The 72,089-nt window shown below is 48.5% G+C and overlaps 1 protein-coding gene across 3 annotated transcripts; it reads left to right on the forward strand.

The window, feature by feature from the left end:
• Positions 1-1,177: 1,177 nt before the first annotated feature.
• On the forward strand, positions 1,178-27,685 carry LOC144934822 (transcription cofactor vestigial-like protein 4). Of its 3 annotated transcripts, none has more exons than XM_078861013.1 (5): positions 1,178-1,955; positions 4,927-5,293; positions 15,177-15,426; positions 16,862-16,985; positions 23,231-27,685. In XM_078861013.1, the coding sequence occupies exons 1-5, from the start codon at positions 1,832-1,834 to the stop codon at positions 23,704-23,706; spliced, it is 1,341 nt and encodes a 446-aa protein (XP_078717139.1). In that variant the 5' UTR covers positions 1,178-1,831; the 3' UTR covers positions 23,707-27,685. The 3 variants fall into 3 exon arrangements, with proteins under 3 accessions (XP_078717139.1, XP_078717140.1, XP_078717141.1); XM_078861014.1 differs by having other exon boundaries at positions 4,930-5,293; XM_078861015.1 differs by lacking the exon at positions 1,178-1,955 and adding an exon at positions 4,636-4,715.
• Positions 27,686-72,089: the final 44,404 nt, after the last annotated feature.

Consider the following 72,089-nt stretch of genomic DNA (forward strand, 5'->3'; position numbering starts at 1 on the left):
GTTCACCACATGTCATATCCATTCTCCGAACGGGTGAATCCCGTCTCGTTACCTGCCATGCCCCTTTTCTCTGATGCCTCGAAGATGCACTGCAATGGGGACGCGCGGTATAAATCAAAAGCAAGCGACAATGACGAAGATGACGACGATGATATGCGTGGACAAATCTAACATGTGTCGTTAAACTTCGCACAGTGTCAGAGTCAGAATATTCATTTCTCCTGGAGGAATCTGACGAGCTACAAAGCTCTTTTTCACAGATGTCCAGTAGATGTCCCCGCGTCGCATGATTTCCACGATGAAATTTGCAAACAAAAGTATCTGTAGCAAAATGTGTTCCGTTCATCATCCTCAAGTGGAAATGATATGTCCAAGTAATCCCAGGAAATAAAACATTATCTCGGGTTTGTGCTCTGAACCTGCGAAGCTTATAAGTGTAACTTGTTTTTGGTGGAGGGGGGGGGGGCTCAGAAACACCCGAGGTGTGAGGACGCTGCACGTGTGACATGCGTCGGTATGGTGAGCGGTGGCGCAGCGGTTAGCGCACTGCGCTACGAGGCTGGCGACCCGAGTTAGATTCCCGCTCACAGCCAACAACACCAGTTATGATTATCCGAACCAGTCGTGGACCGCTCCAAGGTCGACTCAGCCTCAAATGAGTACCTGGAGTGATGTGTAAAAATCATCGCCACTTGGGAAACAAAGGCAGCCGGGCGTGGTGCTGGCCACTCACTCCACTCCCTCCCCTCGTGTGCCTTAATAGGTGCTCGCTTACAGCACCTGCTCCGACAGCCTGCCAAAGCAGTCTTCCTCATTGCAACGCCCACGGGTCCACTAATGTGGTCCCGTGGTGGCCTTGATTGCTGCCCCCGACAATACACAACATGTACGAAACATCGTCATCATGGTTTCAACATGGTGTGGCAAACCCTCACACATACACACTGATGCTGTCGCATCGGCAAAAGTGTCCGGCCCGCCCGCCCTTCTGAAATTTTGTGAAGAACACTTCGCTAAAGGCAATATATGAGAGTGATGGATATTTGTCTTGGTATCCTTAAGAGAGGCGTGTGTGGAGGGGGGTGGATGCAGAGAGCTGCCCGTGTCACCCCCCCCACTCCTTTTCGCTCAGCCAATCACGCGCGCGCTCCTCGAGTCGCACGGAATAGCCCAAAAATCTCAACGCAGCCGCTCCGCTCTCTCAATGCCCGATGCTTCTTCCACCCACACGGCAGCTGGAAAGAGGCGCAGTGAGACTGCAGGACCGGGGAAGATACTTGCAAGACCAGGGAGCGGGTGGGTCGAGGGGGGTCACTAATGCAGTGGTAGTGCGACAAGGCTCTTAACGAAGACGATAACACAGGGAGGGAGGGGTTCGGTGGCTAACTCGGTTTCTACAAAAGAAATCGTGGGGAAAAAAGTTTGATATTTTCTCCGTGGTCTTTGAATTGAAATATTTTTTTTTGGGTTGGGGGGGCCACCGGCATCTCACTCCATTCTCGGGCTGTTGTCGACATGGGGGAGGGGGGGCGGTGATGGCTGTGAAGACTGAAGAGTGAACAACAGTGCGCGGCCACCGCTCTTCACGAGGCTCCCCTCGTACCGGGGCTGGCGATTGGCCACGCTTTCAAATCTCCCGAACAACGTTCGATTTTTTTTTTACGCGCGCGCGCGTGTGCGGTGTGTGTGTTGGAGGCGGAGGGGGGGGCGGTGTGAAAGCAGCGGTAGTAAGACTGGAGATTGGTGGCAGGTCTAGCCACGCAGATAGGGAGTTGAGTGGCCGGGGACGGCCGCTCACCTGCCAGGTGACACGCTGGCGCACCTCCAGGACATGCGCTGCCTCTTTGAGGCGGCGCGCTGCACCGCCAAACTGCCCGCGAGTCTCGGCGACATGGACATCTTGACTCTTCTCGACACGATCAAGAATGGGAAGTTTGCCCTGCTCGGGTGCTCAGGTGAGGTTGTTTGTTGCTGCTGTTGTTGGTGTTGTTGTTGAGGAGCGGTGGTGCAGCGGTTAGCGCGCTGCGCTTTGAACACGGCGACCCGAGTTCTATCCCCGTTCACGACCACCAGTTATGATTATCTGAACCGGTCCTGGACCGCTCCAAGGTCGACTCAGCCTAAAATGAGTACCTGTGTGGTGGTGTGTAAAAATCATCGCCACAGGGAGACAAAGGCAGCCGGGCGTGGTGCTGGTCACCCACCCACTCGTGTGCCGTTCCGGCCTTAATGGGTGCTCGCTAACAGCACTTGCCCCAGCAGTCTATACGGGGGACCTTTGTCTTGTTCTTGCTTGGGAACACAGCTCGGATAGACCACGTCTCTCGACTCCCCCTACTCATCCCCTCGTTATGAACCTCGGGTCAGTAATGCGTGATGATACGGTGTTTGCTATCACATGTGGACAACTTGATTTGGGCAATAATCGGCGCCCCCTGCAATAGGCAATGGACGGACATCGCGGATATAATAAGACCTGTACAGGCTGGTCCAGATGTATTGTGACCTCAAATGAAATGACCTCGAATATTTTTTTTAAACCTTTGCATATTAATTTATGTTTGGAGTTTTTAGATAATTAAATGGGGGGGGGGGGGGCGTCACAATACATCTGGACCACCCTGCACGTCCCACCCACAGCGTCGTGGAAGTCATCCGCGAATTTTGCCCCACTCGTTTTTAGAGGAGAATCGCAGATGAATAACGCGGCTACGAGGATGAACTTGCCGTGCCACGTCGCTTGCGCGCGCGCAATGAAATCGTCGTTAATCGGACGCCGCGCTGCATTGTGGGACGGGAGCAACCACGGATAATCGCGGATAATCGGAAGTTTTCACGCTCGCTGAGTGACGGGTAACAGGGTAGCGGATAAACGGAGTGCAACTGAATGTGACGAAGCTTGCGAATCATGGGCCGACGCACACGAGCAGGCCCCCGTGTTTACTGCCAATTGTTCCAGCAGCTTTCCGCAAACCGTGCACCACTGATGGAAATGAAAATGCGATGCAGTCATTTGCACCCCGAGTAAACCCGTCAGCCACCCACACGTGATCAACCAAGTGTGTGGCCTTTTGATGTAGTTTGCGTTCAAAGTGTGGCCACGGGCTACGGTTTGCCAGTGGATATCAGCGCTTATTGGACGTTTCTGGATTTTTTTCTCGGAAAGGTTTCAGTCTTTGAAGCGCCGTGTTGAAGATGTTCCCTTTTGATGAATAAAACAATCCATTGTACAGTAACGTGCGTGCTTGTGTGTGTGCGCCTGAGAAAAAAAAGTGAATTCGTGTCAAGTTTATTGAGTGTCATGGCTAATTACGCTGATGCGTGTTGTTACGGTGAAATTGGCTAATTGGAGGTAATTGGCGCGGCTCTGTACCCATTGGGAAGGGGGATAAGGGATGATGTTGATGATGATACCATCGCTAAGGTGGAGAGGCACATCAAAGAGTTTTAAAAAGAGTGGTGGACACGTTGATGAATCTTTTAGACAATGTGGAGATGCAGACCGATGCCGCCACCCCACCCCCCCTTCAAAAGCCAGCCACAGGTGGTGGCAAGCTTGCCCGAGGACAGGAAGGTCTGCCGATCAAAGACAGGAGGCTGTGCTGCACTGTGGCTTTGAAAACCCTTCTGGTCTGCGGATGAGTGTGGGCGGATTGGCTGCACATTAAAGGTTGCTTTCAGTGGCCTCAAATATATATTTGAAATGTTACGGAAAATTGCAGTTATGCGAGTTGCCGTCGTCCAAAAGAGGACATTCCACCATTGTGTTGACAAAAATTACGCAGCTCCAGCGACGACGGAATGGAAATGCAGAATGCAAGCAACGTCGTTTAAAGTGTTCCACATATGGTGACTATCTAATAATCATGATAATGAGTTCCGTGATGACGGACTCACAATGCCAGTCTTGAGATGATGAAGCTGGTTTTGATGTGTTTCATGCTTGCGAACCACTGCCAATGCAGGCCGTTAATGTGTTCATTAATGATGCAGATGGGGACTGCCGCAGTCTTAACGGTTAACACACTGGACTTGCAATCTACACGTCAACGGTTGGATCTCCCTGCGTGGCAGTTAGAGCAATGGGCAGATTTTTGTCGCGAAATCCCCGTGTCTCTGTCCGCCCAGCGGTGTAAATGGGTACACCACCTTTTTGGTTCTTTCGGTAAAGTCAATGATAAAATAATAAAAATAAAACATAATATTTTATTATGTTTTATTTTTATTATTTCCCTTCTACGTGACTTTACTGAAAGAACCAAGAAGATGAATCCCTGCAGTCACGAAAGCTTTAAATCGAAAATGGGTACACCACCGTTACGTTCATCTGCAGGTCGGATGTGTGGGTACTGCCACTTCATCCAAGACGTCTGTCCAGCTTCCAAGACTCGGTCAGATAACCAGGAGAGGGAGCTCCCTCGAGTGCAGACCCATCTGCCCAGCAGTGCTATGAGCACGCTCTTGCAGGGCTGCGCATTTACCCTTGCGACGTCACTGGCCCTCGAGTCGTACGCGGACGTTGCGTGCGACTTGCGTGGCGTTTCGCCGCTCGCTCGGGAAACCACACGTGCTCACGCCGGCCACGCGTTGCATTTGACTGCGTTGTTGTGTTGGTGTGGTCTGGGACTGTTCTTGCTATTGTTTTGCTGCTCTTGCCGAAGCTTGGAAATTGGTGTACTCATGCAATTTGAACTTACATACTGTATCTATTTTACGTACGTATTTTTTGTGATTTGCTTTACCTTTCCGATACGTTGCACTCCTATCGTCTTTTGTATCATTTGTTGTTGTAACTTTCTGTCCAGGGTCTCACCCCCCCCCCCGCCCTTCGCAGGACATTGTGAAAAATAGCTTCATAGCTCATCCGATTTGAACCAGGGTAAACTACAAATTTCTGATTCCGATTCCGTTTGCACCCTCTGCCAGCAGGTCCACCGTTGCCCCTCCAGCGGAATGGCATCGCCATGCCCTCCCGTCCCGAGCTACCCCGCTGCGGTGACGGCGGCGGCGGCGGCGATGGGATCAGGACGCGCCCTCCTCCTCCGGTGGAGGTGGACGAGGATGAAGTGCAGGCGCAGCCGCTGGCGCTCACCATGCACAACAAGCCCGCGGCGCCGTCCTCCGCTCCCGTGCCCATGGTGACGTCGCCCACCGGGGGAGGCCTTCCGGCGAGCCCCGGCAAGCGCAAGTTCACCAGGCCGCAGGCCGACGGCGTCTCGCAGCAGGGCAGCGTGGAGAGCGAGGACGAGGAGGACCCCGCCACCAAGGCCAGCCGCCTCATGCCACTCAACCTGTGAGTAGGAGCATGGCCGGGCCGTGTTTGGACATGGACAGGCTCAGGGCTGCCTGGATAGTCGGGGGCGGGGTGCAAAAGGGGAATGTTGTCCCTGGTCTCACACTATAAAGAGGGCACCACAATGAGCCTGTTGTTGTTTTTTTTTGGGTCGCGAATAATGAATAAGGAGGCCCCCACGTGGCACTCTGCCATGGGTCTCCCAGCCCTGGGCCTTCAGGAACCTCTGGGTGGCCTTCAGGAACCTCTGGGTGGCCCTCAGTGTTGGGGGGGGGGGTGGTGGTGACTTTGTAGTGGTTCCAATGCTGGTTTAATATATTTGAATGCTGGCTGTGGTATATTAGGATGATTCTGCGAAAACCCACATGAACACCAGTGGCAATTAGTTTGTAAATTTGTCCTAAGGCTTCCCCTAAAGGTCATTATGCACTCGGATAATTTTCCCACAATCGTTACTAGCAACAGTTTTTCTAGGCAGAGCTCGCATTGCGCCGTTCCATATCGCTCCAAGTTTGACGTAGTACAGGCTTCAATGTGGCCAGCAATTGTTGCCCTATAATTGCCTTAGTTTAGGCTTATTGCTATGATGACTTATTTAACAATTTTTATTATTATTTACCAGGTAAGGCCCACTGAGCTATATAGCTTTTTTCAGAAGCGAAATATATAGCAGCCAAATACTCTAAACGCATGTTTCTAAATGGGTATGAAGAGACTTTTTTTCTATCCGTGTGTATTCCGTTGTGGGTTCATGTCACCCACTTCTGTCGCCACTAGAGGCGCTACATTTTACTGCCATGTCACTGAAAGATCTTTAATCAAATTGTAACACCAAATAATTACTAGGGTGGAGGAAGGGAGGGATGAGATGTGGAGGAAAAAATCCACACGACCACGGAAAGAGAGAACATGCAAACTCCAAACATACAGCAGGCGTCAGGGTTGGGATCGAACCCACGAACTCCTGCATACCAGGCAAGGTCGTTCACATCTCGCCACCGTGGTTAGCTGCTAGCTGTGTGCTAAACATTGGCACTAGAGAGGCAAAGCCAGCTGGGCCATGCAATGGAACGCAACAGAATTTGGGTTTATAAAGCGTATAAACACAGCGGCTGGATCTCACACGTGTGCGCTTTGATGGTTTCGCGATTTGCTTGCGAACGGCGTTTGTTCCACTTGTCTCATCAGGCTAGATGGGGGATATTTGTATTGACAATACTGTGATTAATTTGTTATTACCCGATGTATATAATAATAATAATAAAATAATAGCTTTTTATGAGTGTATCCAACATGATGAATTAAGTTTAACACGTAGGCTTTCGCGACCAATAACGTTGATTATGAATGATGAATTAACCATAATTCATCATGTTGGCAGATGCGGGTTGCTGACATGGTGGGGGGGGGTTCAGGAATGATTCAGATATCACATGCCACTGATGTCAGCCATGGCCAGCAATTGAACTCGGGTTCACAAGTTGCATACATAGCCGTGTGCGCTAATCACCTCCCCACTGCCGCTCGTTACGCTTTCACGTGTGATCTATAAGTCAGTGATTTATTTCACATTGATGCAGCCGTAATGAAAGGGGCAGAGAGGGAAGAATCAATTAGCTCAATACCTTGGGTGACTTTAAGCGAGGAATTTTAAACAGCTCAGCCACGTTAAGGGTCCACGCAATATCAGTAGCCAGAGCAATGCGGCGCTTCAGTGTGTCCAGTGTCGAATGGCATTGGCCAGAGATTCCTCACATAACTCTTGTCTAAACGCCTCTTCAGTGTCAACACTGCGAGGTGCCCAGCCACACGATGACGTCTTCCTGAGCGAGTGCGTGTGTTTGGCAGGTTTGGCTAAATACGCTGTTGCTGCTGTGTGCATGTTCAGATCTACTTCTGAATGAGCGCTAACAGTTCTGAATATTGTTGGTACGTCACGCGTTCTAATAATGTGCGCACAAAGACACACATAGACAAAGACCCCCGTATAGCTTTAAAAGACCGTTGGGGCAAGTGCTGTTAGTGAAGGCTGGCATGGCACATGAGGGGGTGGTTGGCCAGCACCACGTCCGGCTCCCTTTGTCTCCCCAGTGGCGATGTTTACACACCGCACCTGGTACCCATTAAGGTTGAGTCGACCTAGGGAATGCCCATAACCGATTCAGGTAATCGTCACTGGTGTTGGCCATGAACGGGAATCGGACTCGGGTCGCCGGGTTCGTAGCGCAGCGCGCTAACCAATACACTACCGCTCCCCGCAAAGACACACACATTCACATACTGCTCCCAGGTACATTGAGCACAAGCCTGAATTCCATAGTTTGCTAAGGAAGGCTGCTTTGGTGTAATTGTTAGAAGCACACTCCGACTTGAAATCTCAGAGGCAGCCAGTTCAACCTCCCGTTGCGATATGCAGATGGCGTGTGGTGGGGAAAAGTGTGGGCACTCACAATTCCTTCCAAGACGTGTGGCAAGCGTGAAGAGTAGGCCCCAGAATACCCTCGAGAGGGGTTTCTTGGAGCTCCCCCTAATGGCAGGAGTGGCATGAACAAGCAATTGCAGGGCTGCACCTTTGCCTCGGGTCAAGTCAAAGTGTTTGCCCCTGCGATGACACCTTTGGGGGCGATGCTCCTGTCCCTCGCCGTAGAAACGTAACGGTGTGCTCCCTCTCTTCCACGCAAGCGACAAAAAAACGCGAGGTCCAGCGAAAATATTCTGAGTAGCCATCGGCCGCTCGGCGAAACGTTGCACTGTATCTTACCGCAAAGCGCTCGCCGGTTCTGTGCAGGTTGAGAGGAGCTGTGAGAGTTCGGTAAAAAATGGGGTGAGTGTTGACACAATCATTCATAGCTGTGTGTTACTCATAAGATTGGGCTGTGGGGTGAGCGATGTCTGAACTGGGCTAGAGTTCCCCGATCGCCAAACCCGCAATGACCCAGCGTGGTGACGTACGGCGCACCGAAACGGCGCATTGACAAACTACCAATTTCTACGCGATAGAGGAGCGGTGGTGCCGCGGTTAGCGCGCCTCGCTGGTTACCCGGTGGCCCGGCTTATGATTGCCGGCCAGGGCTGAACATCAGTGATATATGAAGTAGTCTTAAGTCAGGGCTTCGCCTCACCCTCACTTCGCCAACCGGCAATGGCCAACGTTATGAAGTATGGTCAATCAATCCCCGCGACCGACCGAGCCGAGGGGTGGCCCCGCAGTGGACCGCCGAAGGCCCGCAGATTTTAAACGCGACCCGCCGGTAGTGGACGTGGATGCGCCAGCATTTTTACTTTCTTGGAATCTCTCGGCGCGAACGCCGGTGAGAGTGAGCAGCGGATGACTTTCACGAGGCTCCTTTTCCGCGACAATATTGCGCCTAACAAAACGCGCGACTGGCGCATTCACAAACCATATTCCGTGATAATTAATTTCGAACGGAGCTGCACAAATCGGAGCGTTTGTAAAGGCTCTCCGTTGTCAAGGCTGCTGCAAAGCCACATTTGCATGTACGCGCGCTTAGCTGCCTGTGTGCGTTGGTGCGCGAGCAAAGAGTTTGCGCGCGTGTGTGTGTATACGTGTGTGTACGCGAGCGTATGTGTGCGTGTGGTGCGAGTAAAGACACATGTGCTTGGAGGGAGGCCCGGGTTTGGCTTGTGGCCCACAACAAACAAGGCCCCGTTGAGGCTGACATTAGAGAGCTCTTTCCTCATGAACACCTTTTACATTTCAACAAGTTTATGGGCCACACGGTGGCAAGTTGGGCCGGTCACGATTTGGATTTATCGAACAACAGCACCGCAGTTGCCATGGTAAAAAGGAAATTATTTATTTTCTTGGTCTCTAACAAAAATTGTATAAAGTTTATTTTATGACCGTATTTGTTCCTCTATTTTTTTTAAACCATGGCATCAAGTTCTGTTTTACTGCTCGGCCGATTTTGGGTTTAGACATTCAGTGGAATGGAAAAGTGTTGAGTAGTTAAGGCTCCTTTGTTTATGGTTCGTTGAATGCTCAGCCACACAGGTGATTGGGTCATTGTGGTTTGATTGGTAACTTAAGTTACATTTTCTAAAGGGTTTTAATAACGGGTTTGTTAACACATTCGTCAATAACACTGTGGCCTTTGTAGGAAAATATAATCGCCAACTTTTCAAGCAGTGGCCCCTCTTCATACCACCAAAGTCCCATCGCCCAGAACGCCACCTATTATATATTTTTCTTTTGAAGCCACGGTTTTTATTGACGAACATGTTGAACTTTTTTGCCGATTGTATTTGTGCACCGCTGCCGATACATCATCACCATATAATATATATGTTTTAATGTTACTTGCAACTGTTTACCCAGGAAAACGAGTCTCAAGATTATTTTTTTGAAGGGTCCTGCATTGGGACGTTTGGCCAGGTATCATGAATGACTGCTTGGCTTGATGTGGCAAGAAACTGGAAAATCCGCAAACAACCAACGCTCAACACTCCCACCTCCGGGCAATTTGAAAACTTAATCACAAATAGCTTTGTAAATGTTTGTGTCTGAAAACACTGCATATCGTTGAAATGGAATAATAATACAAAACGTTAGTGTGACGTGGGTTCCTGGACCGCATTGGGAACCGTGGGGGGGGGGGGTTATGGTGTGGTGTGGTCAAATTTAGTTTGGATCGTCCGTGGAGCTTCAGCGTAGCTATTATTTTGAAACGTGAGTCACCTACATAGTTTCCAACACACGGCTACTCACAGGTCTGGCACAACCCGAAGTGAAATAGTGTTTTATTTATTTATGGGGGGGGGGGGTTGGTTTTCATCCTCCCATATTATATTTTCCTGTCAATGCGCTGACAGACCGCTAAGTGACTCAACCTTTTAACAACGTCGAGCATTTTGCGAAGATTAAAATGTCACCAAAGCTGTGCATTGCACTGACTGATACGACAACACAGGCGTTTGATTTATTTTTGCAAAGAAAATAATTCTTTTAGTCCGTTTTTTTATTTTTAAACGTCAGCTTCGTGGTTTTTTTTTATGACGAATGAACACGTTTCTGAAGTGGAACAACATCTAAACCGTTAAGCGGCTGTACCTTGTCAGAGCACGCAGATGATGGGAGTTTAATCCAATCCACGTGTACGTCTCGTCTTGCGCTAAAAAAGAAGACGACAAATTGCCTTTCCTGGAGGATGAATGAATTGGCCCGCATAATTGAGTGCGTGTATGAAATGTCCATTAGAGGCCGTGCATCATATGGCCCCTAACTGCTGCCCGGGGAAAGCGGCGCCGTTGCTAAAAAACAAACGCGGAGTGGCCAAGGCAATGCTGATTGTTCACATTCGTCGGGGATCATGAACACGTGCGGCGAAACTTTGCCGCGTCCGTTGACGCGAGATGGCGATTTGGCTTGTCGCGGTGGCTGCGCTCAAGGTACTTGGCAGCATCTGCGCAAATGAAAACCTCCGCTTCGGCGTCTACCTGAACTCCAAGCGGAATTCATCGCAGCGAGCCGTGACAGTTGTTCCACTGGCAACTGATGTCTGGGATGTAATTTTTCTTTGTTGGCCTTAGGGTCTCCCAGCGTCTCCAGCCAAAGCGATGCCGTGGCCCGTTTAAATGTGATCTGCACCGTTCGTTCCGCCGGCGATTACGCTTTTCCTTGCCGTGCGTCATTTGTACGTGTTTTGTGAGAAGCGGCTTAATGCCGGGTTGTCTAACGACGACACATCGATACGCCCATCAATCGATAATGATTCATAAGCTCAGGATGCTTGCATCGATTAAAAAAACACAAAACTATTTTTTATTTTACCAGGTAAGGCCCACTAAGCTATGTAGCTGTTTTTCAGAAGAGACCTGGCCACAAATGATAGCTCAACGAAGTGGCTTATCATGTGGAAATGTATAGCAGCCAAATACTCTAAACGCATGTTTCTAAATGGGTATGAATAAGAGACGTTTTTTTCTATTCGTGTGTGATCTGTGGGTTCATGTCACCCACTCCTGTAGCCACTGGAGGCGCTGCCTTTCAATGCCATGTCACTGAAAGATCTTGATTCTTGAATCAAATTGTGACACCAAAGAATTACTCGGGGGCGGGGAGGGGTGAGATTATTATACTCCATGTAGTCCATGCGTCCAGACCAGATGATTCACTTATGGGTATCACCTAAGGTGGTACCACGTTGGTGGGAATCCTTATAAAAGAGCCGCTTTGCTCAATGGGTCCTTACCAGGTGAAACACAGCATCGAGTGGTTCCAATTTCTCTTTGTGGCCAACGACAGTGAATTATGTGACAACCATTTCACTCGCTCGTGTTATGTTTACCACTTTAGTTGGGTACCAAACGTCTGCTCTGGCCCAATGGACGATAGTCGTAATGTAGGAGAGGTCCTTCAGACTTAGTGCATTACTTTGGCCCATTCAAAGTAAATTAAACAAATTATACAAATAACTACGGAGCTCACTCAAGTGCCCTTGGGAATTACTGTCATCGTTGCCAAAAAGATGAACCCCCCCCCCCCCTCAGTGAGAATTACAGCAAGTCACGGAGTACGCTTATTTATGTAATTCTAACTGCAACGCACCCAGCACTGAAAACAGATGCCGCTAACTCAATTAGGTTTTCGCGTTTCATTTACTTCCGCGAGCCCATGTGGTTTTGTTTTCGCCACTTAACGTTGGTGCTGTGTACAGTAAGTGCATGCGCATGGCACCATTCCTGAAGATGGGAGCCAGAAAGGTGCACAAACACACTTTTGCATTTTTTTTTAACGCCGTTAACGTTTAATAAAACGCAGTAACTATTACTTCGGTACATGCTTCCGTGGTGCTCATTGTCGGTCACTGGTGCTTTGGAGCCTGTGCTCGTAATTTTTATACAGAAAAAAAAATCTTATTTCCGTTCAGCTTTTAACGGGAAATGGTAAGTAATTGTGTAAGTAATTTGCCCATTCAGTAATCGAGCTACAGCCCAATGAGGTTCCATCATCACCACCTTCACATAGGATATATCTTGCATTTGCTGACATGCAGCAAATTACTCGCAGAGCATTAACAAAGTGTGCAGTGTCCTTTGTAAAAAAAATTACTTACCCTTATTGACACACGTGGTCCAGAGACGTGGAACCCATGGTACCAGGAGTTGATGGTATGAGGCTTGACTATGCAAGTCACTGTTACTGCGATTACTTGTTCTCTTAATTGTACACAGCTGTCGTAAAAAGAAGAGAAAAACTCCCCCCCCACCCCAATCGGAGACTGTGAAATCCTTCTCCACGCGCCCTTCTCCATGGCACTTTCTTGCGGAGTTATGACCGCCGAAACGATCAAGGCCAAATTAATGAACTGGCAAATAAAGCCACTAAATTAGTGGCACGTTTTAGAGCTTTACAAATTAGCCCAATTTCCTCCCCGCACCACCATCCCCCCCTCCAAATTGGCTGTTGCCCCTGAAAAACCGGTGACCCACCGTGACCCGTAATTCTGTAACATAATCTCTCATTACTTTCACTGGAGGGGCTTACGTGCCTCATTCCGTGAAAAAAAAAGTAAATTATCGGGTAAACCCGATTTATAAGTCCCACGAATCAATGACGTGGATGAATTAAACATGTGCTCGATGGGAGCGTGGGCAATGCAAGGCTCCTGGCAAAAATATGTCCGCATTTTGCCAGCTTCATAACAAAAAGGGGGCTTTGTCTGCATTCACTGAGGTGTAATGTTGGATTCGTGTTATCTTACCGTTTCCCAAGTGAACATGCTGGGTTATTTTATTTTTTTACAAAATGCAATCACGTTGTGTTTATCAATGGTGTTTTGTAACCTGGGTTGTGTTCTTTTTTTTTTTCAAATGAAAATTTATCCCATCTTTAGTTTAACGTGCGTGTTGTTTTTTTTTAAGTGCAAAACATCTGACGATACATTTAACTCATTTTAAATCGTTTACCATTGATCACATTTAAATAATTCCGGTAAACGGAAGCATCAAAGGGCAATTTCGCCTCGGCATTGCAGCGGAAAGCTGTTGTTTATATGACGCGGCAGTCTCTTATTAAGCGAAAAAGTTACTTTTGTAAATTTCGCGCGAAGTGAGAATTTCGCTCGTAACAGATTTGCGCGGCAGCCCGTAGTGTGGCGTGCCACGAACGGCACCACCCCCCCCACCTTCAACTCCCCCGCCTCCTCCACGGTGTTCCCCCGTGCTCCCGGTGACTTCTCGTGCCTCATCGGCGCTTGGCACCGCGCCCAATGGGGGCGGCAGTGTCGTGGGAAACGCCATTTTGGAGTGGCGCTAAAAAAATACAAAAAATGTGTCTCTCTTCCCAACTTCGCACTGCTCCCTCTCGTCCTCCCCTCTCAGTCCCTCGGGTCTCACGCCCCCATACTTCGCCAATATTAGCTCCACTGCCCGCCCACCCACTACTCCTGCTCAAACTTCCACCCACCCACCCACTAAACAACAACGACTTACATTTATGGGCCTATAACGTATGAAACGTCCCACCAACCCAGCCCGCTGCTTTTACCCCAAAAAGCTAGCGGATTGTCTGCTGTGTCGTGGAGCGGGGCTCCTCTTGTCATGCACGTCAAGTGTGTCCCCCGTGTGCTCCTTTCAGCATGCATGGGAATGGATATGTGGGGGAGCCGGCCTTTTCAAAACAAGTTCACCGCTTGCAAGGATTTTTTTTGTCTTTATGGACGGTTCACATGTACAGTTTGTCCTCGCATTTGGCTTATGTTTAGGAAAGGTCAAGCGTGTGCGCGTGTGTGTGCGTTTTTCTTTGTTGGTGTGTATGTACGTGCGTCAGAATGTATATGTTTTTAAAAGTTGACGATTGCTGTTTAAATATGCCCGGCTCATATTTTATATAATTAGTTTGTTTGCTTTACTTTTTATTTATGCAGCCTTTGATGAATGGGAGATCTGAAGTTTTAATAGTAGTAATTATTTGCCCTCCGTCTTAATACAGTATTTGTTGACATTTATTTGTGTTTATATATAAGACTTGTTTATTCACTCTTTGGCAATCAATTATTTTTAAAACTTGTGGGTTCAGGGGTCGCGTACGATCCCATTCATTACGTACGCCGTATACGAATCGAGCGTAATCATTCCTCTCACGCACAATTGGTTACGTGTATCGTGAATCTATTTAATCAACTCATCGTTGCGCGCCCAAGACACATATCAAACACTTTCATGCCGTCACATTCGCAGTGCGCGTAGCGTGGGTTGGCATTGAAATAGGGCTCCCTAGTACCATTTCCATCCTCTTGGTAACCACCTGGGCCTGTTCTTCCCGTGGAACCCGGTGCAGTTTCACCGCCTGTACACTCAGTGACTATGCCTATGGCATCTCCATGGCGTTGTCGGTGGCCGTCGTCAGTACAGCACGGCAAGTTGTACTAAATGACGCCTTTTGACGAAACAGTTTATACTGCAACTAAATCGCACAAGATTGTAAAATATAAAAACCTAATGCCAGTCAGTTCTATAACGGGGTAGTTGCACTCCTGAACAATACCACGTTATTAAAAAAAACTGAAATCGAATTTATAATATATAATATCGAGTAAAGCACAGTCCACAATAACACGAGATGAGTATGCAGGCTGAAGTAAGACCGAGGCACGTGGGTAGCATCAAGAAGTATCCAGCAGAATCCCGCCTTACATGATGCTGCACCGAGGCAGCCGTACAACCTCCTACTCGCGCAACTTAGTTCTGATCCAATTCGCATCCGCCATATAAAAATACGTATTCCCAAATACATCCATCGCGTTATGTCCCGTCCGCATTGTGGAAACACGCGTGACAAGAGAACAGACAGCACACCCGAGTTAAAAGAAAATCAAAAACGATCGCTAACGGCCCGGCACCCACCCAACCTTTCCGGCAGGAGCAAGTCGGCGAGCGTGGACTACATCCGCGAGCGGGAGAAGGCGCGAGGACACAGCCCGCTGGTGCGCAGCGCGTCCCTGCCGCCGCGCCACCTGCCCGGCGCCGCGGCGTACCGATACGCCGGGGCCTCGAGCAGCCCGGCGCTCGCCGTGTCGCCAAACCCGGGACCCTCCAGCCCGGGCGAGGCGGCCCGCTCCGGGGCGCCGTTCCTCCGCGCCGGCACCCTCCCCGCCTTCCTGCTGCAGCAGGTAGGCGCGCGTTCGATGCCACGCTGCGATGTTTAGTTACGAATTATACACCGGTCAAAAAAAAAAAAATTCTGGCCTGGACTTTTGCAGCTGTAAAAGTCCAGGCCAGGGATTCCAAATCTGATCTCAGATTTTCTCTAGCACATCTCATTTTTATGCTATCGGCATACCCCACTGGGATTTTTGCACACAGCGTTGGTGTACGGTGTTTTTTCTGCAATATTTTGCTGTCTTTTCTTGGATTTTCTGTTTGCACTCAGTCACATATTCACTTTAAGATGTTTTTTGTTCATGTTTTTGTTTGTTGCGATTGCACCCGATTCAAGAGCCGAATGGCTCACAGGGCTATACCTAATAAATGAACTTAAACATTGATTTTACCCGAAATTAACTCTGCCACTTATGATTGCAAGTTGTTGCGAGTCAGTGACTGCTTTAGTGTTAAAATATGGTGCTGTATTTTTAGGATAGTGTGTTTATAATATCATTTTACGTAGATATCCACATTTATTTAATATTTTTCTTCTGAAGTTGTTTTTGAAAATACAATATTTGATATCTCAAACACCTGATGTGATAGACAAAAACTGATGCCAGTTTTGGAATCAGCACCCCAAAATTACCTTAAAACCGTGTGTTGAACAGTGTTATATATATTTATGGAGTAAATACCTCGCCGGTTCAATCCCGACTTTGATGCCTGCTGTATATTTAGAGTTTGCTTGTCTCGTGGTCGCATGCATTTTTCTCCGGGTCCTCCGGTTTTTTCCTCCACAGTTAGAATCAACATCACACTTTTAGAGTATTTGGCTGCAATACATTTTCCCACAATCAGCAACTTTGTTGAGCCATCGTTTGTGATAGCCAGGTCGCTTCTGTAAAATAGCTATATAGTCCAGTGGGCCTTACCTGGTAAAATAAAAAATAGTTGTTATAGTTTAATAGTTAGTTATAGTATGCTTGTTTTGATTATTGGTCACGATTCGATTCACAAATTACAGTTGTTTCTTTTATGCTCTTGCCTGCATTCAGAATGTATCACTTGCATGCATGATTGAATATCTATTGGGAGCATAAGAAGGAATATCAATTCACGAGTCAATCCCTGTTTCTAGATGAATGAGGTGTGGTGCGTTGGCTAGGGTACTGCACTCCGAACACGGCAACCTGAGTTTCGTTTCCAGGTCTTGACTAGCATCAGTGGCCGTAGTGATGATATCTGAACCAGTGCCGTGTGTGTCCCCGCCCCTCCTGCCACCTTCAGCAACAGCCAGCGTGGCTAAGCATGTTCAAACGATCAACATGGCCGACTCGATACCGTGAGGCCTTCAACCCAGAAGCGGATTGACGTCGGGCTGTTAACAACCACCGCTGTGCATTGCATGCGTCGGTGATGAAGAGACCTACGCTGACGTTATTTCCATCTCGCTCGCAGATGAGGCCGTCCGTCATCACCTGCGCCCCGGGCGCGTCGACGCACCGCAGCAACGGGCGCCACGTTTCCAGGCCGATCTCCGTCTCCAATGGGCTGAGCGTGAGCCACCGCCGAGAGCCCAGTGGTGAGATGCGTGTGACCGTGCACTCCCGTCTCGGAGACGTTCGGTTTTCTCTCTTCCGTGCCAAAGCCTTTTTGTCTGTAACCGCAAACAATTATTGCTGCTGCTGTTCGAAGCGAAATCCTGGCTGAGGCACCCAGTTCTCTACTTCGCTGCGCTTGATAGAATTCAGCGTAAAGCAGTCGGGCTGACTGATGATCCAGCACTCACTGAATTAGCAACTCCTATTAGCACGATTGGCTACGTACGGTGCGGACGAAGCTCAACATACACACATACAGATTTGACTATAGTCACCCGCTCGCTTGCCGGCGGTCAGTCGTCCCCTCATAAGGCTTCTATTGCTACAACCATGGTTACTGTTGGCGTGAACTACGCTCGTTGATTCCTCCACCCGTGTTGGTGACTCCTTCTACCAGACATTCACCATTTCATCTCATCCATACTGCGTTCAACCACCACAACACTTCTTTGCTGACCCGCCCATACGGGACGTTTGTGAAATAGAGCTTCATAGCTCATCGCATTCCTCCTCCAGTTTAAATCAAGATTCTGATCCTGACTTCTCTTTCTGCCTTTTCCCTCCCACCGTGCTCGACTTTGGAATTCCCTCCCCATCCGTCTCTTTCCCCAAGTTCTCACCACCGTTGCTCAATTCACGCGGCGACACGTCAACCCTTACCTAGTGCGCACATTCAACTCCGGCCGCTTAGGCCTCTTGGTGCCTTTGGCCCCGTACTCAGCAAATGTGCTGAAAAAAAAGCAAATAAAGCCCCAGAATGAATGGGGGGCGGGGGGGGGGGCAGGCGGGGGGGGGGGAGGTCACACGTTCTCATTCGTGCTCCCGTCTCTCGTGTCAAACTGCCGCCTATTCGAGTTCATTTCCATAGTCTGCGCGTGACGCAGCGGAGAGGCAGCGCTAATCGGGAGGGCACACAAACTCATCTCGTGGGAAGGGAGGGAGAAAAAAAAGCCGTGATCTCCAACATTTGATTTGCTGCAGGCCATCGCACGGCGTAATTGAATAACCTCGCGGGCGATTGAATATGGGTAAGGTTAATGCCGAGGCACATCCGGCCAGTGTGTAAACTCCCAAGTGGTCTTCCCAATAATTGGCGCGGCATGCGCTCTACGCAAGTTGCTAGACTTATTTAGTTATTTATTCGGCATGTTTTTAATTTGATGTAATCTGAAAGCGGCACCGCACCCATCTGCGTGTCTGAATCTGTCCAGGGCACCCTATAATTGTTGTACGTGTGGAAAACAAAAATCAATTGACCTCGGCTGGGAAAGGGCTTCCTTTAATTTTGTTGTGGGAGGGCACTTCCTTCCTGCCTTTGAGCTGGAAAAAAATTGCAACGAAGCTTCTCACAGCATTTCTACAAACATTCGGCATGGATCTGGGAGCTGGGAAAACTACACAGCTTGCTCGTACGCCGGCGTGAGACCAAAGTGGCATCGTACAAAATTCACAAGATCGATTGTCTTTGTGCAAGTTAGGTTTTACCGATTGCAAAAAATAAGAACAATAACGGTGCAACTGTGCAATTACTTGCTGACGCCACTGCTGCTGAAAGGCCTTCCTCTGGAGGGAGCTCTAGAAAGCCCCTCCAGAGGGTATTTGGCCTACTCTTCCATCTTGGAAGTGGTGGGAGTGCCCACACTTTACGCTATCTCACGCGACTTGCCGATCGACAGGGGTGGACAGAGGTGGAGATCATTCATTCAACGTCGGTCACAGACGGCCTCCGGTTTGGTACAATTGAAATCCATCCTGTACCAGGCCCGTAGGAGGCCTGGGAGTGGAGATATTGAATCTCGTCCTGGAGGTAGCCCAAGGCAAGGCTGGACGCAGCCAGCCACAATGTCATTGTAGGCGAGGTTCAGGGCACTTTGGGGACCCGGAAGAGGAAGAAGTAGGAGGGACCCTGAGGAAGACGTGGAGTGCTCGGATGAAGAGCTCCCACCCCCAAGAGAGTCACGGGTGTGCCCAGAGAGAATGGAGAATGCTCTTTCTCGGATGAGCCAAGCACGGAAGAAGAGTCTTTCGCAGAGGCTCTTCCTGCCAGGGGACGCAAAGATGCTGAAGATGGGGGCCTATTGGATGGCCTCGGGGTGAAATCCCCGGGCCCCCTCCATCGGAGAGGATGCTCCATATCATCGGATTCCTCCTGGAGTCTAAATAAAGATTATGATTCTGATAAAGGCAAAAAGCCACCTGTTTTTGTAAAAGCCGGTGGCCTCCAGGTTTGCGGGTGTGCCCATGGACCAGCACGTGCTGGATATGGTGAGAGCACGCTTGGGTTAAACCAGCTCCACATTTAGCAGTAGATCAGAAGGAAGCCCTGACGGTGCTTCCACTGGTGGATGCTGCAGTGGTGAGCCGAATTATGCCAAGACAAGCCAGCTTCGTCAACCTAGGCCTGGACAATGGGGTGCAGGATTTTCTGTTGAAGTCCAGGAGAGGAGGCGTTTCTACTCGTGGTGTGGAAAACGGAAGTGTGAGCCTGGTGTAGTCTAGGGAAGGGCCCGGTTGCCTGACTGACCTCCCAAAAGTGCTCTCTCTCTCCCCGAGTTGTTCCACGTGAACCAGGAGTCAGTGTTGTCGTTGTTTTTTTTGCCCAGACACTTTCCCTACGCAGGCGTTGGATATCTGGTTATGGCATGAGGCTTCTTCCTTGAGAGGTCCAAGGCCCGGAGCAAGGCAGGGGCAGCTGCTGGTGCTGCATGGGGCAGCAAAGCAGATGGGAGAACTGCGTCTTAAGCAGACAGGGGTTGGCTTCCTAGGTGCGGGAATGCTCAGGTGGAGAGGTGTCAACTCCACTTGAAAAGAGCCACAGCGGGCCGGCAGGGCAGGAGTGCCTCGAGCAGATGTGTGCGAAGCAGGAGTGTGGACCTCCCGGCAAACATTCACGAGACACTGTAGGTGGGACACGTTGGTGTTCGAAGAGGGCAGGTTCGGGAGAGCTACCCTCTGAGCAGCTGTGCCTCTTAGAAGGGAAGTCCCGGCGTCGCGGTTCTAGCGGGGAAGCGAGAAAAATATATTTCCCCACCTCCGGCTAAGCTCTGTTGCGGCGTCAATCGCACCAAGCCGGAGCGAGTTGGTGACCCAGCGGTGAAAACCGGGCTGAACGTGAGAGTATCAACAACCCTTGTGTTAGAAACTTGCCCATTTATATCTTGACTTGAAGCTTTCGTGACTGCAGGAATTCATATTCTTTGGGTCGTTCGGTAAAGTCACGTAGATTGGTTAGACGTTTCGATCTCAACGCAAGCGGTCGTCATCAGCCTAATGTTATTTTTGTTATTTTCTTTGAACGTGATATCGCCCATTTATCTCAACTGCCGCATCGAAAATCAAACCGGCGACCTCTCGGATTGCGAGGCCGGTGTGCTCGCCATTACACTTTATAGGGCAGCATCGATTAACGTTGTTCACGATGCTTGATTGACACCGCAGCGCTACCCTGTGCTCCAGTGCAAGTATTGTTTACAATCTTGGGTTGCGTCCCGGCCCATGGATGTCGTTTCTTGCCGTGGTGGCCAAAGGCGGTCTTGTTTATTGGGACGCGTCAGGAAACGTAAGCTCCTCCGCGATCTTGTTTTGATGTTGCGTTCACCTCTCTTGCCGATTTACTCCCCACAAAAATCCAGATGTTCCAAAAACAAAGCCGTCTCTATGACTTCTTGGTTAGTCAGCGTGCATCTGGGATCCATTTGTTAATAAGCCAACAGCTCCCCTGTGTGCCAGGGTGATAAAAACAAAATCCATCCAATGCAGCTCAATTCCTTAAAGGGGCAAGGCACGGTGGAAATAAAGGAGCCCTTAATGAGCACCAGCACAAGGAAACCTGGAGTGGAGTATTTAATCGTTTTGAGACGCTGGCACGGACGATTGTTTAGCGCCACTGGGGTTCGCAATACAAAGGTTGTTGGTTCGATTTCCTGGCATGACAGTTGAAAGAATGGGGCACATTTCTTAAATCCCACACGCGCACTCTGTCCACCCAACAGTGTAAGTGGGTTGACACCACATTTAGTAGATCGGCAGATCGCCATGTGGTGAATTAAAGTGTTGGTTAGTCCCACCTCTTTTAAGGCTGCTGGCCAGCGTGGTAGAAGAGGCCAAAACCCTTCTGGAAGGGGCTCTCCAGAGCACTCTGGAGTGGAGGCCCTTCTGTATGTATCTTTGTATATTGAACTTTTTTCGTACCGTACGTAGCCAACCACGCTAAATGGAGGTGCGTCGGGAAGGACAACAAACTAAACACGAAAGGCAGTTCTCAAGAAATGAGTTTTGAATCTGGATTTAAAAGTGCTCAGCTCCAGTGGCTTCGATTGATTTCTGTCCATGGCTACTACTGGCTGTGGCATGAGAAAGGACTTTCAGAGCTGGACTTTTGCACCTTTACCTATTAATAGTTTTGGGGGCTGCATTTGGATCTCTAGCCTTCGAGACATGTTTATGTATAAGCACAAAGGGACAAATTCGGTTTTGTTTGTTTAAACCAGCCAGAGTAATATGCCGCATACTTGCACATTTGTGTGTTGCTTTGAAGTCTGTATTAATGTGGCCAAGAGACACGTCCTCTGCGGAGATGGAGCGATGATATCGGCCCATTTGCTCGCTGCTGCATGGCAGGTTCACGAGGGATGGAGACAGCTCGGAACAGCCTTCATCTAGCAATCGATTGAGCATGGCTGATGATGATGACGAGGAGGATGAATGCGAATGCAACTAGATTGTCTATTTTGTCGCATTGACAGTCGGCGCAGAAACGCCGGACCAAATCTTAACTATTCTCTTTGTTGCCAGGCAACCAACAACTCCCACATGCATTCGCGAGCATGCACAGTTTACAATCGGGCTGCCAGGATCTGCCGTCTTCTCCTCGTGTGAGAACAAAATAATCACAATAGTATGGGCCCATGAAAACACGACCAGAGCCAGGCAAGTTTGGGAGCAAATGCATTCAGCCTGGAGGCACCCAATGTTTTTTTTTTTAAAACATCCCAATGAAAACCCATCAGCTGTTGCGTTGGCCACAGTGTGTTTTATACCGCGGGAAGGATTTAACAGTATAAATGACAGTACTCCGAGATATCGCCAAGCTGTAGGAAATCATGTTACAGGAATTATTTCGTTCCCCTTTGCCAACAACCGCTTGGCAATGGACGGATGAGCCGGCAGGAGAAAGAAGCCGCGTGTGGAACACGTCAAAGCCGCTATTCTGTTGGAGAGTTGCGCCTCGCAGCAATCTGTCTCGCGATATGGGATTCTCGACAGAGTTGGCAGCGCTCCACTCAACAACAACATCCTTGGCTTGTGTATCTTGTGCGTGATATGTCTTACTTGGCCCGTACGAATGCATTACGACTTCCTGAGATATAACAAAATAATACGCTGAAAGTAAAGGGCACAAATGCAAAATTCATTGGGGCTCTAAACTTGACAGGTCATTACACATCATGACCGTGAAACACGGGCCAGAGATGATTTTAACTGAGCGTGACTATAATGACTGCTGCCAACAAAATCTATTTGTGCAATTAATCTATATTTTGCTATATAACTTAAAAGCTTGTCGACCCAAAGTTGTTGTCGTGAGATTATGAATGGCCTATGAAAATAAGTCTGTCTGGTTTCCTGAGGTATCGTAGCACAGAGCCACATCACCAAGATATCCTGGGCTAAAATCTGGCCACCCACCCAAGTTCAAGGCATTAGTCCCGTCAGCAATAAATGCTCCAAGAACTAATTTTCAATTTAGTTTCCACGAAATTTGGTAAGATTTTAACTACGACGATGAAAAATGTCGGTTTGGTCGACATGCAGAGAATATTTGCAGGGAAATACAGCGAAAGTCTACGTGTTAAAGTGGATAAACATATTCTTAGGTTTTTTCGGTAAAGTCACGTAGGTAAAAAATTAAAATTAATTAAAGTAAAATAAAAATAAAAAAAACATGTCCGCTGAAGGGTCTAGTCAGTGAGGGTTCATGAAGGTGGAGGCAAGATAGACGTGGGAGCACACAAGTACAGTACAACAATGGGTTTTTGCCACACTGCACTCGGGTGCAGACATCGTCGCCCCGCACCCTATCACACCTGCTACTCACAGTGGCGACCCATCCGAGCACTGTCCAAGCTCTACCCTCCGGGTCATTTGATTATCGCCAGTCGGGAAGCAAACTCACAACGGCGCTGGTCGCCTCTCCGCCTTCCCCCTCCTCTCTCTCTCGCGGCAGCGTCCATGAGCTCGGACCCCGTGGTGGAGGAGCACTTCCGCCGCAGTCTGGGCCGCGACTACCGGGATCCGGCGGCCACGGTGACGGCAGTGGCGGCGGCCGGGGTGGCGTCGTGCCGTCCCGGAGACCCGACACCGGCCTCCAACCGCGTGTCGGTCACGGGCTCGGTGGACGACCACTTCATGCGAGCGCTGGGCGACACGTGGCTGCGGCTGCGCTCGCCGGGCAGCGGCAGCTCCGGCGACGACCGGAGTCCTCACCCCGCGTCGCCGCCGTTCCCCTTCTCGCCGCCGCTAACGCCGTCCGCGGTGGCGGCGGCGGCCGCGGCGTCGTCTCCGCCGCCGCCGCCGCTGCTGCTGCTGCCGCCGCCTGCGGTTCGGTCCGAGTCCGGCGTTCGGGCCTATGGGGGGCAGACGGCGGCGGTATCGCCGCACCGTTCCAGCCACAGGGCGCCCTCTCCCCGCGTGCTGCTGTGAAGACCGCAAAAACGAAATTCAAACGATGACAATAAAGAAACGGCCGTTCCGTCAGCGTTAAAGTCCCGGCAGGGGCATGAACTGTTGACTGAGTCCCCAGTGCACCGTGGGCCGTGTTCTCGGACTCCGCGGTACCGCACGTTTCTTCTCGTTATTTCCCTCGTTTCAGTTTTCTAAGTTTCCTTCCCGAGTTTGAAAATCACTCCCCGGCGCAATGCGCATGGAGGCCACCCGCACCGCATGAATAAAACGCTGCCACGATCGGAATCTTAAATCCATGGAAATGTCTTTAAATCTGTCCTCCACTCACGCCCACCTTCCTTCACCGCTGACTCGCTTGTGGGAGATCGATGCGATTGACAAGTGTGTTGGAATTTGTTTTTTTTTATACTGGAACTTTTCTTTTTTTACATTCTGTACTCTCAAGTAAATAATTCGCTGGAATACTCGAGTACTCTATTATTTTTATGAAAACTGTCTGCAAGTTTCTTTTAGTTTTTGTATACATCCTGTTATGTTCAAGAGAGATTTGGATCTTTACGACCCAGACTTTTTTTCGTGGCGATGTTTAAAAACGTTCAATTTGATCGTCACACGATTTGAGTAAACAAAACGAAAACTTCAACAGCAGTGGTCAAGTTTGAGCTTCAGAGGTGATTAAACGGCTTAAGAATATTTAATCATCCATTATGAAGAAAAAAGACCAAATCCGTTTTCATTACGGCTGTGCTTCGCAGCTCTCCGATGTGTTTTTGGGTCATACTGCCCGTTCCGTTGCTGAAGAAGCTCTCAGCACGTGGCAGCAAAACGTCGGACACCAGTCCGAACAATGCGTGCGGCTCAAACCTGAAAACGCACCGGAGAGTTGCACCATTTTTTTTTTATTTGTTGTCAAAGGGATGCCTGAAAGAAACGCCGTTTGTACTGCCATCATAAAACGTGTGGTGGCCAATTGCCATCAGACCTCGTTGAGGTTTCGGAACTCTGTACATTTCATTGCATTAAGTGCGTGCTTGTGCTTTGGGTACTTTTGCACTAAAATAAGGGGGAGGTAAGTTATTAATGAGGACGTCTGTCGCATTTCAGAATGTTGTGTACTGCTTATACTGTCAGTTTGGATTGAATTGACGATGCTGGAATTGGTAACCGGCGGGAACTTCCAGTGTCTCATCTTGGCGTTTTGTGTTTGACACAGGTTAAAGTGTGTACTGCCATATACAGACTTTTAAACGAACAAACCAAAACATATACATACGAGCCGATATTAGAACTAGAGCTGGGCGACCCAACTATTTCAATGATCCGCTACTCAATCACTGAAACAGTTGAGGAGAAGAAAAATTGTCAGCTCTGGTCCATCAATGCCCCGCTGGACGGAAAGGTGACAGGCAAGGGGACTTTACGATGCCACCATTATTTTTTGGAGGGTCGCCACCTTTTGAAGGGGCCCCGGGTAAATTCGTCGATTATATTTTCGAGTCGATTAATTGGCCAAATTGACTTTGCGTCTCAGCTCCAGTTGTACGAACTCTATTGAAACTTCACTTCCAGCCTTCACCCCAAGTATTAGAAAGGGTAAAGATGTGATCCATCATCCATCCAGTCCTCCGTTGGCACTGCCCCCACCCCATGTCCAGATATTTCATCAGAATTTGGATGCCGCTTTTCAACTTTGCCGTTTTAATGCGCAGTGCGTGGATGTCGATTGATCTTTAAAATGACAGCACCCCCCCCCGCCACCCCCTTTCTTCCTGGAAAGGTCACGCAAAGTAAGTGAAGACTTCTTCCATTGGTCCCATTTTCATAGGCTTTAGGTTTGGTGTCGCGATATTGTCGTTATCTGTACCGTATTACACTTTTTTATATATATATACCTACGCATTAATTTTCAAACTAATAGACAAACGTGAATGTGAGGCTGGAACGCGATCAAATAACGCTTCCGCCAGATTATCTCATTCATGCAGCCGTTTTTTAAATATATTTTGGGACCATTTTGTCAAAAAACGAACATTCCAACATCTGGGCCTTGCGATGCCGCAAGGACGGCCGAGCAGAGCTGCAGCCTTCGTCCCCGAAGCTTGAATGCATTTAATGGGCTGGATTACCTACAGTTGCCCTTCGGTAACTTTTAATCCGTAAATCATTTATAGCATTTGTAAAATCGTTACGGCTAGGCTGGTGACCAGCGTGTGGAGTTGATTTCCAAGTCTTGCGTTCCTGCTATGGACGCTTTTTACTTTCAGTCGAAATGTCATCGGTTCGGCTTCTGCTGTTTGACAACTGCAGGCATTTTAAAATAAATAATAATGTATGTGTTTTTTTGTTTGTTTGTTAAAGCAGCCTTGTAAACCTCTGGTCCTCGATGGGACCTCCAAGATCTTTTCGTTTTTGCGGCTGTTGTTGGGTTTGGGATAGCGGGCGCCTAGCATGGTTATTGTTGTTGGAATAATGGCTCTGTGTGGGCCGGGTTTGAGTTTGGTTAAGTTGGGGGGTGGGGCGCTGGATGGGTGTAAGGGGTACAAATAATTCAAATAAAGAGCGGGGTGGGGGGCAAAATGTTGAACATTTCAAAAAAATACAAGGGGCTAAAAAGTTATGGTTTACATGGGCACAGCCACGTGTGTGTGCCTGGTTGCTGTCTCTTACAAATGTGCTGAATCCCATGCAACCCTTAGCTAATGCTGGACATGACGAAGCATTACTTAAACGTAAAGTTTTTATATAAATATACAAGTTTATATTGTTAACATAATTTGTTTTGTGGATTCATACCGAGGCACATGTAGTTTATTTTTTATTTTTAGACTTAAAAAAAGTATAGCTGTCTTTTTTTTATCGCAAAAAAGAACTGTTATGAGAGAGTTGACTCTTTCTTGGTTGTCGGTCTTAATTGTACCCTTGGGGCAGTTATTCCTGAGTGCAGGAACAACAGAGAAAACTGGCTCATGGTCTACAGCTCTTGTGTAAAAAAACGCACGCTCGTATGCGATTCCTCCGTTCGTCGTCACAGCTCTTTTCCCACTTGCACAACCGAGCCGTGCTGCGGCTGTGCCGAGCAAGCGCGGCGTGGGTCAGGGGAGCACGGGCTTTGCTTTTCCACTGCACAAAGCTGAGCCGTGCCGCTGACGCCGCACACGATTCGTGATGCTAGGACGCATCCAGGTGACGTCGTGTCAACAGTTGTACCGACCGATGTCACGCGCGCTCGCACCGGTCATTAGCACCGCCCCAAACGTGGCTTGGCCCTGAGCCAGATTCAGATGTCTTGTGAGGCCACCGTAGCACGGTTTGGGTCTGTCCTGGCTCGGTGGAAAACCACCCGTCGCCGTTCTGGCCCCCCGTGCTGGCATGTCTCGGATGAGCAAAGAGGAAGAGGGGAACTAGTTTAGCTTTTCAAGGGCAGCGGAATAGATTTGATTCAAATGTTGAGAGATGCCCTGACAACACGCTTTCTTTGAAATAGTAATTGAGAGGCAAATTCTGCCTTTCTTGATTATTGCTGTCGCTTTGTTAAGGGAGGGGTGTTGGTGGCAAAGGGTGACTATTTTTGCCGATACATTAAATTTTTTACACAACGTAATTCTGGGGGGTTGGGGGGGGAATCGAAATTGCATGTGACCTGCACATTTTCAAATATTCAAATAAAGCTCTGTGTGCGAGCGAGCGAGCGAACGCGGGTGATACATCTGCTCTAAAAAAATCCAGACGACTCCACAAAAGGGGCACATGTCCTAATTTCACATTGGGGCTCAATGGAGCCAGATTAGATATAAATGGGGAAAAAATATATATAAATTTATTTTTGCCGGTTGCAGAAAAGCCTGGGTGCATTTACAATCACGTTAGCAAGGAAGCGCTACTCTAATGCTTGAATGTCTTCGGTCTTCATTGCGATTCGTTTTATTTTTTTACAAAATGTTGCTTTTTTTTAGTGCTTTGTACATGCAGGCATTATGAACAATAAAGCTCGGATACAAAGGTACCTCTGGTGCGGCACTCTGTGTGTGCGAGTGGAATTGCTGGGATGTTGTTGAGACCAGCGCACGCCTTCTTGAAACGCGTTCCCAATCAGTCTCTTTGCTGTGGTGGCTCTTTCAATTCAGGTGCCATGTTTACGAGTGGAAAAGTTGCAGTCAACGCAAAGTGAAGTCCACGATGCTCTTCATGCATGCCGATTCACAAACGGAAAAGTGCATGAAAGGTCAACACATTAGGGAAAGTACCCTTCTTGAGAAAAATGTTAATTTATCGATACTATTTATAAACTACAGCCTTTTGTTAATCCACTGCTGAATGACCACACTTCACCATCGCAGAGGTCAGTGCAGGTTGCTGAATGTGGGGTCCAAGACTGTCGGATGTCGCTCAGCACTGACGTTAGCTGTGACTGGAAATCCAACTCAAGTTGGCCAGGTCCATCTTGTAGTGTGCTAACCACTGTACCCAACGCTCCACCATGGAGAAACACGAGCCCATCCACGGATGTCTCTGTTGCGAGAGAATGTTTGACGACGACGATGATGATGACTGCGGTAAATTGTCACCCTCAATAATGCCTGTACACCACTGCCAAAACAGTCATTTGCGTTTGCTTCAAATTGAATTTGAGCAGTGTATTTAAGTAGCTCTGGTTGTTAATATGAATCTATTAACACACGCACGAGTGGAGGGCGGAGTGGATGAGTCACCGTGGCACAACTCGAATGAGAAAATGCCCGTGGAATGTTTCATTGTTTTTCTTCCAGAAATATTTAATACAAAATAATCCAACGGCGGCGTTACGTGGTTACGCAGTCCTCTTGTTTGCTGATGTTATTTAAGCGTGTTTACCCCGTAGTCTTTAGCGTAAATGGATACTGGCGAGGGACATTCAACCACCATTTCAATATCTGCTCCGGAAAAATGGTCTGCTCAGAGCGGGCTCCGTGGGCCACCGATGCAAAAAAACCTTCCCCGGCGCGTTTTCAGGTTGTACCGCGCGTTGATCGGCGCGAAACGTCGGACATCGTGGCGCAACAATGGAAAACACGTGGGATGGATGGAGACGGCACGGCGTGCGACATCACACGTGTGAGTAAAAAAACATGGCCCATGATGATGCCAGGATGCGGTGGCGTGGCATTACAGCACACTTGGGAAAAACGCCCAACAAATGCCACCACACACACACACACGCAGGCGAGTGTGTGTGTGTGTGTGGCAGGCGAGTGTGTGTGTAAATTATTGTTGGCAACCTCGCATGCAAATTCTTGGACTTGGCACTCAGCGCTCGGTGGTTTTTGGCACGGGGAGGGCAGCCCCTTCGCTACACCAAACGCATGTGGAAATACATATTTGCATCCTCATGATAGGGCTTTTTTTTCTATGAACTGTAGTTGTAAAGACAGCTTAAGCGACCATTTGGAGTCCTCTTGGAAAGATGAACTCAATGAAAAGCAACAGCAATGTGCCTGAAATAGAGAGGGTTTCGTCAATTTATAATTTAGCTGCCATAAGAAATATGCATGTATGTACGTTGAACTGATTTCGCAACGCACGTAGCCAACCCTGCTAATCGGAGATGCGGGGGAAGGACAACAAACTAACACACGCAACAAAATTATTCTAAACAAATGTGTTTTCAATCTAGATTTCAAATTGCACCGCTCCAGTGGCTGCCTAATGTCGGAAAAGCGTTCCAGACGGCCGCAGAAGCACTTCTGAAAGTATGCGATGCGGTGACCATCTTTGTTCGATGGCGAACAAAAAGCCGCCGTGAGGATGACCGGAGTTCATGGTGATGGTTTATGCTCCATGACGAGATCAGCCAGGTAGCATGGTTCATTTGTGGAAAGCACTTTGTGTGTAATATGGACACTGACACAGAAAATGGAATATACAAATGAGGAGTGCACAGAGGCATGTTTGGAATATGGAAGGAACAGAGGAAAAATGCCGTTCAGAGAAGATTTACAAGTTTTTACTTAAAACTTCCGTGACCGCAGGAATTTATATTCTTTGGTTCTTTCGGTAAAGTCACGTAGATAGAAAAATAATGGTAATACAAGTAAAGTGAATGAAAATAAATCTTCAGGAGGAAAGACGATCGCTTGTGTTGTGATCGAAACGTCGTGGTTTTTGTTTTAATTTATATTTATTATTTTTATTCACTTCAGTTTTATTATTCTTTTTATTTTATTCAATTAATTTTTTTTATACATTTTCTATCTACTTTACCAATATAACCAATGAATGTAACATTTGCAAGTTTTAGACGTCGCATTGATTGGTAAGAAAAGTGGGGCTTGAGCAGGAAAACTTCGCGAGCAGAGATGAAAGCTGATGTTCGAGACGAACGACAGTGGCAGTCAAAGTTGGGAACACGACCTAGAGGACATTCACCCTCGCGACGGAACGATGATATATATCTCGTGCGCAGCTGCTCGATTTTTTTTATTTTTTTAAATCCTTTATATTAAGTTCACTTGCTTGCTTGCTTGCGCGCTTACGACCATGCAAATCTTTCGGTCGTTTTTTAACCCACTTCCCGTGATCCAATCGAGCTGACATTTTGCACACAGACTCGTTGTGCGTGACAATTTATTTTCATAAAAAAACTTTTTTCCAAAATGTTCCACTTATTAGGATTTTTTTTTTATATTTAATTTAAAATACCAATGTGATAAAAATGAAACTCTTACTCAAGAAAAACAGAAATGAATAATAAAATAAAACTGATGCCACGCATATAAAGGATTTATAGTGAACAATCTTGTTTTTACGGGTTAATTTTTTTAATTTTTTAATCCTTTATATTAAGTTCGCTTGATTGCTTGCGTGCTTGCTTGCTTGCTTACGACCGTGCAAATCTCTCGGTCGTTTTTTAACCCACTTCCCCTGATCCAATCGAGCTGACATTTTCCACACAGACTCGTTGTGCGTGACAATTAATTTTCGTGAAAAAAAAATTCCAAAATTTTACACTGTTTAGGGAAATTTTAAAAAATATTTAATTACCAATTGCTTAATGCTGGCAGACAATCATCTGACCCATAGGTGGCAGCCATCTCAAGCCAGAGGACGAGAGGACTCTAGCCGCCACGCATATAAAGGATTTATAGTGAAAAACTTTGTTTTTACGGGTTAATTTTTTAAATCCTTTATATTAAGTTCGCTTGCTTGCTTGCTTGCGTGCTTGCTTGCTTACGACCGTGCAAATCTTTCGGTCGTTTTTTAACCCACTTCCCGTGATGCAATCGAGCTGACATTTTCCACACAGACTCGTTGTGCGAAACAATTAATGTTCGTGAAAAAAATTCCCAAAATTGTACACTTTTTAGGTGTTGGCTGAACGTAACAGTGTAAGAGCCCAGAGCGTAACCCCTCCACTGGCCGTGGCGGAGTAGCGCAGTTGGTAGCGCCCTCGCTTCCCATGCCAACGGTCGCGGGATCGATCCCCGCGTCCTCCACAGGCGAATATATTTTTAAATCCTTTATATTAAGTTCGCTGCCACGCATATAAAGGATTTATAGTGAAAAACTTTGTTTTTACGGGTTATACTTATTACAGCATCGCGTGCAATGCCAATGACTTGGTAACGGGGGCAGGTGGAGAGACACCCATGATCCTGACCGATGGTAGAAAGCAAATCCCCCTCCGCTTGTCCCACGCAGCAGGGTCCGCGCGTAAACAGCTGTGACCGCGCACGTGCTTTGCGGAATTCCTTTTGTTTTTGCAAACAACAGCAAGGTGGTGCCTGAGGCATGTGAGCCACCCCCACGGCATGCCTTAACAAACATTTGGGGCAAGTGCTGTTAGCCAGCACTTATGAAGGCGGCACGGCACACGAGGGGGTGTGGGTGGCCAGCACCACGCCCGACGGCCTTTGTCTCTCGAGGTACGAAGTTTACACACGGCACCAGGTCCTCATTTACGGCTGAGTCGACCCAGGGGAGGCCCAGCACCGGTGCAAATAATCGTCGCTGGCGTTGGCGGTGAGCGGCAATCGAACTCGGGTCGCCAAGTTCGTAGCGCGGCGCGCCAAACGTTGCGTTTCCGCTCCCCACAAGCACATAAACACATAAACACACACACACACAAGCACACACACACAAACACACACACAAGCACACACACACACACAAACACACACAAGCACACACACAAACACACAAGCACACACACAAACACACAAGCACACACACACAAGCACACACAAGCACACAAACACACACACAAGCACACAAACACACACACAAGCACACAAACACACACACAAGCACACAAACACACAAGCACACACACAAACACACAGACGCACGCACACAAACAAACACACACACAAACACAAGCACACACACAAACACACAAGCACACACACAAGCACACAAGCACACACACAAACACACCCTCACACAAGCACCAAACACACAAACACACAAGCACATACACAAGCACACACACAAGCACACAAACACGCACACACACAAGCACACAAACACACGCACACACACACAAGCACACACACAAACACACACAAACACACACACAAACACAAGCACACACACAAACACACAAGCACACACACAAGCACACAAGCACACACACAAACACACCCTCACACAAGCACACAAACACACAAGCACACAAACACACAAGCACACAAACACGCACACAAACACGCACACAAACACACAAACACACACACAAACACACAAGCACACACACAAGCACACAAACACACAAGCACACAAACACAAACACGCACACAAACACGCACACAAGCACACAAGCACACAAACACACAAACACACACAAACACACACACAAGCACACAAACACACACACAAGCACACAAGCACACACACAAGCACACAAGCACACAAACACACAAACACACACACAAGCACACAAGCACACACACATACAAGAAGCGAGCACAGAGGCAGTCACGGCGCTTGCGTGGGGCTACGTGTGAAGAGTCGTCCACGCACGCCGAGCCTGTCGGGACACGCGACTGCCCACCACGTGGCTTTCGAGCAGGTGGGGTGCCCCGGGCAGAAGGGTGGTGAAACAAAAAAAACAACCCCACAAAAAGCCACCGCCAACCCTGCAACCTCCAGCCTCCTCCTCCACTCGCCCTTCTCTCGCGCTACAAAACACGCCCGGTGAGGGTGACACGAGGAGTGGGGGTGTTCATGGGAAGGAAGGGTTAGGGAACGGGTTGCACGTATTGTGTGTATGTAGAACTTCGTGGAATTGGCGTGTGATGCGTATCGAGAAACAAATAAAAAAACGCAAACAATAACGAATCCGTGTACAGAGGCACGGCCCAGGTGCGTGACCTTCAGGACCCACTTTGAAAGAGGCACGTGTGTGTGTGTGTCTATATATGTAGGTGTGTTGAACTTCTTTCGCACCGTACGCAGTCAACCGTGCGAATCGGAGGTGCGGGGGAACGACAAACAAACCAAAACACGACAAACTAAACAAGACTGCGGCCACTGTGGGTTGTCGTGGGTGTCTGGAAGCTCCCCGAATGTTTAGATGCGGCCAAAAGATACCCACAACATTTTTGGACAAAATAATAGTCGAGTCTGCATTTTTTTTACAAATATTTCCTCCCCTTCAACGAGGTGACATTGGTTTTTATTTTGCGTAGGAGCGCACGAACGGGAAGTTCATTACTACTAAGTCAGTAGCCCGTAGTTGCATTCGTTGTTTTGAAATGTGCTAATTGTTTACCAAGTCTGGCTACGGTGATGAGACTCAGAAGGTCAAAACAAAAAATTCATGTCATGGGGCCTCCTTTGGCAGTACCAAAATATGGCGTCCTCTGGTCTAACACCGTTTGGCTCAAAAGAAAGCTGTCTCTGGTGTGGACCAATCAGTTTCAAGGTCAATGCATCATACTGTCAAGAGGTCACGGGACAGACCCAGCAGGTGCCATGGGTCGTCTGACTGAGATGACCGGCAGATGCACCACCACCAGCTGTACCCCCCTACTGTGCCAGGCTAGGTGCAGGAGATCACGGGACAGACCCAGCAGGTGCCATGGGTCGTCTGGCTGAGATGATCGGCAGATGCACCACCACCAGCTGTACCCACTAGTGTGCCAGGCTAGGTGGTGGTGGTGGTGGTGGGCGGTGGTGGTGGCGTTGAGACGAGGCTCAAAAGAAAGCTGTCTCCGGTGTGGACCAATCAGTTTCAAGGACAATGCATATATTATCAGTGTTTTTTGTTTGCATTCTGACCACAAGCATTGTGGCAAATGCAGACATGATTCCTCGTAAAAGGTTTCAGTCAGGTGTTGGAACATCTTAACACCTGTTTTGTTGCCAGAAAAAAAGGGGAAAAACCTATTATCAAAAAATTCATGCTTGATAACATTGATCTGGAAAGCCAAAAGGCTGGCTCATGGACGAAACACACATTTCTGTTTGGTGCCACAAAATAGAGCTTTGCTTATAATTGCCGTGAACATCGTCACCGAGCAAAAGCAGCAGGAGTCCTCTCCTCCGTGACAAACTTTGAGGGTGACATTTGCGGACCCTGCCTGTGATCTAACCAACAACAGCCCCTGGGCACCATTCTCTGGTTCAGTGTTCTTCATTGCAGGCCCAGCGGGCAACCGGTGGCCCTTAGTGTCGTACGGCTCCTGACGCGTGACCACACCGACAATGCACAACGCGTGAAAACAACCCCGATCGTCACCGTGCTGCTGTCAAACCCCCCAAATGGTTTCAAATCTGTGACGACCCTCAACACCGATGATGTCTTAAAGTGTGCCGCCCTACTTGGCCCTTCCTCCCTCTCCAACCATTATATATACGGAGTGGTAGCTCTTGTAATCTCTCATTTACTTGATACAGCTGTCGTGGCTGTGACGGTTCCACCTGAAGATGGAAGCTTGTGTTGCCTCCGAAACGTCGTGATTTTTATTTTATTTTACTTTTATTAATTTTAATGTTTTACCTACGTGACTTTACCGAAAAAAACCTAAGAATATGAATCCTTGCAGTCACGAAAGCTTCAAATCTAGAATTGATGTCTTATCGGCGAAAGTGCCGGCCCCCACTCCCCCCTTCCCCGCTGAAAATGAGTGCAGACCATTTGCTCTAGTTTGAACACCCTCCAACCCTCCACAGTGCGGCTGTATCCCTGGCTAGGATGAAGGGAGGCGAGGCGATAAGGGGGAGGTTGGGGGAGAAGGGGGTGAGGGGGATCCACTCGACACCACTTTCACCAACAATGCGAGATGGAGGAGCTTTGGAGGCTGTTGTGATCGAGCTTATCAGTAGGTGAAGGATGTCCCCGGAAGAATGTTTTGTGTTGTTGTTTTCGTTTGAAATCTCACTCCCCTAGGCCACTGTGTCCTCGCGAGAGCACTTGTGTAATCTCCGTCATGTGTCTGACTCGCGTGGATGAAATGTTGTTCATCCCCGGTGCGGCTGTCCACTTCATCAGTCGATACGCGTTGTGCCCCCACAACAGGTAAAACTACGTTCGCCACGGTTTACTTGAAACTCGCAGGCAAATTGGCACGCCACGCTGTACACCCGGTGAGTGGCGAATCTGTTGATGCTATCAGGGCTGGAGCAATTGCGGCAATTCATCGATTAAATATCAATCGTTCAGCTCCGCGATGCGTGCGTGGAGTCTCGCGGGGTTGAGCCCACCAAAAACCCTTTATAAGCTCTTGTTGTTAGCAGATCTTTCTCCTAAATCAGCAGTTGTCCTGCTGTATTGGTTCCGCATGATGACGGTCGCTTGTGTTGCGATCGAAACGTCGTAATTTAATTTATTTTATACCTACGTGACTTCACCAAAAGAACCAAAGAGTATGGATCTATGTGTAGTGAGTCACTTCGGGACCACTATTCAGGAGGCAGCAACGTTTACTCTTCATTACATAACACCGTTACACACGGGACTACAATACACCTGACTCTTACACTCGTTACACACTGCACTATAACACGCCTATCTCTTGCGCAACACGGGATAACTGTAACGGGGTCAGAGCAGCCAACGTGCTGCCTGACCCACGCCGTCGGATACGAAGTTGTCACCACTTAGGTTCCACTTCACCTGCAGACAGCCCCGATAAGCGATCGGGGCTGTCCTTTTATCCCTCTCGGCGCGGCCTGGCTCCACCCTAGGCCGCGTCCCCCTCTGGAACATTTCCGAAGGTTTCAGACGACCTTGAAGGGGGCGTGGTTAAGGGCGGAGCCGGGCACGTGCCACCTGCCCGGCTCCGCCCTTAACCACGCCCCCTTCAGGAACTCTCTCCAGAAGATTCCCGGCTACACTTCCCGTTGTCCCTCGGTCACCTTCCCCCCCCCCTTGCCCACCGCGTGCTTCACTCGATGCCGGGTGACTCGTCCTCACATGCCCCCCTCCGCCAACAGCCCTCACCACGCTCCCCCCCCCCCCCCGTGAACAAGAATGTGTCAATTACTCGCTGCGCTGGCGGATTGGCTGCTATTCCCGACTCTGTCGGTAGGACTCATCAGCCCCTCTCTCTCTGCGAGCACCCGGTACCACGCCCCTCGTGACCCACTGTATGGTACTGCACGGTGTGCTCGCCTCTGCACCAATATTCCCTTGTTAGACAGCACTTAGCACGACGCGAAGTAGTGATCCATGTTACGTCACTAAATATGTCATCGGTTTTATACGGAGCCACAGCCTCCAGGAGGCGAGATAAACCTTCACCGAAATATGACAAGAAGATAACATTTCGATTTAAAGCTTTCGTGACTGCAGGGATTCATCAAGAAGAAGATCAAGATAATCATTTTTCTTCACACAAAACCGTGACCCCCCCCGGCCCCCGAATTTCGCCAATTTAGTGAATCACCAGACGGTGTGAATGATTAATTCTGATCGTGCTCAAGAGTGCTGTTCGTTGCTGGCCGTTCGGCGTTTTGTGCTCCGCAACGTCGAATACAGAAACAAACACAAAACGTGTGAGCTCACCGATGTTGAGAAAAAAAAATGTATTCAGTGGCAACGTGGCCCTCGATCTTGTCCACCAATGATCTCTACCCGGTACAGGTGCTGCGACTCTGGTCATCCTCGCAGCGGCTGATTTTGGCTAAACCAACGAACAAAGACGGTCACTAACTGCATCGCGCGGTTTCAAATGCGCTTCTTCGGTCGTCTTCCTGCCGATATTCGGAAGCCACTGAAGCCATGCGCTTTAAATCATCGAGATTAAAATACCGAATTTCTTTCGAACTGTTTTTTTTGGTTTAGTTTGTTGTCCTTCCCCCGCTGCCTCCGATGAGCACGGTTGGCTACGTACGGTGCGAAAGAAGTTCAACACAAACAAAGAGCCCCCCGTGTAGCCTGTAACAGACTGTAGGGGCAAGTGCTGTTAGCGAGCACCTATGAAGGTATTGCACGGCACACGAGGGGGCAGGTGGCCAGCACCACGCCCGGCCGCCTTTGTCTGCCGAGTGACGTTGTTTACACAACGCACTCATTTGAGGCTGAGTCGACCTAGGGGAGGCCCAAGAACGGTTCAGATGATCGTCACTGGTGTTGGCCGTGAGCGGGAATCCAACCCGGGTCGCCAGGTTCGTAGCGCAGCGCGCTAACCACTACACCACCGCTCGCCGCACCTACATACACACACACATGCCTCTTTCAGAGTGTGTCCTGGCGGACACGCACCTGGGCCATGCCTCTGTGTACGGATTCGTTATTGGCGCGTGTGCGCGCGTGTTTGTGTTTTTCTGTTTGTCGATACGCTTCTCACGCCAAGTCCACCTCCCCACCCATTTGTTCTTCATTCTCATCACAATCCCACCCCTCCTCCCCCCAAAGATGCGGGTTTGAAGTGAGGCCGGTGGTTTTTTTTTCTTTATAAACCAACGCGGTGATGGTGTTGTGCCCGCGCAAGCTCGCCCAGCATGTGTCTCGCGTTAACGCTGGGCCCTTTGCTGGTGGTCCTTTCATAAATAACAGCCTTACGGTTCGGGACTGTAATCTGGATAAATATTATTTCAAGCCTTCCCCCCCACCCCCGCCACCGCCTAACAATCGCAATGTAAACAATACAAACAAACAAGGACAAATGCGTACGTTCGCGATGTTGTTCACAGTCACTCGCTCACTGGCGGTCAGTCGCATCCTTGTAACTCTTCTACCGCGACTGCTACCACCACTGCAGTCCCATGGTTACTGCTCGATGGACTTCACCCACGTATGTTGAGGACCTGGTCCCCACCAGCCTGTTGTCGCGTCTCACGCGTACCACTCTTCAACCACCACCACCACCACACCTGCAGGACAACAACGCTCCACCCATCATTCCGCGTCTTCCCCTCGCACTTGCTTGACTTTGGAATTCCCTCCCGTCGCCTCTTTTCCCCGAGTTCTAACACGAAGCTTGCTCAATTAAAGAAACGTATTCACTCCGATCCATTTCGCTTCAAGGTGTGTGCCTTTGGGCCTGCGTTCAGCAATCGCGATACCAAAACAATAAGTAATATTTAAAAATACTTAAAACAAAAACACGCTTTAATGAAATGTACCGTACGAATAATGGCAGAACTCCACGACTCCAGAAAGTGTCCCCGAAGCTTGCCATAACGTAAGGGACGTGAGTTGAGCGTGGACAATAAGACCCAAGCCGAAACATAACATTGCTTAAAAATATACATTTATTATAATTTTAATGATAGAATATAGTTATTGTCATCAGTATGACATACCTATACCAAGTTTGCAGTCGATGCGACATTGGGAAGTGGGTTAAAATTGACTTACAATATTTGAGGATGCGACAACAGACAGAGTTGAGGATACAACAGACAGAGGTGAGTTAAATAAAAGCGTGTAATAATAATAATGAAAACCCCACCAATGGCTGAACCAAACTGATGAGTTTGGTTGCCTGCGAGCCTTGCTGTGGGGTGAGTTTCAAACAAGAGCGGAGGCCCTGTGGATTGTTGCGCCCAAGTTTTACGGCGGAGTATGAGAGGGCCTTTTGTTTCCTGCTGGGACCACCTTTGGAGTCTCGTGAACTAAGTGGCGAATTTGTGGTCAGCAAACAAATTAGGATCGCTTCTCCAGAGCAGAGGTGCTGAGCGTTGCCGACCTTCGGGTCAAATGTCACCGACTCTGGGCCCCGCTTGAAGGGCGATGTTTGCCATGTCGTTTTCCCGAGCCATACATTAATCAACTGGCTCTGCAAAAAAAAATATATACTGGTGAGGCAGCCTGTCGAATGGTTATTGCTTTCCTTTTAAATAATTATTGAAAGTTTCCCATTCACTGATGAGCGGATACATTTTACAACATTTGTAATAGTTGTTTTAAGTATACTCGCTAACCCATTTAGTTTTTATCTAAGAGGTCAACGTTTTCCAGAGCAAGATCAACGGATGTGCATGTTTAGTTGTACGCGTATTTACTTTATTTGTTCATGTTTGAGATTGTGTTAACACGGCCATCATTCATGCGCGCACAATGCATTCACAAAGCGTCAAATTCCATAAATCTGCACGAAATAAACAAAGGTGGCGAAAGAATGGACTGGGAGCCAGTGAGAGAGGCTTTAACAGATGCACGTCTCATGAGTTCAAACAAAGCGACCTCCGTGCAATGATCTATTATCAAAAAAAGAATGCATCGCGCCCAAAGGTATGAGAACCCCACCACCACCACCACATCATTCACACGGAATATGGAGCAACAGATAAATTCAGTCAGAGACGGACCGCTCTTAAAAAAGTGAAGGAAAACTTACAACAATCACAATTAGCATACTGCACTTCGCAAGGCCGACCGCATTAAAATCAACTAAATTTTAAGAGGTTTTTTTTCCAATATCGCTTTCTGTGCCAAGAGACAGTTTGTATGGCGTCTGGTTTAGTGCGCCATCAGCATATACAACAACACTAACGTGACAGCCCTCTGTCACTCCATTACTAGATGAAAGTCTCCCCCCTCATACCGTGTCTGTCACGGGGGTTGTTTGAGCATACTTCACCGCTCTGGTCAGTGCGGGTAGGTGAAGGGGGGTGGCACGGGACCGGTGGCGTAACCATTGGACGGGTTCAGACATCGCTCACACCCGCTGTTAGCCATGGCATGAAATAGAACGCGGGTCGTTGGGTTCGCAGTGCAGGCGCTAACCACTCTGCACCCCCCCCTCACTTCTAACCAGGCTTAAAATCCCGAGCTTGTTTAATCTCCCCCACTCTTTCTATTTCAGGCCCGAGTGACAATATTTTTCCTGCAACGTAGCATGCGCGGCCTCCCTAACTCATCCCCCTACTCACCACCACTCACTCGCCCCCCACCACTGACCCCCCCCCCCCAGCACCCCCGCACCACCAATCATCCACCTCCGCACCCTTGTGACGCGTTCGGGAATACGGCACCGCAGTTCCATCGCCTCCCCCACCACCCCCCGGGGGTTGTGGGAATCAATTTGTGTGGGAAAAGGGGGCGCGCAATAACTCCACGTCCGCATCTATGTGGGGGGGGGGGGGGGTTTCAACGGTGGCCTCTTTGCTCTTCATGGCGCTGAGAGAGAGAGGAGGGGGGGTAGTCTGTGAGTTGATCGAAGCGCTCTGGGAATTGCCATGTCCCCCGATGTTCAGCAAATCCAGATGTGAGGCGGCAACATTTTCCCACCCGGCTGAACACACGCGAAAAAAAAGCGAAGACGTACATCTGCGTCGGGGGGATATTGTTGTTAGATGTTATTGTTGCAACACGTTCTGTTCGTTGTTCCTTTTGTGTTTTGGATCGCGGCCGAGAGAAAGCGCGTCCACCGTGGAGATGGAGCGACGGAGTCGGCTCGTGGGTGGATTGTTGCGTCGCGGAACCGTGAGAGGTGGCGAAGGCTTGAGGAGGCCTTCAGCCAGCAGTAGATCGATCATGGCTGGGGATTATGATGATGATCATGACCCTCACTTTTGGATGAGGGCCTCACAACGCATTGCCAATCATGGGGGTTGTTGGACCATACTCCATAGTGTCACTCAGTGTGCGTTTAATTAGCTACTTTCTTCGCTTCATGGCTTGGAAAGGCATACATCGAGCAGTGGATAGATAATGTGGGAATGACGATTATCGTTGGTAATTTTATTTTGACAATAATTTTTTTTGTGTGGAATGTTTGGTTCCTATTTTTTCGTAAATTTCAAACATCATGAATGATGATACCCGGGGGGTATTGGATTGTATGCCAAAGTACAGTTCAATATTAAAGAGTCCACTTGGCTTCGGTACAAAGCCAACCCTAACTTAGGCTCTACATGTATATTTCGCCTTTCAAACTCGCTTATATTAAACGTGCAATTTATAATAATGTGGTATATTAATGGCATAATTTAAGTTTAATAATAAACCAGCATATTATAGATGGTCATTCTTTTCTGATTACTCCAATTTGATAGATTAGCTTTTTTATATATAACAACACATTTAAACCAGGCCATAGGCCATAGGCCTGGTTTAAATTATGCGTTTGCATTTATGAACAATAAAAGCATGACCATTTAGCAATGGGGGTCTGAAAATGTTTCAAATTGACTTGTCAGTCCAAGTGAACACATTCTCCCGTGGCGTCAACAGATGTTGTTGTCAACCCTCCGTTGGATGAGCACCTGCCCATGTATTTTCAGTCATGGCGGATTGTTGGACCATACTTCATCGTGCCGACCAGTGGTGGGTTTATTTTGTTACTTTCCTCTTCATGGCTTGGAAAGGCCTACATATAGCAGTGGATTGAGCATGTGGGAATGTTTAATGCATCACCATTGCTTGTAGTTGCTGTTTAGCCATGCGGTAAATCCCCGTTTAACGTGTGTTTTCACGACATGTTTTCGCTTTAACGCGGTTTTTTATTTTATGGAACGTTTTTCACTTAATGCGCACCATGCTCGCTATAACGCGTGTCTAACACGTGACGGACTACTCACTACAACGTGAGTCTATCACGTGACAGACTACTCGCTATGACGTGAGTCTAACACGTGACAGACTACTCACTATAATGTGAAGAGTCTAGTGCGGACTACTTTTCTGAGTGGCATGGATGTTGCCAGAGTTGTTCGGTGATGCTGAGAGCTGGTGCTGTATCAACGTAGAACTGCTTACTGTGGTCCTGTAGTAGGGTACTGTGTTACTGTAGTACTGGTACTATAGTACTGGTATTGTGGGACTGGTACTGTGAGACTGTAGTACTGGTACTATTGTACTGATACACGTCGGTGTGATACACGGCGTGTGTTCCTTTGACTCAGTACTGTGGTACTATAGTACTGTGTAGTACTGTGTAGTACTGGTCCTCTAGTACTGTACTACACGGGGTGCATTTCTCTTCCTTGTCTGCGTAGTTGTTATCTCACTACCTCATCTCTTTCACTCGCCAAAACTCTCTCTCTCTCTCAAACACGCGCTTTACATTTAAATACATTCCTGTCACACATCGCAAATTCATGGCAATGCCATGCAAACAAAAAACGTACTTAAAAAGAGACACGTAAAACGGTGGAATGCACTGTCAAATAGAAAAAAATCATAAAGTGACTGGCTGGAACGGCGTCCTCACCTTCACCTCCCCTACTCCACGTCAAGTGGTTGGGTTGTTTGACCATACTTCACCACTGCGGTCAGTGCGTGTTGGTGAAGTGGGTTGGCTATTATAATAATGTCGCTTGCCATTGGAAGGGTTAATAGCGGAGAGCACGAATCAAAGCGCCACCCACAGCTCCAGCCTGTTTAGCATGTATTTACAATTCCATACGATTTTGATTGAAACAGCATCGTATAATTGTGACCGCATCTCAAGATGCCGTACTCGTACGGGGGACGTCCCATTGTTGAGCGTTCAAGGAGGGGGGGCGGGGTGGTTTTAATTAGAGCATAGGACTCTGGGTATGATTGTAAAGGCACCGGAGGGAATTGAGACAAGATCGTGATATCATCTTCTTGGTTCTTTCGGTAAAGTCACGTAGAATGGAAATAATAAAATAATAAAAAGAAAACATAATAAAATATTTTATTATGTTTTATTCTTATTCTTTTAAAATATTATTATTTTAAAATAAAACGTAATAAAAAATGTTATTATGTTTTATTTTTTTTATTTTTATATTTCCATTCTACGTGACTTTACCGAAAGAACCAAGAAGATGAATCCCTGCAGTCACAAAAGCTTTAAATCGAAAATATCGTGATAATGGAAGTGTGAGAGAAGGAGCTTTTACATAGAGGCACAGTCGGATGCAGAAGAGGAGACCCACGCGCCTTGCGGAATCAGAATCGGAATTGTTTTTTATCCCGGAGAAATCCGGTGGGCTACAACGTTTTTTTCACGGATGTCCAGTGGGGGCGAGTAAGAACGTCACAACAACAAACACTACAACGACATTGACAGTGATGAAAAGTACAAGAAAGGTCAACAAATCACCCCAAAACATACAACTAAACAATCCCCATCCTACCAGGCAAAGCCCACTGAGGTACTAACTTCCTTTTCAGAAGCAACCTGGTCGCGGTGGAACGGTTTGCAGACTCGGCGTGTCGTTTTTGTCGGTAATATTTTCTCCACGTGCTGGCATCGCTGTATTTTATTTAATTTGCTTCGTTTTTTGTCATTTTTCGTGTCATTTTGGTTGCAAACAACAACAACAGGCGTCGAGTTTCGGCAGGAAGGAGGGTAGCCATAGGAAGGACATTCTTGTCACAGGTGAAGGTTGATTGAGATCTTTGACAGGAGGCCTCAGTTTCTGGATTCGAGGGCAGGTGATGAGCAGTGAGATGAGAGCGCTAAGGAGATTGTGTGGAGGGGAGTAGAGTGGCGTGGACCAGAGCGTGAAATGAGATGCAGGCAGCGGCGTGTTCACGGAGAATATATTGGGCGTGACTACTTCTCTTCTACGTGAAATCACTTTAAATGTGCGTCTGGTTAGCATTGCGGAGTTAATCTCTGTTGCAATTACAGTGACCAGCAACGGAAGATGTTAGGTAGAGATGAAGGCCAGCAGGATTGATCAACATGAAGGGCTTACTTGTTACACGTGGTCTACATTTGCGGACAGATTAGTCGGAAGCTGGCTGGAGCAGTAGCGTGCGTGTATAGCAGAATGATAACAATCAGCACCCGGTCTTTTTTTGCAAGCAAGACCCCTCTTTAAATAAGTACAGAGAAGTAGCAAGCTCATGGCGATGCGTAATCATAACGGCGTTTAAAAGGCATTTGAAACAAAAACACATTTCGAAACGATTAATTATATTTACTTAAATGTATTACAACAGAATGTGGGTGGAGTGGTTAGTGCACTGTGCTATGAACGCGGTGACCTGCGTTCGATTCTCAGCCACGGCTAACATCAGTGATGAGTGGCGTCTGAACAGGTTCTGGACCTCACATTTCCACCAACCCACAATGACCAGAATGGTGAAGTATGGTCAAATGACTCCCATGGCCAACACGGCGCGATTCGCCTTTCATCTAGCGGCAGATTGACACCGCGCGATATAAAATAATAATTTCCATTACGAAACATTAATTATTAATTTGAAGGGAAGAAAAAAACCCCCCTACATACTCAGGGAACACATCACGATCATTTAATAGACCAGAAAATATCTGGAAGAACAGGAAAGGCGGAGCGGTGAGACGGCCAAAGTAACTCTGCTCATCTTGCTTGGTTAACGCCAGCATACCAAACGAGTACGAACACGCGACAAAAAGGGAAGAGTTCCTCACCCTGTGAGGATCATTCTGTCGGTCGGTAAACATTTGTGGAAAAAAATATGCTTCATAGCTCATCGGATTCCTTTAAATAAATATTCAGATTCTGAACAATGACCTCTGTGCTTAGGCTGGTCACGTCCCACGTAAAACTAAACTTTTCGCAAATGTTGTTTTATTTGACCAGGTAAGGCCCCACTTAGCCATACAGCTCTTTTTCAAAAGGTGACCTGGCTATCACAAATGATAGCTCAACGAAGTGGCTTATGGCGTGGAAATGGAGAGCAGTCAAAAACTGTAAACGCGTGATGTTGATTCTAAATGTCGATGGAAAATCCGGAGGACCTGGAGAAAATATCCACTCGACCGCGGGGGGATAGACACAACATAAACTCCAAATATACAGCAGGCGCCGGGGTCTGGATCGAACCCACGACCTCCTGTGTACCAGGCTAGGTAGTTAACATATCCTAGTCACCGTGGTGATGATGATGAGAGAGAGAGACGCAAATTCCAAACATGCAGCAGGCGTCAGGGTTGGGATCGAACCCACGACCTCCTGTGACACCAGGCGAGGTAGTTAACATCTCCTAGCCACCGTGATGATGAGAGAGAGAGAGACGCAAATTCCAAACATGCAGCAGGCGTCAGAGTTGGGATCGAACCCACGACCTCCTGTGTATCAGGCGAAGTAGTTAACATCTCCTAGCCACCGTGGCGCCCCATAAAGGCGGACAACGGGAGTTGTCGCACGTCTGGCGGCTCCGTGAAGCCTGCGGAGATGACTTTGTCGAGACGACTGCGTGACGGAATCAGAATCTTTGCTTCGACTGGCGGAACCTGATGAGCTATGGAGCTCTTTAACGCTCTTTAACGTCGAGACAACGTTGCAGTCAAATAACGAGGCCGCTCACAGCCGCAGTAAAAGTCCACCCTCGTGCTGGATTATCCACTGAGCGTTCGTTCCACCTCGTGTAGAAACGGAAGCAGAGGATGGCACGTGTTGTTGTCAAAAACAGCAGTGACATTCAAGCGGGGGCGGCATGGCGACCACGGTGATTATATTTTTGTCGGGCGTGGTAGCGGCGCACACGCGATCCAGAGACTTGGAGGCAGCTCCCACTTCTGAATTCTTATAGTCAAGTAAGGAAATGTTGATGCATGCTTGTTTGTGGGTCAGGCCACGTGGTAGTTTTACGCCATTTGTCTTGTCACTTGTCATTAATCCCTCCGCCACCCAACGAGATTGTGAGATTTACACTGATATCATTTATACGTGCCACGCAACGATGACATCCTGACCGATCAAAGCTCCTCACCCGGTTGCTTGAGACTTTGCGTGGCTGAATGCTGCGTCGCTAGTGTGTGACGTTCGGCTCAAGCGGCTTTGAGCTTCTTCAGTCAGGCAGCGAGCTCGGAAACGCAGGGCACGTCGGAACGATATTACTCACAGGGGATTTCGATTTTAAGCTTTCGTGACTGCAGGGATTCATCTTCTTGGTACTTTTGGTAAAGTCACGTAGAAGGGAAGTAATAAAACAATAAAAATAAAACATAATAAAGGTCACCTGAGGACGGCTGCTTGCGTTGTAGCCGAAACGTCGTGCGAATTATTTTTTTTATTATGTTTAATTTGTATTGTTTTATTACTTCCCTTCTACGTGACTTTACCGAAAGAACCAAGAAGATACTCACAGGGGGTTTATCCTCCAGCCTTTCCTCGAGTGCGCAGAGGGCGAGGGGCTGCGGCGTAGCTCACGATACACACACACGCAGAGCGCGCGCGCGCGTGCTCACTCTGTTTGCCATTCGCGTTGAAGTTTGTTTCCCGTTCACTGGAATCGGCCAACGATTCCCAAATGCAGCGTCCTCGCGAAGAGAGCCTCAACACTCAACGACGCCGCTGTTGGTGAACGCAGAGCACTGGCCTCCCATAATGTTGACGACAATGTCGCCACGCAAACCTGCAATCCCGTTGTCATAATGCGCGCTTGTGTCCAACGCACACACGGACGCGTTGACGCCTTGCCGTGGCAGCATAAGCGAGATGAGTCAACGGGTGAGTTCATTGCATTTGGCAATCGGAAACGCGGGTCGTTCGTGTCTTCCTGCGGACGCAGTCGGCGGTGTTGGTGGGGTGCTCGGTGATTAATGGGGAAATGTTTTGTCGCGCCCGCCTGGAATGCCGTCGTGCCAGAAAACTTCCAGCGTCGTTAAAGAGCACGCACCACACACGCACACACAAAAGATCAAAGATCCCCCATATAGCCTTAACAGACTGTAGGGGCAAGTGTTGTTAGCGAGCACCTATTAAGGCCGGAACGGTACACGAGGGGGTGGGTGGCCAGCACCACGCCTGACCGCCTTTGTCTCCCTAGTGGCGATGTTTACACACCGCACCAGGTACTCATTTGAGGCTGAGTCGACCTAGGGGAGGCCCGGGCCCGGTTCAGATAATCGTCACTGATGTTGGCCGTGAGCGGGAATCGAACCCGGATCGCCGGGTTCATAGCGCAGCGCGCTAACCGCTACACTACCGCACATACACACGCGCACACACAAACGCACCACACGCACACACACGCACACGCGCACACAGGCACACACACACAAATCGATGGCTGCAGGCGAGGTTGACTTTGCAGCGGCACGCGTGAGCCGATCGCAATAAGAGGCAGCTTCCAAACAAGACACGCACGGAGAGACGAACATTTACGTGTCGCGCAGCCTTCTGTGCACGTGCGATAAAAAAAACACTCAATGAGTATACATTTTGACTTTTAACTTTCGTGACAGCAGTAATTCATCTTCTATGATTCTTTCGGTAAAGTCACGTAGATAGAAAAAATAATAACAATAAAATAATAAAAATAAAGTGAATAAAAAATAATACAAATATATCACGACGTTTCGATCGCAACACAAGAGGTCATGATGACGACCTCTTGTGTTGCGATCGAAACGTCGTGATTAATTTTTATAATTTTTTATTCACTTTATTTTCATTTATATTATTTTATTGTTATTATTTTTTCTACCTACCTGACTTTACCGAAAGAATCATAGAATACCCAATGAGTGTGTTTTTGTTTTTGCATCTGCACAAAGCGCCTCTGGTGTTTGTGCCGCGTGTCTGTGCGTTATTTGACACCTACTACGGCTGTCCATCCCGCGCCGTTATCCTCGTACGGCGGGGTTGGTTTTTTACACGCTTTTATTTTTTAAAACATGTTACACGCTTTTATTTAACTCACTCTGTCTGTTGTCGTACCCTCAAATCTTGTAACTCTATTTCAACCGTCTTCCCAATGTCGTATCGACTGAAAACTTGGTATAGGTATGTCATACTGATGACAATACTATATTCTATCATTAAAAATTAAAAATATATATTTTTAAACAATATTTTTTACGGGTCTAATTTGTCCACGCTCAATTCACGTTGCCTGTAAATCCACGGTCCCTTACGCTATGGCAAGCTGCGGGGCCACTTCCTGGAGTCGTGGAGTTCTGCCATTACTAGCACGGTACATTTCATTAAAGCGTGTTTTTTTATTGCTTATTTTCTTCTTTTTTGTCATTTGCAGATTTCCCCGAGTCAGGCAGCCACATGCACACGCACAGCCATTCTGCCAATCCACTGCCAGATGAGGGCCTTCCCCTAACTGAGGGTCTTGCAGGGGGTTGTTTGACCATACTTCACCTTGCTGGTCGGTACGGGTTGGTGTAGCGGGGGGGAGAAGTTGGGGTTCGGGGGGGTGCAGGATTAGTTCATATGTCACGTGGCATTCGTTCAGAGCTCAGCACTCCAACCGCTCCGCCGTGTAAAGCTTACACTTACAATATTACCTTTGCATGAATAAAGCTTCTCTCATTGTGATCGCATCTCAAGCGAGATGCTGTAGAACTCGGAGGGGGACATGCTTTCATACGTGAGGAATGCTTGGTGTCAGAGCAAGGAATTGGGGGGGTAGGGGGGGGTTATATACAAACAGACGTGGGAGCACAGAACTACAGTACAACGATGGAGTGTCGCCGCATGGCTCTCTGCTGCCCGCGACCCAGCCGCACAGCCACCCAGAACAACCTCTCAAGGAACGGTGGTGGCCACCCATCCAAGCGCCGTCCAGACGCGCACGCACCCACGCGACTCGAATGCGAATTTCATTCTCAACACACCATCGCATGTCACAAACAATAGGCCGCACAACGCGTGCAATGTGCCACTTTACCTGTCCCTCTCGTCTCTTTTTGCTGTCTTTTCTTGGATTTTCTGTTTGCACACAGTCACTTTAAGATGTTTTCTTGTTCGTGTTTTTGTTTTTTTGTTTGTTGCGGTTGCACCCCATTCAAGAGCCGAATGGCTCACAGGGCTATACCTAATAAATGAACTTGAACATGCTGGCCAAGTCGCCACGTACGAATTTTAATGTAGAACTTTGTTTAACTATGGCTCAATGTGGGTCTTCCAAAGAGGACTTCAACGTCTTCTTGCCAACAAGATAACCCCATCGAGCAAAGCGAGCTTTTCTTCTCAAATCCCACAGACATTTTAAACGTCTCGCAATGAGCATGCAACAAAACAACTTCAATGGCGCTCGGGGCATCGGGATCTGTTTCACTTCTCCCGTAATAATAACTAGATGAAACGTACAACCGCGCTCGGCTTTCCACTGTTTGGACCATCTAACGTACGGGGGCACGTGCAAATCTCCTGCACATTGTCTGCTCCCCACTCTACGATTTGTATAGCTATGCGACAATAAGAAACATCTGCGATGTTTCCCGTCTGGCCCGCACGCGTGTCACTTAAGAGTGATCACGAGTTATCACTTGACAGTGAGCACGTGCGCGCGCGTGGGTTTGTGCATCTGTACGCGCGTCCGTGGTGCTGGCCACCCAATACCCCCCCCCCCACCGTGTGCCGTGCAAGCCTTCATGGGGTTGTCACTGACAGCACTTGCCCCAACAGTCTGTCGAGGCTATACGGGGGGTGGAGGAGACATTTATCTTTGTGTATCTGCGCGTCCCGACTCTAAACCACAGCCGACCGCACCGGCCACGACAACAACAACAACCGCCATTCGCCACTAAGTGGCGGTGACGTCACCACGACGCTTGTGCCAGGCCATGTGCACCTTGAGGCCACGTGAAGTGTCGAACGCCCGCTGGCAGGAGGTCACGGGGCAGACCCAGCAGGTGCCACGGGTCGACTGACCGAGATGACCGAGATGACTGGCTGATGCACCACCTGTGCCCCCTACTGTGCCAACTTGCTGTGCTTTAGCCACCCGGCGCTCCGCTCGTTGTTGTGAGCGTCGCTCCTCCGCCCTCCGTTGTTGTTGGAGAGCGACTGCCTCCAACTGCCCAGTAGCGTCCTTCACGAGCCACGACACACAGACACACACACACAGACACACATACACACACCTGCCATCTCTCTCTGATGCGGCAGCTGAATGCAAATGCGGCTGTATCGCCACGCTTGCTTCGACCTGCTTCGGGAAGAATTGGCCGGGAGGGAGCCAGCCCCCCCCCCACTACCCCACCCCCTGCTGACACAAGATCAAGACAGCATCACTTGCTCGGGCAAGCAAAGGTTGTTTCAGTCACGGCACCGCGTGTGTCTCAGCGCTCTGGAATCAGCCGGGAGGTGCGGGTGCCTTCCTGGATGAAGGAGGAGGAGGAGGGAGACCGAACAACATTCGTGTTACCAAAGCAGATGCACGAAACATATCACGCGCGTTATTGCTGCTTGGGGCTGCCGTGTAACTCATGGAGACGCGCCGTGTTTGCTGTATGGAGACTGTAAACTGTTTGGCGTGAATGGGCAGAATTCCCAGCTGTATTATTTTTCAACTTCCTTTATTTATTGACTTTTTATAGAGTGTGTGTGTGTATGTTTATGCCTTGTGCCTGTACGTATATAAGGGTTGTGACAGCTTGCATGTGTGTATATTTATAGAACTATATATATACACACAGCATGTTCTATATTTTTGCCCATACCCTAACAACAGTGCTTGTTGTTTAGCAGAATTAGTGTCTGTATACCTATCCATCATTGCTGTTTGAATCCTGCAGAGTGCTAAGCTCGGAGTGTTACCAAATTTACTCCGGATTATAAGACGCAATTTTCCTCCTGGCATCTTCGACCAAAATGTTGGGGGGGTGCATGAGCTGCGTGTGTGTTTAACACGTGGGGAGCGGTGGCGTTGCGGTTAGCGCGCTGCGCTACGAACCCGGCGACCTGAGTTCGATTCCCGCTCACAGCCAACACCAGGTGACGATTATCTGAACCGGTCATGGGCCTCCCCTAGGTCGACTCAGCCTCGAATGAGTACCTGGTGTGGTGTGTAATGATCGTAACTGGGGAGACAAAGGTGGCCGGGTGTGATGTTGACCACCCACCCCCTCGTGTGCAGTGCCAGCCTTCTTAGTGCTCGCTAACAGCACTTGCCCCAAAAAGTCTGTTCAGCCTATACGGGTGATCTTTGCCTTTGTGTTTAACAAGCAATATGGTGGTCACATGACATGCATGGCAAGGCATTATACGAGTTGAGCGTTACTGCTGATTGCACGAGCTCACCTGTATGTCATTCAATCGAGGTGTGCGCGTGGGGCCAGATTTGCAAAAAAACAATTCTTGACACCGGGCAAAAGCTGAGTTTGGTGTGCGTCGTTCTTTTTTTCAGAGCGTCTTATAATCTGGCGAACAAGACATCAGGCGTTGCGTTCGGAAATGCCCCTTCTTCCCCGGCACGTGTGCATCTGAAACTCGCGAAAGCTGCAGACGTCCGCGTACATAAAATTGAGACACATGAACAAATCACGTGCAGAAGTAGAACACTTTAAATAGCCCTGGCGTGCGCTAATCACTATTGTGCCCAGAGGCGTTGAGCAACAGAGTAGAATTCCGTGAGCACGCTACCAATACTGGCCATGCAAGAATTTGATTAAAAGCCAATGTGCCTTTCAGTCAACGATCGGGCTGCCTCATGCCGAAACTTGCATTGCCAATGGGGCTTTCGTATGGCACAGGGTTTAACAAAAACACTTTAAAAAAAAATATGAAAACCACACGCGCAAACACGCGCGCTGGTTCCACACGTTCGCTCTTGACATTGCGACAATACTTAAAATCACTAGGAGCATAGACCGCGTACATTTAAACGCAGTGAAATGATTTACTGCTCAGCGTGTAGATGACGATTCCAAAAGAAGAAAGTACTTTGCTTGGGAATAATATGTAAATATTCGTGTAAATGTGTGCCGACAGGGCATATGTTGTATGCGTGTGGTGGCAGCGAGCCGAACGTGCAGAGGTTACAAACAGCGATGGCTCATGAGCCTGACAAACCCAGGTTCAGTTCCTGGCCATGCATATACGAATGGCAAATGGAATACGAATTTGGCTTGGGGCTTCCCTTAGGTTTTATATATTTACGCGATCTAACAAATGAATGATATTGCTCGCGAAAGCCGACGTGTTAAACTGGCTTCTCTTAGGTTGACTCTGCCTAGAATTAGCATCTGGTGCAGTGCGCGCGACATAAAGGTGGTCAGACATGGTGCCGCACCCCCCCCCCCACACCTCTGATGAGCGCGGTTGGCTACGTACGGTGCAAAAGAAGTTCAACATACATACGGACCTATGAAACAATTTTTCCATATGGCCTTAATAGGCGCTTGCAGGCAGCACTTGCTCCCACACTCTGTACAAACTAAATTTGGGACCTATTTATTTTTTTGGGATAATTGTAGTGGACACGCCAGCATCTTGGACACAGAAGCTAGAGTTACAGAAACACTTCGTTTGATTCTCTGATGAGATTGAAATCTTGAAAATAACTGATGATAATAATACATTAGGAATAATAACAAAAAAATGAATGGGTTTTATACTTTCTGGCAATAAAACAGGTGTTAAGATGTTCAAACACCAAATATATGCATTTTGCAGGGACTCAAGTCTGCATATTATCAGAGCATGTTTTGTTTGCATAGTCACCATACGTACGTGTGATTGCTGCAGACTCGATTCCTTGCAAAAGGTTTCTATTTGGTGATTGAGCATCTTAACACCTCCTGTTTTATTGTCAAAAATGGTAAAACCTATTATTGTTTTTCATACTTTGATACTGGAAACAAGGTCCCATGATAGGATTAATAACGATGCCCTTTATTCCCCCAGGAAATCCCCACCGAGTTTCGAGGCCCCTTTTTGAAGGAAGATCATGCACAGGGAGGTTTTCGTCGATTCCATGAACGAGAGTTGGACACAGATGCAACACACGGGGCCGTTCGTGGAACTTTAATTCTGAAATTGGGCCAAATTCCCGCTGTAACGATTTGAAAACCAAAGTTAATTCCCCACAGAGCACAAGTTCATTCTGGCAGAATTTCAAACTGCGATTGCCTGGAAAATTATCGTATATATATTTTTTACAAACACAGATGTTCGAGACTTAAAATAGAACGCGAAGTGGCTTAAGTTTCATGCTGTAATCGCTTTACGAGACATCATCACGCCTCATAAAAGTTTCAATCCAACACAGAGACCTTTTCGGATATGAAACGACCTAATTATTTTTTCCCCATTGAATCGTGCTGTGATTGCAACATTTGCCATATTGTAAATCTATTTGCATGCTACCTTTAGAATATAGGAGGTGGCAACGCCAGATCACTTCAAATGAATTGCTCAAGCTTCTGCTGCTGGAAGGGCCTCCACTAGAGAGGGCTTTAGACTTAACTTTTAAACAACTTTTATTGCCGTCAGCAGCAAAAGCACCGGAGGCGATTTCGATATAAAATACACAAAGTCACCAGCAAACAAATGAAAATAAACGCTACAAATCCACGCGCTGTGGCGCTAAAAAGCACCGCGCACAACACGAAAGAAAAGTCACGTGGTTGTGGTGGTCATCGCGTACGCCGCGGTGACGAGCTTTAGAGAGCTCCTCATGAAGGTGTTAGATCCTCCTCTGCCAAGCTGACATACAATATGTGTGTTGAAAGTTTAGCATTCAAATTAGCTAACGTGACAGCTATTCTTTGGTAACATAACCTCAGCTCAATGAGGACAACGGTTTGGAGGCGATGGTTGGTGGCAGTACCCAAAATGTAATCGCGAACTTATCCGCATGGATCTCTCAGCGTTGCCGCATCTCATAATGTGCACGTTTTCTCAAGGCACTCACCCGTGTTTACTACAACTCGAAGCAAAACTGCAGCAATTAAAAAAGGAATTTCAAAACGTCAGCCATACAGAACCATCCAACGAAATGGTTTTGACACGCAGTGAAGACTTTCCACGATTAATTACCTTCAATACGTGAGCTAAATTGAGGAAATTATGGTGCGGTGATTTATCGCGCGGCAACTATGGACCCGGTGACCTGAGTTTCATCTCTGGTCACGGCTAACATCGGCGGTGAGTGATTTATGAGCCGGACCTGGGCCTCATCTTCACTGACCCGCAACTGACCAGTGAGGCAAAGTACGGCCAAACAACCCGATACCACCTGATGGGGCATGTGTTCATCCAGCAGTGGGTTGACAAAGGGCAGCACGAAATGTAAATGACCATACTTCGGCCCACTCTGGCTTCAGATTTTAGTCCAACCAGGTAATCATTCAGCAGCCTTTAAACAATTTACAGACAACTCAGCTTTGGTTAGCATGCAGGTGTATTGCTCCTCGAGGTGAAGCCGCGATGCTTCATGTGGGCGGTGTTGAGCCGAGTGAGTTGGCGTGGGCTTACACACACACACTATGCACGCACAGGAGGCTGAGGTGGACAGTCGTCAACAATTGGGACAATTGATCGCAGCGGCAAATCCGACGTGGTTACCGGATACAAATGGATGCGCGTCTCACGCCAAAAAGGAAGCATCATGAAGCTTCCTTCACCCCACCACCCCCCCGGGCATTTGCCTGCGTCGACTTGCAGCGCTCGTTCAGTGTTGCACCTGGCAATGCGCGGCGCTGCGGGACGCATTCACCCCTCTGGCGATTCAATTCGTAGCCGCGGCTGTTCAATCGAGAGGAGTCCGAGGCGGCGGGGGCAAACCCTCGCTCATCTCCGCGGAGGAGGTATGCGACACCTGTCCTGTCACAACAATGGCACAATCAGAGGCACTCAAGAGCACGTGGGCACCCCCCCCCCCCTTCCCCCCCCCCTTCCCCCCCCCCACACACACACGGTCAACAGTCCGTGGAACGTGCCGTTCGCATGAACATCCCCAAGCTATTACACTAAGCGACAGCTTGGAAGGCGCTTCTGGGTAAAGTGAGTTTTGCGTAAAGTGTTTATTATTCCACCCACAATTTAAACGTGTGCGTTTTTAGTTCAATGCGGTTATCTTGCGACGCCTGGATTTGCCCCGTGACCGACTTTCCAAACCGACTTTCCAAACGTCAAAGTGCACCTAGCCTGGCACAGGTCCCGTGGGGGTATCGTCACCGTCGTATCGGAGAGAATAATGGATAGACTCTGTCTACTCAACAAACCTGCTCTCCACCTGAGGACGGCTGCTTGCGTTGTGGCTGAAACGTCGTGAGAATTATTTTATTATGTTTAATTTTTATTATTTTATTACTTCCATTCTACGTGACTTTACCGAAAGAACCAAGAAGATGAATCCCTGCAGTCACGAAAGCTTTAAATCGAAAAAGCATAATGGCTGTTGACTGAACTTAACGCTGCCGGAAGGAAGAAACATATGACTGCCACAAGGCCATGTGGGTCCATGGTGTGTGAAAAAATAAAATAAAAATTTGTTTGTTACGTGACGGGACAGACTTGGGAAAGGGCTGTGTGGTCTGTTTGTTTATTTTGTTACTTATATCCTCCACAAGCACGCTCATGAATGTTTTGTGTTACGAACTTAATAATGGCCCAGCTTGAACGTGCCTGAACATGGGAATGAAAAACAACATACCAATGTGCTCAAGAGAACATATTTATCATTTTATATCACTTGCTCTGAAATATTACAGCATTTACACGCTATTCACGAACTTGCTACCCGCGAGTTTGGCTCATCCGCGAATCGCATCTGGAACTTTACACGATTGCATCGAGAGAGAGAAAAAGTGATTAGAGAAAGCGATGAGGTAAAATGGTATCATCAAAATACATTGATGATATATATTGATTATGTTCATGTATTTAATAGTTTATTTACGTATTTATTTAAGGTAACTAATAAAAAAAAGATCGGGTTTCGTACGACAATATCAATACTCTTTGGTTCTTACGGTAAAGTCACGTAGGTATAAAATATTAAATAAATTAAATTTATTTTAGATTTTTTTCATTTTAGATTTTATACCTACGTGAGTTTACCGAAAGAACCAAAGAGTATGGATCCCTGCAATCACGAAAACTTAAAATCTAAAATGGACAATATCATTATTGGCAAAATTTTCTATCCACAAGCATCTCGGAAACGTACCCCTTGCAAATAACGAGGGGACACTGAGATGGAAAACACGAACAGCAAACAGGAGGAGGAACCCCGTGAGTGAAAACAAACACAAAGTAGAGAATTCATATCGACTTTAGAAAAGTAAGTGGGCTTGTACAGGGCATATCGCGAGGAGGTTTACATTTAAAGACGGTGGTCACTGCATCGCGCGGTTTCAGATGCGCTTCTGCGTCCGTCTGGAACGTTCTCCTTTCAATATTAAACCGCCACTGGAGCTACGCACTTTTAAATATGGATTTGAAAAATATTTTTTTACAACTGCTTTTGCCTTTAGTTTGTTGTCCTTCCCCCACACCTCCGATTTGCGTGGTTGGCTACGTACGGTGCGAAAGAAGATCAACATACATACATACTCTAAACAAGTGAAGGTATTTTCAGTTTTTGGTTGGAGGAACACATCTGGAACACACACCTAAGGATGTATACGGTTGAACACATTGTTTGAATGTCTAGACACATTTTATTGTTGCTGTAAAACCATTTGCACATGAGACAAGGCGCATTGAGTCACGTGAACTGCAGATATTTGCATAGCGATAAAGAAGGAAAAAACCTGTTTGTTCTGATATACTTTCCATTGTAATGTTTACAGTCGGTTGTTATGCATGTTATACGAAACAATGCCCTAAACTAAAGTTCATTAGAATATATAAAATAACCATGAACCATCGATGTGGGGCGATTCAGCCCCTCTGCGAGATTCCCGAACGGATTCTTCATCCCACGTGACACGAGAAGGATGCATACAAATTGAACACATTTTGAGACAAAATAAAGACGCGAAAATATTTAAAATAATTTTTCACCTTTTACATGTGAACTCTTCTGATGCGCGTGCCGATCATTTTGTTTGCAAACAAAGAATTCGCGTCATAAATTTGCGAACGTACAATAGCACCAGAGGTGGCGGCTGATTTTGTATTGACCGAGCAGAATGATCCTCTTTACAACCAGTCGCGTTACCATCTTAGGGGCCGTCCATAAATGACGTCACGCACCTAGGGGGGGGGGGGGTCAGATTTTTGTGACGATGTGTGACGAGGGGGGGGGGGGTGAGAAATCTGACATCACATCAAAATGCGAAACTTTAAATAAATATAGAATTGTTATAACAACACTAATTGTTATAACAACAGCGCCACATTAAATACGCACGACAATGACAATAGTTTAAAGCGATTTGAAGCATGTTTTATTTTCAGAATGGAAATATAGTTTTGGGGGGGGGGGGGGGCAGAGCGTTGTGACATCATATTTAAGGGGGGATCTGACTTTTTGTGACGCCGTGTGACGAGGGGGGGGGGGGTCAAAAATCGTCCAAAATCGCGTGACGTCATTTATGGACGGCCCCTTAGTTCTGTTGTCATTCCCCCGCACCTCCGCTGAGCAAGGTTGGCTACGCACGGTGCGAAAGACGTTCAACATGCACGCGTACAACACCGAAAGCACTCCTCACCCAGCCTCATCTCACTCCAGACGCATTCTCTCTCGAACTCTTTGCTTGGAAAGTGATCAGTAAAACGTGAATATTTGTCTTGCTTCGCATTCCACCCACGAACTCCACCCCCCGCCGCCCCCCCCCTGCTTCCCTCGCCTCTCCCCCCCCCCCCCAGCAAACATTGGCAGGCCTTCATAAACGCGGCTTCAATGTCATCAAAGCGGCCGCTTGCAGTGTACAACGTGCAGTGTACAACGTGCAGTGTACAACGTGCAGTGTACAACGTGCAGTGTACAACGTGCAGTGTACAACGTGCAGTGTTTGCGAGGCTTGGTTGTTGCCGATGGTATGCGCGAGATTCAGCGCGAAACAATGCCAATCCAACTGGGTCAGTTGAGATATCATCTCAGCAAAGCGCAGACATGTGAACCCACGAGCTACTCAAATGCTGTATCAAACAACATTTTCTCACCACCACCACCACCACCACCGTTATCAGCAAATGATCAACCCCCATCTGCTAGATGAAGGTCCCCCCTCCCCCCCAAAGCCCATCGCCATCGATCACGATCTTGCGGCGTAATCAACCGACGAGTATCTGCACGCGAGCTCATTAGGGGCCGCCCATAAATTACGATTTTGACCCCCCCCTCCCCTTCGTCACACGACGTCACAAAAAGTCAGACCCCCCCCCCCTCAAATATGACGTCACAAAGCTCTGCCCCCCCCCCCCCAAAAAAAAAAAACATGCTTCAAATCGCTTTAAACGATTATCATTGTAGTGCGTATTTAATGTGGCGCTGCACTCTGATGTTGTAGGAGAAAACGTTTATTAAAACCGTCAATTTAATTAAGTAGAACGTGTTGTCTATATTTATTTAAAGTTGCGCATGTCACATTTCTCACCCCCCCCCCCCCCTTCTCGTCACACATCGTCACAAAGGTCTGACCCCCCCCCCCCTTAGGTGCGTGACGTCATTTATGGACGGCCCGTTATGTCGCTCCACGCTCCACTGTGGATGAACTTGCAGAGGGAGGTTCCATTCCTTGGCTGGCACTCCGTTCCCGTTGTTCTTGACCATCGACCACCGTCCCTTGCGAGTCGCGACCACGTCCTTCCCGACGCGCCACCACCGACTTAACAGTCTGGATGATGTCATTGTACCCCGCGCATTCTTTCCCCTCTCTAAAGCCACGCGTTCACTCATACGGCCTCTGAACGCGATTCCAAGAACGCATCTCTCCAAGGTTTTGTTTGTTATTTTTCGGGCACGTTGCAATGTTTTTGTTCCATTCGTCTTGTTCGTGACCGCGTCTTCTGAGCCACGTGCCACAACAGCAGGCAGCACGCACTGATTCGACACCCTCCTCCTCCTCCCTAGGCAAATTGCTTCGTTACTTCCCAGCATCAAGTTCATCGTGTCTAAGAAAGCACTGAAATGACATCACGTGCCGTGGCGTGCCACTCTCTCTTTCTTTCACTCATCAGTGCACATCGCTGCGCATTTCGCAGCGTTGTTTAATTTGTTTACGATGCCTGCGATTGCGATAGTGTCGAGATGAGCGTGCCAGATGACGCGCTGCGAACTTTGGGTCACTGTGTGCACAGATTCCTGCGTTGCCAATGTTTTTTTTCTAACAAGAGCTGAACATGTAACGACGATCATAACAACAACAACAATAACGATCTGGCTCAACCCACTGCTTGATGAAGGTATTTCAGACTGAAAATGTATTTCTTTAGAACGGCTCTTCGTGTGTTCGTCCTTCCCCACACCTCCGATTAGCATGGTTGGCTATGTACGGTGAGAAAGAAGTCCAACACACATCCCCACACCGTGTCAGCCGTGGGGGATGTTTGACCATTCTTAACCATGATGGTCAGTTCTGGCTGATAAAGACACGGCTGAGGACCGGTTCAGATATCACTCCACGCTGATGTTGGCCTGATGAGCGGTTTACGATTCAAAGTGGTAAATTCACATCTTCCTCTGGTTTCTCTTCATACGTACCTATTCTATTGTGAGGGTAAAGAGGCGCTTGTTTACCAAGGGAAAGGCTCAAGACCCATTTGTCAGAAGGACACGGTACCCCCCCCCCCCCCGCGTAATGAATAGATGTTATCATATCGGCTTAACTCAGCCTAGCATCCCCCCCCCGATGCCCCCCCCCCCCCACCTTGGCTCCCCCCCCCCCTCTTACCTTATATAGTCTCATTTCTCTATTAGCTCTCTTCCTTACTACAGTGATTTTGGCTGTAACGGTTCCACCTGAAGACGGAAGCTTGTGTTGCCTCCGAAACGTCGTGATTTAATTCAGTTGCTTTCATTTATGTTATTTTATTTTTTACCTACGTGACTTTCCCGACAAAATTTAAGAGTATGAATCCTTGCAGTCACGACAGCTTCAAATCTAGAAAGAAGGACATTTGTTTGTCAGGAGGGTCCTGCCTTGGGGATGTTTGGCACAATTTCCATTCATGGGGTTTGGCGCGTGGGAAAGAAACCGGAGTGTCCGGAGAAAACCCACGCACGCATCCGTGGGAGTGACACTCAAATCTCCGCACAGAGACAGATTCCCCCAAAAAATGCATTGCTGTACCGTCATATTTTGGTGACCTCACAGCCCGAGCCCGATGATGGTGGCGATGCTGGCATTCACAGGCAGTCTCCCGTACAAACACTGACCGGGCCCCAACCCCGGCTTGGTTTCCAAGGTCTGAAGAAACTGAGTGCATCCACGTGGTGATTCGGTGGGAGGCTAGGCGAGTCGCCATGCGTCGCTGTTTGTATGGCTACGATATGGCACACCTTTACCTGAGGTTCCGTGTAGTTACGAGGTTTCAGGATGTTTACGATCCATTCGGTGATTTGTCCTGATTATGCTCGTTCTGATGGGGGGGCCTATTTTATGTTATTTTGGGCAAGAAATTATAAGTGTTGTATGTCATGTGCAGCAGTCCTTTAATCAAGCCACACCTGACTGAAGGCGGTTTATTTGACCATACTTCACCACGCTGGTCAGTGTGGGGGTTTAAGGCGGGCAGCATAGGACATGGGAGCACATAAGTACAGTGCCATAATGGGTTTCGCCGCACTGCCCTCTGCTGCATGCCGCCCACAGAGCCACCGTGTCCCGCTGTGCTTGCCACCTGTCCGGGGTTCGACCCGGGACACTCCGTGTATTGGCATGTGTGTTAAGGTGGCAGACAATTGACTTGCAACCTTGATCTGGTACCAGTATTGCTATGCTGACTGATAAATACAGCATGTCCAGGATATGACTGTAGAAAAGGTGGCAAGCCTCTACCGAACACAGCGCATTTTGTATAAACTATGTAAATAACAAGTACCGTAGTAATATAGTATAATATCTGCAGCACATCCATTGCGGTACTGAAACACACACGATGAAGATACGTACTAAAGTCGAATGTTTATGAGCAACAATAACAATTGATGACCCTTGTAGCTGTCCCTCTCCAGCTGCCCCCCCACCACCCCCGTCTCAGCAAGATGACTCTGCTTTTAAATATTCTTAGGTTTTTTTCTGTAAAGTCAGTTAGGTAATTTTTTTTTAAATAAAAGTAAAATAAAAATAAAATAAAAAATCACGACGTTTCGGAGGCAACACAAGCTTCCGTCTTCGGTGCCACCTGAGCCGGCTCTGAGCACAGTTTAGAAACGTCGTGATTTTTATTTTATTTTTATTTAACTTTTATTCATTTTAATATTTTTTACCTACGTGACTTTACCGAAAAAACCTAAGAACGTGAATCCTTGCAGTCACGAAAGCTTCAAATCTGCTTTTAAAGTTGAAGGTCCCCTATATTTGGTCACGCCCGGCTACGTCTCTGGCTCGAGTGAGCCGGCCCCAACAAAGCCGTGCACTGAACTCGAGCCGGCTCTGAGCACGGTTTAGGTCATTTCCAGGATCCCACACCCCCTCCATCCTGCCCGCTGAATGAGCTGAGCCGTAGCCCCAAGGCGCTGCCGAGCCACTCACTCGGCGCGCTCTTTGGAAGAAACGAAGCAAGCGTGCCAAGGCGGAGCCGATCCACCAATGTCAGACGTCAGAGCCAGAGCCACGTGCTGAGAATACGGCGCTAGGAGAAGAACGATCATTAAAATGACGACTTCATTTCTGCCCCTTCCCCCCCGACCCACCCGCCCGAAAGCTGTCACTCACGGCATATTTGTTTTCCACTTTTGAGTGGCCGCTGACCAAACCTACAGCGGAGAGAGGTTAATTTCAAAACTGTTATTTTTGTTGTTGTAAAAAAAAACATTCAACGTCCCCCTCTGGGCTCTGAGCACAACTTGGGTGGATTACACATCGATTGTTGTTTTTTCTTCTTTCCGAAATGATGCCAGACTCATCGGGATTGATCGATTGCAATGTGCTAAGCGTGCAGCCGCTGCGGCGATGATTTCACACGCGTTGCTCGCTCGCTCTCGAGCATTCGGGCGCTCCATTGTGCCGGCCAGTGTGGCATACTACGGCGTATGCATGTGTCAAGTTGCAAGTGTTGTATGTGTGTGTTCACGTGGTTGAGCGGTAGCAAATGTAGCGGTTTGCGTACTGCTTTGTGCTACGAACCCGGCGGCCCCGAGTTCGATTCCGGCTCACGGCCAACACAAGTGACGATTATCTGAAACGGTCCTGGGCCTACTCTAGGTTGATTCAGCCTCAAATGAGTACCTCGTGCGATGTGTAAAAATATCGCCGCTGGGGAGACAAAGGCGGTCGGGCGTGGTGTTGGCCACCCACCCCCCTCATGCGCCGTATAGGCCTTCGTAGGTGCTCGCTGACAGCACTTGCCCCATCAGTCTGTTGAAGGCTACATGGGGAATCTCTTTTTAAATCCTTTATATTAAGTTCGCTTGCTTGCTTGCTTGCGTGCTTGCGTGCTTGCTTGCTTAGGACCGTGCAAATCTTTCGGTCGTTTTTTAGCCCACTTCCCGTGATCCAATCGAGCTGACATTTTCCACACAGACTCGTTGTGCGTGACAATTAATGTTCGTGAAAATTTTTTTCCAAAATTTTACACTTTTTAGGACAAAAAAATTATATTTAATTACCAATTGCTTAATGCTGCCATGCAATCATCTGACCCATAGGTGGCAGCCATCTCAAGCCAGAAGACGAGATGACTCTAGCCGCCACGCATATAAAGGATTTATAGTGAAAAACTTTGTTTTTACGGGTTATACTTGTTTATGTTCTTCGTGTATTTCAAGCGAGGTTGCGAAACCATTTTCATGGCCTCTTAAACGGGGCACGTTTCGACTTAGTTCGAACCCAGTTTTGGTGCAAGTAAGACAGGTAGCAGTACACAATGTTTGCCTGCTTGCATTTCTGTGTGTATGGGGTGGGGGAACGTTGGCATGGTGGTGAACGCAATGTGCTATGAACCAAGGTCACCCGAGTTCAATTTCCTGCCACTGCTAAAATCAGCGACAAGCGGTATCAGATCCTGTCCTGGGCCTCCACGATGTCGACTCGGCCTTAACCGTGCACGATGCGTAAGCATCTAGCACCCGTGAGATGAAAGCGGGCAAGGAATGGTCCCTACCGCACCACTTCCTCGTGCACTGCGCCATCCTTGATAGGTGCTCGCTACCAGCAGATGAGCTCCACATTCTTAAGTAAGGCTATATGGGGGGTCTTCGTGTGTGTGTGTACACGTGAGCAAATTCCATGAGCGTCGCCACGTATGGGTATTTTTCATGGCCAGCCATTGCAAATGAGGGTAGTCAAACAAAAACTACGATCCTCCCCATCCTAGCCCGAACACACTTTTTGGGCACGTGACTTCAGCGAGCACCTAAGAAGGCTGGCACTGCACACGAGGGGGTGGGTGGCCAACATCACACCCGGCCGCCTTTGTCTCCCCAGTTGCGATAATTACACACCACACCAGTACTCATTCGAGGCTGAGTCGACCTAGGGGTGGCCCATGCCCGGATCGGATAATCGTCACTGGTGTTGGCCGTGAGCGGGAATCGAACCCGGGTCGCCGGGTTCGTAGAGTAACGCGCCAACCGCTACACCACCGCTCCCCACACACGGACGCGCACACAAACCCGTGCGTTATCGCTCACGCACACACGTGCCGATGTGTGGGTTCGCGTGCGCGTTTGTTAGCGTAAGCACGATGCCATCGGCGAATCCCCATCACCCCGCGCCCTCCTTCCTCGCCGCGGAACGAGGAAGGAGCTCGGCACGTGCGCAGTCGCACGACACCGGGATTCCATTTGAATAATGAGTCGTGAGCTATCAGCATCAAAGAATAAAGATCCTACCCCCACCCCTCCCCCCCCCGTGTAGCCTGTAACAGACTGTTGGGGCAAGTGCTGTCAGCGAGCACCTATGAAGGCCGGCACGGCACACGAGGGGGTGGGTGGCCAGCACCGCGCCCGGCAGCCTTTGTCTCCGGAGTGGCGATGTTTACACACCGCACCAAGTACTCGTTTGAGGCCCAGGACCGGTTCAGCATCACCACCACCACCACCATCACCACCACCATCATCATCACCATCATCCGCAATGACCTATCCCAACAAGTTGTCACAATCCGTCAGCGTCTCAGCATGCAAGAAACACAGTTTGTAGGTCCTGCGTGCTCTTCTTGAATGCGCTAACTCCTTTGGCTGCCACTCTTCCATCAGTCTCGACCACTGGTCATCATGATCATCACTAATTCTAGCGATGTGTCCCTGCCCTGCCCAAGCGCGCTTACTTTCCTTAACGCTCGACACGACGTTTCTGCTTTGCACGTGTTCTCTGATGCGCGTATTCCTCTGTCTGCCTCTCCGGCGTAATTGCCCGCGCGCACATGTGTATTTAGCTTTTGTTTCCATTTCTTGTCAACGTCAAAGCAGGTTTTTTACGCACTGACTCAACACGTTCTTCTTTGAGCACATTGGTTCGTTGCCTTACACCATCAAGTTCAAGTTTTCCAAAAGCATCCCGCAAGGTGCTCTCGCTCGCCTCTGCGCTCCATCGCTTTGATCACCTCCGATTCGCACGGTGGGCTACGTGCCTTGTGCCAAAGAAGTTAGACGTACACACATCCCGGTGCGTTTTCCAACACTCTCCACACATTTTCAAGACCTAGGCACCACGTGTGTCTGTGACCCCACCCCCCTCCCAACGCAAGCCATGCGTGTTTGCGTCCCCGTTCGGTGTCATTTAAAAGCGCTTTGCTACCGGCGTCCGTTTGGATTCTCCTCACTCGGGAGAGAAAGGTGATGGAGACCAGGACGCGTGTTCCAGTTTTTTTTTTGTTGCTTCGTTTGAACAAAAAAAAACCGAGTCGTGACCTCAAGCCGGTTGAAACTGCCAGCGCTGCAGACTCAACCGACCAACGTGTACCTGTCACGGTCCGCCTGTGAGATATGTTGACTGATAGCGAGAGAGAGAGAGAGAAAAAATTGAAGTGACTCATATTCTCGACGAGACGACGGACCGTCCTCCGCTATCTTAAAGCGAGGAGGGGAAAAAACTGTATAGTTGAAAAAAAGGGGCACATTCCTTCTGTGTTCTACCATTGTGCTCCTCCTCGACACCGTTACATAACATTTACATAGAGCCCGAGGGTTGAGAGATTTGCCGCAGCGGTTTCAGCTGCTCACCGGGTCGTGTCGATATCGATCAGTGTCCAGGGTTGGTGCTGGTGTCAGAAGTTTTTTTTTTTCTTTGACATTTTGACGTGAACAGCATTGACTCAAAATAGCGTTGTAAAGCGGCGAGTTTTGTTTTTATTAGACGTGAAAAATCGCACGTAGTCCGTATTTGTGCCACGATTCAAATGCCGCGCGGGAATTCGATGCCATAAAACATTTTGGAGGGAAAAAATACATGGTAAATTACGCAAATCTTTTGGAATATAAAATACGTTCCATAATTCTTGTGCCTTTAACAGTCCCACATGAAGTTATTTACATCACAAAAACGTGACAACCCTTACTAGTTGGCTGTGTCGGGTGGTGGCTGGTTTTAACGACACATTTATTTACGCGATCTAAACCTCTATTATGGATCACAAAAATCTCCACGTAAAATGTGTGCTCCAACGCCCTTGCTCGCTATCCGCGTATCTCAAACCGCACCTTGTCGTAAAAAAACCCACTACCGCGCCCGTGTAACAAGCGGTGTTTTTAAAACACATGCTACCATTATCGCATTATGAGGCAGGATTACCTTTCTCTTATTTAAATGCTTTTTTTTCATCCCACTCGTTGAAAAAAAGGTTTAAACAGCCTCCCCCCTATCTCGCGATCGTGGGAATGAGCGATCGCAAGCATGCACCTCAGTCATGGGAAATGCTCCTACGCAGGAATGACATACTTTCTCTCCGGGCGTATCTTCTACGGCGGAGTAGGCGAGCGGAGATGAAAACTGTTTGATCTGAAGTCGCTCAAGCGCAGCGATCAACAGGAAAAAAAAGCCCCCCCCGCCCCCCCCCCTCCCGCTTCTTCCTTTTTGTTTGTTCGTCTCGACAGAAATGTAAAAAATCTACGCTCAGCACGAAAAAGGAAGGGCCAAAGTAAAATAAAGTGCGAGTCATTCCTGGAGTCCGGCGAGCTGCGACAAGCGTGCCGGTGGCATTTTTTTTTTTTAGCAAACGCCGTTATTAATTCGTGGCATTCGGAGTATCCGCTTGGGTTGATTTAAAAAAAAAGTTGATGTTCCTTCCATAACTCTGCGAATTTCGCATCGGCCGAAAATGTACACAATCCCCCGGCCCGCATCTTTCTCTCTCGCCCGTTTCAGTGGCAACGCTCGCCGGCGTCGTGCAGCACTTCGTGCGAGTCCAAGTGATCATCGGGTTATGAGCCAGGAGGCAGTTTATGAAATAACAAACACTTTGTGGTCATTCTCACTAAAAATGCTGGATTAAAATAATAATGATAATACAATTGAATTAATCATTGATTGCCAAAGGCTCGTTTTGCAGTACTGTGCTGCATCGGGTGGTCGGTCAATTCCATTCATGAGAGTTTGGCATGGGATGAAACTAGTACCACTCATGCGAGGGAATGACACTCAAAGATTTCCGCAGATGGATTCAAGAATCCATTTCCTGTCCAGCTCTGAGCCACCTTGTAGCTGAAGCCGGCATCATCTGGCATTCCCAGGCAACTTCCCATCCACGTACTAATCAGGCTCCAACCCGTTAAGATTTTAGGATCGGGTGGGATCTGAATATTTGTGCCTAATTTGATTGTAATAGTATGATCATTGTGCCCACAACACAGAGTGGCTGCTTGAATGTAATTCAGCCACAGTTATTCACTTCACGTAGACGCACTGAATGATAATGATTAGCGTGACATTTGCAAGCTCTGGCACAAAGGAGTATGCAATGAAAGGATCGGTAGATCACACAAGTGTTGCGAAACTCCATTCCCACGGGGTTTGAGGTTGATATACACTGGCTTGTCGGGAGAAAGCGCTACGGCAAAGTGCGGACTAACATCGTCTGTCTCTTCTGTACGGGATAGAGTGTTGCCCCCTCGCATGCGTGGGTTTTATTCGGGTGCTTCGGTTTTCTCCCACATATATAACAAACGCTCACTCATTTGGTCAAAAAAACATCTTAATACATAGAGGACCGCACAGCTTGGGAAATCGTTGGTAGCATCGCCTGGCTGCCTGCCAGCTTGCCTGTGAGATGCTATTTTGGGTGAACGACGACGCTATATTAGACCAAACATTATTATTACTCTGATTACGAAGAGGGCTACAACTCTGCATTACAAAGACAGCCGCACGAAGCGCATGCATCGGCCACAGCCCAGCCGGCTTCGCACGTTTATGTTTGTCTTGCGGCGACAGTTCGAACGGCGACCAAAGGAAACAACGAAAAAAATGGCAAAGGACGCGTTCGGTGGATTGCCGCGGCACGGTGCAAAAGAGGTAACCACACGGCACACACTCTCGCTCGCTCTCGCTCGCTCTCAGCGAGCAGCACGCATGAGCGCCACGCGTGGGCCACGGCACCGGCGGGGTAATGACACACGGGGGGTGGCAGTGGCTCAGGGAGGTCGGGCAGGTATTTGCAAAGGTGTAGCGCTCAAGTATGTTCTCACAGTCTCCGCAGAACGCGAGCGAAACGCATTCCATTCCTGGGTGCCGGTACTCCGAGCCTCCCTTCACCCGGGAACGTAGTCTTCTCCCCTCATGGCCTTGTTGGGAGGGAGCGGGGGGGGGGGCGGAGGGGAGATAAAATAATAATTATATAATGATAATAATAAAATATTTCCCGACTGAAAGAGTGTTCGCGGCATGGGAGCGGCGCATTTCACCTGGCTCGCTGCTGGCATGCGAAGGCTGCAGACGTATCAGGGCATGTTCGAAATCGCTCTGGCGGACCGGTCCCACCCGCATATCTCAACAGCCTGTACACGGCTCAATATATAATTATTTCTTGATTCGATTTACAAAACAGCACACACATCCCGAACGTGTTGCTAGAGCCACACTCTTCCCCCAACAGTTGCATTCCTGAGTTTCTATAATTAAATAGATGGGAAGTGGATGTCATTCCTGGTCATTGAATTAGAAATGGAGTTGAGTGTGTGTGCGTTTAATCTGGGCCATTACTGGGTGATACATTCCCATTTTAGTTGTTGTTAAAATAAGAGTTGTTTAAATCGTGAACAAAAAATAATTGTACGATAAAATGAAATGTCCTTAATATGTAATCCGACGAATGAACAGAACACAAATTTAAGCATCCTATGTTTTTTTTTCTTTCCAAAAATGGTTTTATGACTTAGTGACTGAGTATTCTTGGAATTAGACCGAGGAGTGGAACACGTGGATTACAGAACACACACACGTGTTAAAGGCGTGCATCTGTCTGCCAAGACGAGTAAGTGCGGCTTGGGTAAGACACGTCACGGCCACAAGGGGCGATGGGCCAGTGGGCGAGAACAACGACAGAATAGAAGCCGAAGGAGGGAACGTGCCTAGGTGATGAAGCGATGGAATCAGTTCGCGTGCAGCTGCATGGTGACTCGGTGCAAGGTAGTGGATATAGCGACGGCTTGGGGAAGCCTTCATCCAGCAGTATATTGACCATAGCTGACGATGAATACTCTTCAGTAGACGTACCATTCAACCTAATGGATTCTATCTGATAACAGTTATGACTAGGGCGGCACTGCAAAACCAACGTGCAAAGCGCAATACGCGAAAGCCAGTAGCGACCGCTACAGAGAAACTATTCAGTTTTGAAAGACAGCGAGTTACTCATCTTATACAACGGCATTCTTAACTCAAGTAATCCGAGATATTTCCCCTAAAGTATTTTCGAGAAACAGAATATTATCCTCTCTCTGTCCAGCTGTACAACAACAAGAAAAAATGACACGACATTTATAGGTGGTCACTTTTAGCGGGGTAAAGTGTGAGCAATCCAAACTTATACTCGCGAGAAATAGGAAGCTCTTCAAAGTGAGCGGCGTTGCGGTGCAGCGCTGTGAGCACGTTGTTCTTCGTACGGCTGGTGATGTATATGTCAGATGTGGCACATTAGGAATGGATCCCTCCTTAAATTATGTCCTTGTGCAGCAGCAAGGGAGTAAAGTGTGGTTCTGTGAACGTCCTGATGTGCTGTGCAGTGCATCAATGCACGTGTGCACAGCAGCATGTGATGACTGAGTTGGGCCTGTAGGTGGCTGTCAGGGTTATTGAATGACCGCGCGGATACACCAGCCACGTGGTTAATGGCGACTCGGAATAATTGCTGCATGTGACACGTGCTGGTGCATTTTACAGAGTGACGGTGCTGTTCTTCACAAGATTGCTATTATTTTTTGTTTCTTTCGGTTAAGTCACGTCTAAAGATAATAAATTAAATTAAATAATAGAATACGACGTTTCGATTGCAACACAAGCAATCATCATCAGGTATAATGAAATAGCGACATAAAATCTAACCAGAAAACTATAGACAGACATATTAGCAGACAGATATCACCAAGATACATAGCGAGAGCAACACAGGTAACACAGGTAATTAAGATTGCTATTGACCACAATAAATGTGCTTGCCCCCGATTTGGAGCACCTGCCCACGTCCTTGATTTCGAGTGTGCAAGACACAGAACAACGACTACAATTTCACATTCAGGTGATCAAGGCCACAGATATCGTCGTCATGAACAGTGAAGTACGGGTCAGACCCACAAGTGTTTCATGCATCTGTAATAAACGACTGGACCACGATGTCTGGCTCAGTGTCCTTTATTCGGTTCGTGCTGTACACCCACACGGCTGTCTTTACTCTGTAGCTTCTCCACGGTGCTGACTCCAATGTCGGCCCGATCCACAACAGCAGCTCCGCTGCTGTTTCTCTCACACAGCCCCCCTTGGCTGTACTCGCTGCAACTCCTCTCCCTCCGCAGCTCTGACAGCCTCTTGCTGTCTCTCTCTCTCTCCGCAGCTCCTCCTGGCAGCCACACCGCTGCCTCTAACATGCAGCCCTCTCTCTCTCTCCGCAGCTCCTCCTGGCAGCCACACCGCTGCCTCTAACACGCAGCCCTTCTGGCTGTCTCCTCTGCAGCTGCACACCACTCCGCAGCTTCCTCTTATCTTCGGGGTTGGCTCCCGATGGCCGTCGGCGCCCCCCCCTCTCCACACTCGCCCGCGTGGCCTCACTCTTTTCCGCTCACACCCCGACTGCCTTCCCCTTCCGGTTTACCCGCTTAAGGACCCGAACCTTCCCCCCACGTCACATGACTCCACCCCCCGTGACGTCACATCCGGAAGGTCGCTTACGCCCGCATTACACCACCCTCCCCCGTAGAAAAATCCCAGCCGACCTCGGCTGACCAATAGCAAATCGTAATGCGGCGAACCGAGCTTCCCCCCCTAAAGGACACTAAGCATACAATGTAACAGCAAGAACAACAACAACAACGCAATTAACATCAACGAACGTACAAAAAGCATGCAATAAATACAACTGTAAGAAAAAAAATAACAAGACAGCAACAATCAACGAAACGTAAGCGATTTGGAACGTGTGCGGGTCGCCGGCCCGTCCCGGACGGTCGGCGGCCCACTCGCAGAACGGGAACGCGATGAAAGTCGAGGAATGACAGGGGGTAATCCCCCTGTCGCAGCTGGAAGTCCACCGCCGTCCCGTGTCTCTAAAGAGTTAGTCTTGGGCTTGTCCTGTGACCGTGCCCGCAGCTGGGTCGGAAGGGCTGCAGGGCTCGAAGGTCCCGCAGACCTGGCAGGCGTCCCCCGAGCAGGGCCCCTCGTCCCCCGCAATGTCACGGCCGGCCTGTCTGGAACAGGTACGACAGGCGCTCTAGCAAGATCAATGGACGCAGGCAGGGGAGAGTCAGCAGCAACAGACCCCGGCAAGGCAACATTGGGGGATGACGCATCATGTAAGGGAGCAACATATGGTTTCAAGCGCGACGTATGCACAACCCAGCGACGAGACCCAATCTGGACGCGTGCTGACTGTGGGTTGGGAACCGCAATGAGGCGTACGGGACCATGCCAGGGTTTGTGCAATTTCGGCGAGGTCCCCGGACGTACCTGTGGACAATGAAGCCAGGCTAGGTCCCCAACCTTCCAAGGGCACTCCCCCTCAGACCGTCGCGCATATCGCTCGTTCCGGGCCTGGGCTTTGGCCGTAGCCACGCGGGCATTCTCCCGCGCCTCCGTGACTCGGCGAACCGTGTCCTGAATGTATTCAGGAAGTGGTTTACGAGGTCCCTTCACCCCAGTTCCCAATTGCACATCCACCGGCGGCACGTTTTCCCGACCATACATAAGGTAAAACGGCGAATATCCTGTAGCCGCATGAGGCGTCATCCTGTACGCCGAAAGCACCCCGGGGATGTGCAGATCCCAATCTGATTGTTGTTCACTCACGGTATGGCAAAGCATGGCAGACAATGTCCTGTTCAGCCGTTCAACCATACCATCCGTCTGCGGATGGTATGGGGATGTCCGTACTTTCTTAGTCCCAAGGCCCGCGCACACTTCCGCCAATAATTTAGAAGAGAAATTCCTGCCCTGGTCCGTGAGGAGTCTCTCAGGCGCCCCCTTATCCATAATATACCCAAACAAAAAGGCGTCGGTAATGGCCGCGGCCGACTGATCGGGCAACGGCCAGGCCATCGGCCAACGGGAGAGGTACTCAACCCCTACCAGCAAATATTTATTACCCCTCGCCGATGGTGGAAAAGGTCCCAATATGTCCAGTGCCACCAATTCATTGACTCGAGACACCTGAATCGACTGGAGAGGCGGCACGTAAGGATGTTTCGGCGGCTTACGTCGTGCACACGCAGGGCACGCGCGCACGTGCCCTACGACATCTGTCGCCATGCCGTGCCAAAAATAATGACGTTGCAACGTCAACAAGGTCTTCTGCACCCCTAAATGTAAGAGAGTGTCACAATGGAGGGTTCTAATCAACTCGAATCGCAAGGACGTTGGTACCACCAGGCGCCAACGTTCCTGGAACCCCTCCCGCCACATAAGCAGACCATCTCGGAGAGCGGTTTGCGGCCCCACAGCCGTACTCGGACTCCCATTGTCCTTAGCAGACCGCTTCCGCAAGGACACCAATGACTCATCCATCATCTGTTCCCGGATCCAGACAGACCGCGGCAGATTCAAAACCCCGTCAGCCGGTCCCGGTTCCATCGGAGTGTCCGACTTCTCGACGGCCAACGTAAGCGGCTGAGGGGGGTTTGGAATCGG

The sequence above is a fragment of the Lampetra fluviatilis genome, chromosome 11 (genome assembly GCF_964198595.1).
Source record: "Lampetra fluviatilis chromosome 11, kcLamFluv1.1, whole genome shotgun sequence".
NCBI lineage: Eukaryota > Metazoa > Chordata > Hyperoartia > Petromyzontiformes > Petromyzontidae > Lampetra > Lampetra fluviatilis.

Excerpts from the sequence above, each read along its gene's own strand:
- LOC144934822 (XM_078861013.1), top strand. The coding sequence starts at position 1,832 with ATGCGCTGCCTCTTTGAGGCGGCGCGCTGCACCGCCAAACTGCCCGCG. Across the intron at positions 5,294-15,176 it reads CGCCTCATGCCACTCAACCT|GAGCAAGTCGGCGAGCGTGG; the intron begins GTGAGTAGGAGC and ends CCTTTCCGGCAG. Across the intron at positions 16,986-23,230 it reads CCACCGCCGAGAGCCCAGTG|CGTCCATGAGCTCGGACCCC; the intron begins GTGAGATGCGTG and ends CTCTCGCGGCAG.